The 71,234-nt window shown below is 45.2% G+C and overlaps 1 protein-coding gene and 3 long non-coding RNA genes across 8 annotated transcripts; 2 read left to right on the forward strand and 2 right to left on the reverse strand.

Moving 5' to 3' along the window:
* Positions 1-24,637: 24,637 nt before the first annotated feature.
* On the reverse strand, positions 24,638-36,078 carry LOC140696471 (uncharacterized). Its single transcript, XR_012072870.1, has 3 exons — positions 35,988-36,078; positions 34,611-34,738; positions 24,638-24,804 (listed from the first exon to the last, which is right to left on the reverse strand). It is a non-coding gene; the product is annotated as an uncharacterized lncRNA (long non-coding RNA).
* An 899-nt stretch (positions 36,079-36,977) lies between these two features.
* TNP1 (transition protein 1) lies at positions 36,978-37,608 on the reverse strand. The gene is made up of 2 exons (XM_006207272.3): positions 37,424-37,608; positions 36,978-37,213 (listed from the first exon to the last, which is right to left on the reverse strand). Exons 1-2 carry the CDS (start codon positions 37,560-37,562, stop codon positions 37,185-37,187), a joined length of 168 nt encoding a protein of 55 aa, XP_006207334.1. The 5' UTR covers positions 37,563-37,608; the 3' UTR covers positions 36,978-37,184.
* Positions 37,609-37,886: 278 nt separating this feature from the next.
* Positions 37,887-55,388, forward strand: LOC140696470 (uncharacterized). 5 transcript variants are annotated; one of them, XR_012072867.1, is made up of 6 exons: positions 43,488-43,965; positions 44,185-44,286; positions 44,788-44,855; positions 46,328-46,473; positions 47,703-47,865; positions 55,061-55,388. It is a non-coding gene; the product is annotated as an uncharacterized lncRNA (long non-coding RNA). The 5 variants fall into 5 exon arrangements; XR_012072865.1 differs by lacking the exons at positions 43,488-43,965; positions 44,185-44,286 and adding an exon at positions 37,898-38,446; XR_012072868.1 differs by lacking the exons at positions 43,488-43,965; positions 44,185-44,286; positions 44,788-44,855 and adding an exon at positions 37,901-38,446.
* LOC140696661 (uncharacterized) lies at positions 50,030-50,950 on the forward strand. The gene is made up of 3 exons (XR_012073171.1): positions 50,030-50,320; positions 50,519-50,627; positions 50,762-50,950. It is a non-coding gene; the product is annotated as an uncharacterized lncRNA (long non-coding RNA).
* Positions 55,389-71,234: the final 15,846 nt, after the last annotated feature.

Here is a 71,234-nt window from a genome sequence, read left to right on the forward strand (position 1 = left end):
GAGGGAAAACAGAAAGTGGGGGTTAAAGCACACAGTGATTCAGTGACTGGCATGTGGGAAGCTGCTCCCATCCCCGGACGTAATGTTGTCAGGTAGCTTGAAGAGATAACTGCCTGGCAGGTGCTACAGTGTTTGCTAGAGGAATTCAACCACTATCAAGCTCAAGATCTGCAAGGAGAGAGTCAGGGGGATAATAGCCTAACCTTTCTTTCCTCCCACCTTCCGTCTCCTGCTGATAACTTCTATTGGCTGAATCCAGCCAGAGGCCAGAAGACAAGGAGGCTTTATTGGTTCTGTCCATACAGGTCATCCTCCGGGGGCACGGAGCAGGTTAGAGTGGAGCTGGAGAGACAAATGGAGAATATCTAGTCTGGGAAAAACAAGCATCTGTTCTAGTAACTTTATTTAAAATCCATAACTATAGTAACACAACTGGCACGGACACATTTGGGAATACAACTGACTCCTGATAAGCAAACAACTCAGTAAGTGAGAACAGAAGCGCATTAGGGCATGAGAGAGTGGCCCGGGGGCTGTGAGCAACCAGTGTGCTGTGGGCTTGTCTGGTTTACTTCTCCGTGGAAATGGAGTATATTAGTTGAGTCTGTGAGTCATTTAGAGGAGATGGGTTAAGAGAGCTTTCCTATTTTACCTCCCTTCTTTCTAAGGGTGGATAAAAAGCAGGTGAGAGTCTGTTAAGTACAATTTAGTACTGTTTATTAAAGCAGTACCTCTGTACCTATTATTGAGAACTAGATGTTGTAGGGAAAAACAGAGGAAGGATAAGATATGACCTCAAGCCTCCTGGAATTTACATTCTAGGTGGAGAGATAAATTCCATAGATGAAACAGAGAAATAAAAGGTAGAGAGAATTGAAAGGCTGAAGTGTGGGATCCAGATGAATCACAAGGAATTTGACTCCACGTCCAAGTCTGTGGTTTCCGCAGGTCCTCAAGGGCCTCCCACCTGGGTGTGACTAGGTTAAAACCCTTATGCATGAGTTTGGAGGCCAGGGTGTGTCTAATCAAAATTGGGCAACGGGACTAAAGAGAATGTATCATACTTGGACATTCAATTTCTTCCCCTTTGGGTGGAGTCCCCTTGGATCTCTTTGTCTTAACTGCGTCCATTGAAGACTCATGTTGGGTTTCTTAGGGCCCAGACTGATGAGGGGGTCATAGGCTAGAACAGGCAACTGGGGATCCTTTGCTCTTTGCAGAGATTGCATGTGTCCAGGAAAGAGGAGGACAGCCATTTGCAAGGCTGGTGAGCGGTGTTCGTTCCAGGGGTGCTGTGGATGGGTAAGAGGTCTGGTGTCCTCACTGGTCCTATCCTCTCGTCACATCCAAGAGGAAGGTGAAGCATTAAACTCATCCATTCTCCCTCAAGAGTCAGAGCAAGATTCCACAAAACGTGTTCTATGGGACATGCACAGCATTTCAGATATCAGTGGAAAGTCAGGGGGATTCTCTCAGCGTTCCTGGAATCTCCTCCTTCTTCTCTTGGGTTGAAGAGGGGGCAACATCGAGGGAGGGCTTTAGGTAGCAGAAAGAGTTCCTGCTGATGGACAGAACAAAAGAAGCCAGAGGTAAGGAGTTTTGGAACCTCTTTCATAAAGGGCTAAAAGAACAAGGAGAGGGGAAATGTGGGACTTCCAAGATGGTGAGATTTGGGAGATCCTCAGGTGATGTGCTTGCTCCTTCCTTAAAAAGGCTTTCACTTCCTAGCCCCAAGCCAGCAGTGCATATTCTACAAACTTTCCCACCTCCCCCTACCCTCCCCCTTGCTGGGAATAGGAAGAGACTGAAGGAACAAGAATCTTTTGCATCTAGAATCTATATTTTTACCAGGCTTTCTAATTCACGGAATTGTCTGGCAACTGTATTTCAGGTCCATGAGGAAGGAAAACCCCAGCATACTTGAGATGCTGAAGTGTTTTTCTCAGGGCTTCAGTGCAATCACCATGAGAAATGGACAGGAACAGATGGCTTTGGCTTAGAAATAGGAGGGCTCAGAGGTCACAGAAACCCCCAAGGCTGATTTTCTGGTTTAAATGTATTAAGCTGATCCATAATAAGATCACCCATTTTCCTAGGTCAGAAATGGTTGAATGTTGGCCATTTTATATGAATCAGCCTATAGCTGGCAAATATTTATGGGAGAGCCAGAAGGGAGAAGAGTGCGTGTGTATGTGCACGTGTGTGTGGGGGGAGGGGCGAAGGCATTGCTAGGAAGATAGTCTTGTATGTAACAGAAATAGTCTCCCTACTGATAAAAAGGTGGAAGAGAAAAGCTCTCTTGGGCATATGTCCAATGGGTGAACAACAAGATTAGAAGCCCATGACAGGCCTGGACTCAAGCAGATAAAGGTGGAGGTTGTAGGGCTCTTAGGATTTGGTGTAGAAAGACACTGGGCACAGTGTTGGTCTCTGAGAGCAAAGCACGGGGACCGGGATCTGACAGTGAAATACGTCGCAAGCATTTAGTGGCTTAGACATGAGAATGAGTGAAATAAAGGAGTCACTTTCATCAGTAGAAATTGAATCCAACCTTTAGGGTGGTGGCTTCTTCCTTACTCTTTGTCCTGTCTCTGCATGTGTCTTCCCATTACACCTGAAATTCACAGTGGCAGGATATAGGGTCGGGCTGGGGATGGGGTGTACAGAGAGACATGGCTAACACAGGGGAGGGGGGTCAGTTCTTAGAGGGTGACATTAGGACTCTCCGTCCCCATCTCCTCAGCTGTTCCTTTGGGAAGATGAACACAGCTGTTATAATGGTAAGTTTTCTAATTTCCATAATACTTTACATTCATAAAACAGCCCACAGATGTTATCTCATTTATTCTGATTTTCAAACAACCTTTGGTAAAGGTATTACAGTTCCCATTTTCCAGATTAGGAGACTGTGCCTCAGAAAGCAAATTATTCCAGAATGGTAATTGGCAGAAACAGGCCCCAACCTGTGTGTTTGGACTCCAGACGGAATATTGATTTGGTTTGATCTCATGGAGGCTGATCAAGGCCGTCACGTAACTGGAAAGGCCTAAGGCAAAAGCAGCTGTTCAAGGGCCAAGCAGGTGACAGGTGTGAGTGATGCTGCTTGGTTGTAAGTCAAAAATGGAGTGGTGGGGACTGTGGCTCAGAATTGGTGAGCCCACACCCTGCTGAAGGGGGTAATCACTACTCAGCTCCAGGTGATCATGGCCAGGAAGGTGTGTCAGTCTGATTTTTTTTTTTTTTGAGAGAATCTGGAAGTTCAATTAAACAAATATTTATTGAGTGCCTACCATGTATTAGGCACCAGGGATAAAACAGTGAAGAAAATGGATTAAAAATAAACCTCTAGATTTTTACATGAACTTGTCCAATTTTTAAGTGCTGGAAGCTAATAGAAAATTTAGAAAACATTGTTCAGGCCAAACAAAACACATCTGTGGGCTACATTTGGCCTGTAAGTTGCCAGTCTGTGACTTCAATTCAAAAACTTTGACGGACCAAGTGTTCTCCAAAGAGGGAACTGTGCAGAATGACCCACTAGGTCCAGGGAAGAAATTGTTAGCACTTTTATTCATATTAGCCTTTTATCTTGTCCTTTAAAAATTCTTATTTTTGTGAATGCTGTATCATATACGTAAGTAATCTGTATATACCACGTGTATGTCCTTCTAAATATTTCAACAGATTTTATTGCTGTTTAACAGGTATTATAATATTTCAATATATCTATTAAGGGTACATGATTGAAGTAGTTTATTGATAGGGATGTGGATCAGGAAAGGTTCAAGACCACTGGGCGTAGCCTTCAAAAAGTGGGTATTTGTAGACCCCCTGGCTGAAGTAGGGCTACAGTTGTGGACTCAGTTCAGTGTCTACAGGGCTTCAGGGAATGTGGAAATGGGCAGAATATCTACAGTAAGAGTGACTCAACACAAACTATCCCCCTATTCCTTCTGCCAGAGTGCTGTCCTGTGAGTGAAAACTGTGGGCACTGCTGAGTGATGGAAGAAACGACTGCATGATGGGGCCAGTTCAGGGTAGACCAACATTTCAGCCATCCCCACCAAGGTGAGGGGGCTCTTAATCATGATTGCTTTTACTTCTTAGGAAATGAGACATGCCTGTGAAACTGAGTGGTGCTGGAGAAATGAAGATGGAGGGGGTAATTTAATACTCACCCTTAAGTGTCAAGAAGGTTACTATAGAAAGACAGGTGATCAGACACTCTTCAAGTTCTCAGGACAGAACACAAATCAGTCAATGTAAATTGCTAATAGGGAGATTCGGGTTATGATTATAGACTATGCTTCTCACAGTGAGCTCTGTCTGAGTCCTTTTCTAAGGCCTGTCTTGGACACTGTACTTGCCATCGGTCAGTAGAATGGCAATGTTATGTCCTGAAAATAAAATTGGACGAGAAGCCTGAAAATGAGTGCTCTAGTGCTGCAGAGAACTTCGGGTCTCCATGACCTTAGATAGTGCCAGATTTGTCCTTCTCTGTATCTCTTTTTCCTCGCTTAGATAAAGAAGGGCATGGTTTATGGTCTCTGAGCTTCTTCCTTCTACTTCAAACTTTAGTCCCATGCTAAGAATCTGAGTGTTGGACAGTGTTTTCTTGGGCCAGAACAAGTTGTCTCTAACCCAGGTCAGTATACTAGCTGATGTAGTAAACAGATCACAAAACATATAATGGCTCCTACATGGTAGAAGCTTATTTGTTGTTCACAAAAAGTGTAAATGTGTTTTCTTGATTGGTAGGCTATTTTCCTCCAAGTAGTGATAGAAAGTTCTAGGATCTTTCCATCTAGAAGTTCGACTATCTTCACTACATGGCTCCAAGATGGCCAGTCTCATCTACATCAATCTGATAAGAAGAGAAAAAGCATAGACAGTTGAGCCTGGGATATATATTTTTTTAATTGAAGTGTAGTTGATTTACAATGTGTTCATTTCTGGTGTACAGCAAAGTGATTCAGTTTATACACACACATATATATATATATATTTTTATATTCTTTTCATTATTGTTTGTTACAAGATATTGAGTATATTTCCCTGTGCTATATAGTAGGGCTTTGTTGTTTAGCTATTTTATATATAATTGTTTGCATCTGCTAATTCCAAATTCCTAATTTATCCTTCCTCCACCCTCTTTCCCCTTTGGTAGCCATAGGCTTGTTTTCTATGACTGTGACTGTTTCTGTTTCATAAGTAAGTTTATTTGTGTCATAGTTTAGATTCCACACCTAAATGTTATCATATGGTATTTGTCTTTCTATTTCTGACTTACTTCACTTCGTATGATAATCTCTAGGTCCTTCCATGTTTTGGGAAATGGCATTATTTCATTCTTTTTTATGGCTGAGTAGTATTCCATTGTATATATCTATATCATATCTATATCATATCTCTCTATCTATCTGTCTGTCTGTCTATCTATCTATCTATCCATCCATCTATTTATCTATCTATCTCACATCTTCTTTATCCATTCACATATTGATAGACATTTAAGTTGTTTCCATGTATTGGATATTGTAAATAGTGCTGATATGAACATTGGGGTGCATGTAGCTTTTGAATTATAGTTTGTATGGCAACTCTATTTTTAGCTTTTTAAGGAATCTTCATACCATTTTCCATAGTGGCTGCACAAATTTACATTCCCACCAACAGTGTAGGATGGTTCCCTTCACACCCTCTCTAGCACTTGTTATTTGTAGACTTTATAATGATGCCATTCTGACCAATGTGAGGGAACCTAGGATAATTTTATGGGCCAGACTGGGAACGGTGTGCATTAATTCTGCTCAAATTCTATTGACTAGAAATCAGTCACAAGGAAATGCTTAACTACAGGGAGGCTGGGAAGTGTAGTTTAGCTGTGTCCCCAGGAAAAAGAGGAAATGTATTTGGACAGTGGGAACCAATCTGTTCCACAGAAAGGAGAGCTAGAAAGATAAAGATTTGTATGAAGTGGACAAAAGTAAGACAAGAGTGATGTTAATTTTTCTCCTGTTTATGAAGAGCTTGGAACAGTCCTCAGCTAATGGATAATGGCAGGACTTGGGCTTCAAAAGATTTCCTGGACTACAGAGAAGAGGAGAAGAGCCTGGAGCTAAGACTCAAGACACTCAACTAGCTCTGGGACTGAATAGAATTTACTTGATTATTATGCTTCGGTTTCCTCATCTGTAATTGGCAACCAAAATACTTAACCTATTTACTTGACATGATTCTCTGAAGGGCCAGGCGTAACAACATCACGCACATTTTGGGAAAATTCAAGACTGACTACAACAGAGTTAGATAAGAAAATAAAACTTCCCTCAAAGTGGAACTGAGGAAGTTTTGGGGGCACGTGTAAATAACTTTAAGAAATCAATGTGAAACAAATCTGTGAAAAGTGGGAAGATAATTCAAACTTGGGGAATGTTTTGTGGAGGGAAGGGAGGACATGAAACGTGGGTGCAGGTCCTGGCTCTGCAAGCAAATTGCTGTTTGATCTTGAGTGAGTTACTTCCCCTCTCTGGGCTTCAGTATCCCTCTAGTAAAACAAAGGGATTGAATTAACTACATTTTGCTAAAATCTCATTCCCAAATGGTATGCTTCTGATTAGGTTCTATCTTGTCGAAATGTGGGGATTTGAAGGGCTTTAAGCACCTATGCTGATGCCTGCAGTGCTGACAGATGGGCTCCAAACACATCCAATTGCCGGATGAACCCTTCAACTTGGAAGTCCAGCAGACACCTTGAACCTGCCATGCCTGTGCAAAGCATTACGGTTATCTTCCCTTCCCAAACCTTTCCTCCTGCAACCTTCCACATCTTAGTGAGAAGGCAGCTATTCTGGAGGTCCCCGTTAATCCCTCACTTTCAACACACAGCCTACATCCCACTGACCAGCAGGTCCTGTCACTCCACCTTCAAAATACACCCCAAATCTCACTTGCTACCTGGCAACAACTTAGTGCAAGGAGTCATCATCACCTCTTACCTCCTCTCCCAGGTCCCACTCTTGCCCTCTCATCATCGAGTTTTCACACACAGTCAGGGTGAGCTCTCCATCCCTTCCTCCATTAAAAGTCTTTCAATGACTTCTCATCCTCTTTGGGATAAAATCAGACTCCTTGGCCCATCCAGATCTCTGACTTCATCTCTCACCCTCTTCTGCCCTCATCTCTCACCCTCTTCTGCCCTCCCGTCCACATCCCAGCTCGGCTGCAGCGTTTCTGGCTGCTCGTCAGCACCCCTGGGCTCATTTCTGTCCCAGCACCATGGTGCTCACCGTTCCTTCTGCTCGGGGCTCTCTCCTTCCCGGCTCTTTCCCTTGCTCCATTCAGGTCTTGGCTCAAATGTCTCTTCTTTGAGGGGGCTGAGGGCCCCCCTTTATTCTTTTTCTAGCTCCTAATCCTGTGATCTCTCACCCTTACAATTTCTCCTTAAAGCACTTAATGCTCCATGAAATTTTTTTCTTCCTTGCTTACCTGTGTATTTTCTGTCTCTCTCCACTAGAATGTTAACTCCGTTAAGTGCAGAGACTTTTTGCCTTTTATACAACTGTGTTCCCCATGACATGGATAGTAAGTATTCAGTAAATGTTAACTGAATTAACGGGTGACTCAATGAAGAGAAACTGACCATAGGACCCCTGCAGAGACAGATACTGCCAGGGGCCAACATTCTTCAACAAAGGGAGGAGAGCTGGGGACTTGCATTTGATGGGTGAACCTGGGCCAACCTCCCCCAGCCCAAGAGGGTAGCACTTGAGCAGGGCACAGGTCTGATACTGGCGGCCAGCTGTCTCTGCCCGCGGCCCTGATCAGAGCCTGGTGCTCAGAGTTCTGCACTGCCTCTCCTTTTCTCTTTTTAGGAGGCACTTGGCAGGCCTCTCGGGAGGTATATTTGGCTTCTTTTTCAAACTACTTGCTCTTGCTGTTGAGAAATGACTAAGCAGATTCTCCCTCTCCCAGTGGCCAGCCGCCAGCCTGTGGGAGTCGACACTGCCAGCCCAGATTGGTTTGGGAGGACACATCCTCTTTCTGAAAGAACCCCCTACCTTTGCTCTGTATTCAGAAGAAGCACAAAGCAGACACCACCATCACTGCCTTCTTTGAAATCACCTTACTCATGTCTTGATGGGGCTCTGGGCTGATCCCCATGTGGGAGAGGAAGACAGAGATTACTCTGATTCCTACTCTCAGGGCTCAATGTCTGAGTCATGCTGGATGTTGCAAAATGATTGATGGAGGGTATTTTGATGGTGGCCCAATAATGAAGACACCATTTTCTGCTTACTGAGTGCTTACTCTGTACCGGGCCTGATGCTAACCTCTTCCGGTACATTAACTTGTTTGATTCTCACAATGATTTTACAAGATAAGTGCTGGGAACTTATAGACCAGGAACCAGAGGTAAAGAAAAGTTAAAGAGCTTGCCCACGGCAACATGACTCATCAGTGGAGGGACTGCATTTAGGCATAGGTCTCTCTGTTTCCAAGAATGTCTGCTTGCTCCTCCAGGTTGCCCTCCTCACACCACTGTCCAGATTGTTCCTAAATGTGAGTATAGAGCAAACCAAAAGGGAACCTCAAGTAGTGTTTCCAAATTTCACACCACCATCCCCTTATTTCACACCAGAAAGACCCCTGCAAAGTTCAGTGGGAAGTTAATAGGTTTAATGTGGAAAATTGATTTAGAAGTGATCTAAGTTTGGGAACTACTGGGTGTAAATAAAATTGGAAGAGATTTTGCAGAATTATTAATGTGTGGAAATCGATTGCAAATCTTCAAGAGGGGGATGTAACATGCTGCCATTCCGAAATTTAATTGACCATGGAAAACATTTCTCCCAGCAGCATCTTGGGGTTCTAGAGTTCCATGAACACTCTGAAAATTGTTGAGCTCTGCTAATACACTCACTGACCTACAAAGGTGCTTGGACATTCTTCTTTTTATCTCCACTTTCATCCGAAATGCATGCATGCATCCATCCACCTATCTATCCACCCATAGAAAGTCTACCATGTTCCAGACACCATACAAAGTGTTTTATCCTATGTCATCATATCCGTTCTCACCCCAACCCCGTCTTATAGACAGAGAAGCAAAGAATCAGCAAGACCACAAAGTGAGGCAATGAGAGGGCAGACATTAAAACCCAAGTCGCCCAATTCCAACTGACTGTTTTTCCTTCTGTACTCCAGGGTTTCTTCCTTCAGTTGCTTATTCAGATTCTGGGTGTATGTCTATGTCAAAATCCCAGCTCAAATCCTGCTTCCTCCAGAAGGTCATGTGTGCCTTCCTCCCTACCCACTCTTGGAGTCGTGATCTCTCCCTCTCCTAAACTCCCTTCAAACTCAGTGTTGCTCCCAGAATTTGGCACCCACTTCATCAGATCGCTGGTTTAGGGGTGAGCAAGTGTGAATGTGTATGTGTGTGTCTTGAATCTCACAGGGAGATCAAGTCAAGCACCTGGCATGTATCCTCTCCTTAAACTGGTACATCAACCTTGGGAAGGAGGTACCGTTAGACTCATTTTATAGATGAAGGAACTGATGTGCAGTGAAGTTCACTCACATGCCCAAAGGCACAAAGCAAGTTAGCAACGAAGCCTGGCCACCGGACCTGTGTTCCTTCCTCTTCTCCATACTGCCTCTACCTAGTTCAACCCCTTGTTTCATAGCTGGGGAAACTGAGGCCCAGAGAGGGAAAGTGACTAACCCCAAATCACACAGCTTGTGTGTAGCAGTGCTAGGACCACCTATAAAGCCTCAATGCCAGAAACCCTTTCTCTTCAGAAGGCTGCCTCCCCAGATTTAATTCTGATCCCAGACATTGCTGACAGTCAGCTCCTATTACCTGAATGCCGTGGAAATTGTATCTTGTAGCTGCAAAGACAGCAGGACACTGGTAGCCTGCTCCCTGGGGAATAGCCAAGGAAGGTCAGCCTACTACCCTGCAGACCCAGCACCTAAAATAAACCAGGCAGCAAGCTCAAAAAAAAAAAAAAAATCAAACCCCACACAGCCTTCCAACAGCCCAGGGCCAGATGCCGCTTCAAATTCCCAGGTTTCTTTGGCACAGCACCGAGCACAGCACTTTGCAGCTACTGCTTCCTTTTATTTTAAAGAAAATGAATTCTGTCTCTCTGGATTTAGAATTTGGGGCTGGCAGGAATTGAGGGAACTAGGATCCAGCAGATCCCTGGAACGTGATGGGGAGAGGGAAAGGAATATTCTTCCCATTGCTGGTTTCCAAATTTGAATGTTTATCAGAATCACCAGGACAGCTTCAAAAAGATGGCCCAGCTTTCGTCCCAGACTTACAAAATCATAATCTCTGGGGACAGGGCCTGGGGCTCTGTATTTGAACATGTTTCCCGGGTGGGTGGTCCAGGTTTGTGAACCACCATCCCAAATACGCTCCTTCTATTTGCTGGACTACTTGATTTCCATCTCTCATTCTCAACTCTCACTTGGCACGTGATTTTTTTTTTCACCTGTGAAATTAAAATTTCAAATTGTCCTGTAGCCTTGTGGGTTGGTAAGATAATACTTAGTAAGTTTTCCATTATTTTTGTAAATGGGGATTTCAAGTATTCCCTTCTAATTGAAGTTTAGGAAGGTTCTGTTCTGTAAGAGGTATACGTCCCTGGAAGAATCAGTTCTGGGGAATTTGGTTGCCTAAGACGTCTGCTACCAATTCCCTTGGTATCTCAGGCGGTCTGTAAAAGTTAGAGGTTGCTAGAGTAACTGCAGGAGCCAAGGCACATGCCATTGTATTTAAATTTCTTGAAACACCCTTGTCAGCAGCTGGAAATACCTACTGAAGGAAGAGAGTTTCTTTTCTTATTTAAGAAGAGATTGGAAAGTTATTTTCCTCTGGCTTGGGGAAAGTCAGAAGTTTGAGTTGGGTGTTGCCGCCTCCTGTCCAAGGTGAAGAAAGGGTTCTCAGATGGAATGGGGGACCTTCCTAGCTCATCAGAAGACCAGAAAGGAAATCCAAACTAAGGGTCCTCCCTCCGCAACCTGAAGCATGAGCAGCACCATCTACCAGAGAGAAGCCACACCAGCCATGGTGGGACCCCAGATGGGTGTTGGCATCAAGCTAATCTGAACTCCTGGGCTAAAGTTCTAGATGCATGTCCTCACCTGCCTCTAGAGGACTTGCTTCCATTACAGGGATTCTGGGGAAGTAGTTATTAGCATCTTAGGGCAAGGGGTATTGGCTTCCATTCTGCACCTTCTCCTGCATGATTAGGGCAACAGAAGGAAAGGATGGGGGAGGGCTTGTGTCAGCTGAACACCCACTGCACCGTCAGGGGTTGTGTGAGGTGTGGGGAAATAAAAATCGCTAAGACGGATGCAAGGAGTGCGTGCAAGGAGTTGGTTGTCTAGAGGAAGCACATAACCAGAAATGGCAGGGAGCTGTGCTTTTGTTTGCTGAGTGGATGGTGGTGATTGACTGTGTCTGCCATGGGCGTGTGTGTTTACGGGGAGGGAGGGACAGATGCCATTTGCTGTGCCCGGATCTAGAGAAACCACACCATGATCCCTGCTGCTTCGGGGAGCTCTGTGTGCACCGTGACTCAGATCGGGGAAGACTTCCGCTGATGGGGTGATCGTGCTGCTCCAAGAAGGACAAGGCATCCTGGGAGGCGAGAAGAGGAGAGTGAATCCGGGCAGAGGGCGTGGCTGTTTCAGGGTAAGGCAGTGGGCCCCTGTGGGAGCTCAAAGAAGTTTCCCTTTCTGAACCCTTCATCGGAGTGCTGGTGACTGTGCTCGGCCTTAGCCATACATAAAGAAGACAGAGTTTTCCTTGGGGATTCCTTTGTTTTGAACCCTTTAGCCCTGTTAGAAAACCTTCCTTAAGATCCCTTTGTCTTTGAACAGGTTCCTTTTTTCAGAGAAAAAAATTGCCACACAAATAAATTATACCACTAAAGGTAACTTAAAGCACTTCTGGAAAGGCTTTGATTTAAGAAGAAGAAGAGAGAGACAGATAGACAGACAGAGAGAGTGAGCAATGTTTAATCCAAAACAAAGAATGCTGGCAATTTAGACATTTACCTACCTGGGAGATTCTTTAGGCCCGGGACTGGCGAACTTTTTCTGTAAAGGGCCAGATAGCAAATATTCTCAGCTTTGTGGATCACACAGTCTCTGTTGCAGGAACTCAGTTTTGCTCTTTTGCAGAAGCAGCCACAGATAACAGCAGTGAGTGAGCGAGAATGGCTGTGCGCCAATAAAACTTTATTAATGGACATTGAAATTTGAATTTCATGTGAGTTTTATGCATAATGAAATTCAGTTAACTCTTGAACAACGTAGGAGTCGGGAGCGCTGACCCTCAGAGTGGTTGAAGATCTGTGTATAACTTAACCTCCTGCCCTCTGCATGCCCTGTTCCTTCGTATTCCTGGTTCTCTGTATTTGCTATTACTCTGCATCCACACTTCCGTATCTGCAGATACAACCAACCACTGATGGTGTAGTACCACATTATTTACTACTGAAAAAAACTGCTTGTAAGTGGAACTGTGCAGTTCAAACACACGTTGTTCAAGAGGCAGCTGTATTGTTGTTCTTTGCATTTTTCAGCTCATGGGCTGTACAAACAGGATTTGGCCCATTGGTGGTGGTTGGCTAATTCATCACCTCTCCTATCACAGCCTAAGAGGAGATGCACTGTGTCTGGGTGAGGTCACTCTGCTTGGAGATTCTCTTTGTAAAGCCTGGAAATTCATCCACTTATTCCATTAAATGCTTATTGAAGACTTATTGTGAGTTAGGGGCTGTTCTGGGTGCTAGGAATTCAGAGTGGACAAAGCAAAATGCTTGCCCCTAGGTAGTTTACATTCCCTGGTCTTAGCGGGAAGGTTCAGGATCTGGAGGCAAGGATTTGGGGTTTTGGTCTCAGCCCTCACTTCCCTGGCCTTAGATCTCTTTCGGCCACCGTCTTGGGGGTGACACACATTTGCAGCACTGGGCTGAGGACCCTGAGCCCAGGTCCTCTAGTGATCAGCCACAGGGGAGCCGCGTGGCATGCTTGGAACGAATGGCCCGGGATAGCTTTAGTGTTCTGGATTTCCAACTAAAAAAGTCCAGCCAGAAAATAAAAAGGGATAAAATAGCATAAAATCCAAGACCTTTTGGGCTCAGTGTACTCTGGCAAAGCATTCCAGTGGGATTCTGGGATGGTTTTCAAGAGCCGTGGCTTCTCTTGGACTTTCCCATGGCCTCTTCCAAGACAACCACTGCTCTGCAGATGTTCCCCCAGGACTGGGTCACAGCGAAGGCCCATTGCAGCAGCGGCCACCACTGCTGCCAGGGCTGAGAGGTCAGTGCTCACAGGGGCTCTGGCAATGGCTCTAAGGCCCCCAGCGCCCACCCATTCCCTGGCAGGTGATTGAGAAACTCTGTGAATTTCTTCTCTGAGACCAAGAAGTCTCCCCCATGATGTAGGGGAAGAGATATGGCTGTGTGAATAGAGAAGAGCAGTGAGTAAGAAGTTGCTCCCAGCCCAGGGGCCCCATAATTTATAAGACATCTGCTCCACATCTGCCCCTTTACTGCATGCTGTGGGCTGGGAGTGGGGAGTTGAACCTGGAGAGAAGACAGCAGGAAGATTAGGGATGTGGTATGGTCCCTGCTTCCAAGTTCTGTATAATCTTGGTAGGTGGGAACTTAGATAAATCAGTTAGGGAATCCCAGGCAGCAATGCCTTTGTTCTCTCTGAAGTGGCCTAATCATCAGTGAGCCACATGATCTTGATGTCCCCCAAGTTCCTCATGTGGACCATGAGTGACTTCATTACACGATCACATGATTGCAGAAGGTTTTTTCCTGTTGTCAAGGTCTCCAGTTTGAAGCATCCTGCCTTCTCCTTTTCTGTGCTCCCCCATCTTTTCTCCACCCACTCCATCTCTCGTGGACTCCCTCTGCCTCTTCTACTCTGATCGAGCTCAGAGACGTTCAGTATTTGCCCAAAGCTCACCTGGGAGTGCCATCCCAGGCCAGTCTCCCAGGAAACTGGGCGGAGGATGTGGAAAGGAGGCAGAGAAGGAGGGACGTGGCTCCTGGCTTGCTGGGTTTTCATTAGGATCCGTCTCCATCTACCATCTTGTCCCCAGCTGGATTTCTTTCAGCAATTCTGAATGTAGATAGGCAGTTATTTTCATGGCTTGATCATATATATTACATAGTACATATTCATTCACTCAGAAATTATTTGTTAAGTGTGGACTACACAGCAAACACCATGGTGGGGATAGAAGAGTGGGTGAAGCAGACCCAGAACCTTCCTAGATGGTGCCGTTCACTCTTATTTTGTGGTTGAGGATTTTGAGAGTCAAAGTGGGAGAGCGACTTATATAGATGATACAATGAATTAAGGACAGAGCCAGGACAAGAACACAGGACGTCTTAACCTAAAATCAGGCTTCCTCACAACTGGACAACAGAAATTGTGTTTCTATGCCTTTGCTTAACATTAGAAATGTACAGAGTATGTCTGGTCTCCATCTCTGTTGGGTAAGGGGCCAGGTATAATAATTATTTTCCATATAGTTATAAATAGTCTCCACATGGTTATTCACTTTTCAGATAAATGAACTGAGGATCAAGAAGTTAAGTATTAGAATGAAGGTCACGTGGTCAGAGGAGGCAGAGATGCAAGAACTTAGATCTTCTGATCACCCACAACGCAAATATTCCCACTTGCACTCTCCACCTCCTCTGTGACTCCCTGGCCACCTCTGGTCCAAGAGGAGTGAGAAGAAGCCCTCAGCCATCTCAGAAGTATGCTGCAGTACTGTTGGAATGCAGGAAAGAGACAAGAACTCAGAGACCATTAGGGATGAGGTAAAGAAAATGTAGAAAAGACTGGTGTACAGAGAGAGGTGAGGGGTACTGGTGAGATTAGAGAGGAAAGAGTACTGAAACAGGCCAGATCAGGGAGAATGGACCTTGTCAATAATTCTGACACCCCCAGCATAAAAATTGACATACCTTGTGCGGATCAAAACAGTTGTCATGATGAGGGAGTTAATGGCACACGCAAGGAGGTTTGGACCACTGATGATTGTGGGAGGTAAGAACCCTGTCTGTGATTTGATTACCTGAGGTCTGGTGATCCAGAGTGTTGGGCTCCCTAACTTCACCCATGAGCTCCTGACTTCTGATCAGATCTCTTCTTACCAACCCCTCTCCCACTGGGACCTAGAAACAGTAGACATGTGACGTGCTCCTAGAATTCGGTTAGGGCAGGGGAAGTTCTACGTTGAGGAGAGTTGGTCAAAGAGAGAGACAAACCCCCAGATTCTCCCATTGTCTTTTAAATGACTTTCCCCAGGCTTTTGGGGATCTTAGTGGCATTGAATATTCCAGGACTGACTTTACCAGTAACCTATACATTAAGTCATCAGTTTTTAAATTCAAATTTCTATCAACGAATCAGTGAATATGTAATGAGCAACTTCTGTGCAGCCATTCTTTGATTGCCTGCTTTGGAGGATATGAAAAGAATGTAACTCCAGGACTTTTCAATTAGCTTATGAGCACCTTAGATCAAGACTAATGTCAAGACTATATGTAATTATTCACCTATTTGCTTGGCAGATTACTGGGGCTCTGGCAGTTTATCCCCCATCCATCATCACCCTGTCAGTGGCTCTGTGTTGTATAGAGAGATTATGACTTTTCTGTCCCTTTAACAAATACTTTTTGGGTGTATACTATCTGCTAAATAGGGAGATGAAATAGTGATCAAAGTAGTCATGGTTCTGACTTCAGAGAGCCTGTGTTTACTGAAAAGAAAGAAGTAACAGCCAAGAAGAGAATAACTCAATCATGAGAAATGCTGGGAAGGGAGCAAAGAGGGTATGAGATAAAGTAATAATGTTCAGGGTGGGGTGGAACCCATATTTAGATGGGGTGAGAAAGGAAGACCTTGAGGTGAGCTAGGGCCTGAAGTTTGACAACAATGAGGGACATGAGGTAGACATGAGATAAACGTGGATGAGAACGAACAGATTCAAAGAAAGACAATGAGCCCTGCAGTTATCTATTGCCACATAACAAACTACCCCAAAACCTACTGGTTTAAAACAAAAATGTATTTTTGTCTCTCCCAGCTCTGTGAGTTAATTGGGCTTTGCTGGGTGCTGGTTCTCACTCAGGAGGGGGTCTCGCAGTTGTAGTCAGACAGCAGTTGGGACTGGACTTCTGAAGGCTTGACTAGGCTGGATGTTCAAGATGGTTTCCTCACTGATACGTCTGGTGGGTGGGCTGGGCTGGCTGGAATAGCTGGAGGTTGACTGTCTGTGCTCTCTCTTCATACGGCTTCCCTGCTTGATCAGCCTGAGTTTCCTTATAGCACAGAGGACTCAGGATTGTTGGACTTCTTATATGGAGGCTGGCTTTCTCCAGAGTGAGCAAGAAGAAGGAATCTGACCAACTGGGAATTAAAGACCAAGCCTGAATCTGGTCTAGTGTCACTTCCGCAGTATTCTGTTGATTCGAACCGTCGTTGGCCAGCCTGGATTCTAGGACTTGGAGAATGAGACTCCATCACTCAGAGGGAGAATAGCTGGTGAATTCAGGAGGGAATGGGTTGATGGTGGCCATCTTGAAGACAAGCAATGGCTTTGAGATATAAAAGGCTTGGGGTGTTAGTGGACCAGAAAGACAGCCAATGTTGCTAGAGTGTATTGTAGTGAGCCTCGCACAAGATGAGGCAGAAGCGATAGGCAGAGTAGGGTCTTTGTAGCTAAGCTGTGGTAGGGAACTTAAATTTCTTTTAAAGAGTCATGAATTCCTTAGGTATTCTGCTTTCCAAGGGCTGATAATCATTAGGCGTCTCCTTTCTTCCTTCATCCAGCCCATTCCCACTTTCTGCCGGTAGGTTATCCTAAGTCATAGTACTTGTCACATGCTCCTGTGTATCCCAGACTTTCAGGGAGTCCCCATTGCCTCCTGAACCAGGCATCCATCTTCCAACCTGGCTTTCAGGGTGCTCTGCCAAGTTGAGCACTCACGCATTTTTCTCACTTTTTTGCCCAACCTGTCCTATTGGATCCCTTGTTTCCCCTGGTCATATCAGTCACTTTGCTCATAGTGCCCTTCTGTGATCCCATCTCCATCTTCCCAAATCCTACCCTTATTTTACCTTCAGTGTCACTTATTCAAGCTGTGTGTGACTCCTCACTCTTGAGAACCTCCTAGTTCTTGTTAATTGGAAAGGGCACTGACATCTATATTTGTCTAACCCTCACCCTCTCGGGCCCACCTCCATTGACTCTAGGTTTTCAAGGACAGAAAACAGGACTCCTTTGCGTCTTCTGCCACATAGCACCAGGCCTCGGGCACAGCAATTATTTGGGTGATGCCTGTCAAGTTGAATAGTGGTTTCTATAGGACACCAACCTCCAATTCTCTTCCTTTTCCATGGCAAATTCAGCATTCAGCTCCCAGAAACCCCTGGTCTATGGCCTCGCTTCCTGGCAGTCCTTTCTTATAAGACCATGGAGCTGCCGTTCCCAGACAGCCAGGCCTGCACAGGCCAGAGCCAGCTCCCAAGGAGATGGAGAGCTTCTGGTTCTGCAGGGCCCCCAGCTCGTCTCTTCCAGCTGCCTTATACTTGTTTTCCTTGGCAGGAGGAAGCCCGCAGTCACCACTTCATCTTCCATTTATAGGAATATATGCATCTTTGTTATTCTTTTCACAAAATGACAGTGTTCTCAGTTTAGAAAAGGAGAGAAAAAGAATCGAGGGCCATGCAAAGCAAAGAAAAGCATTTGATACCGAGTCTCCAGGGCTCCCTGCAATATTTCTTTTCATACTGGAGAATGGAAGACATTCTTCCTGTCTCCACTGGTCTCTCATCTGTGCCTCAACCTACACCTTTAGCTCCCCAAACTTTATTGGTGGGTAAAAGGAAGGCCAGGGCATGAGCAGTAAATGGGGCAAAGACCCTTGTTTTTCAGACAAGAAAATGGGCATGGACTTGGGCCCATGTTTTCATAGTCTTTGAGCCAGTCTTCGGCATAACAAAGTATTCTGTGGCCAAGAGTCAAACTCTGTGTTCTGGGTTTGCCCATCAGTCAAGCTGCGCCTGTATGCAAAAAGGAGGGACAATAATAACACACATTTATGTAATGCTTCCTCTAGGCCAGCTACTCTTTTAAGCAGTTTTTTGAATAGTAGTTCACGTAAACCTCTCAGTAACCCTGTGAAGTAGTACCATTATTACCCCCATTTTACAGATGAGGGAACAGAGTCAGAGAGGGGTTAAGTCAGTTAACCTAAGGTCGTACACTGATGGTGCATAACAGCTGGGATCTGAATCTAGGAAGGCTGGCTCCAGATTCTGTGTCTTTAGCCACTGACAATACTGCTTTAATTGCTCAACAAATTAAGATGCTTAAATAACCCAATGGGGTCACATTGTCTTTCTTACATACCCAAGTGCACTGTAAGCAACATTGTATCTGAGGGCTGTAGGCAAGAGCCTGGACAGGTATGAACCTGTTCTCAACACAGGTAATTCAATTTGGATTAAATTCTGAGTTTCCCACACATTTATGATTCTTAGTCTAGTGTTTTGTGCCTTTTTGGAAGGGTAGATTATCAAAGGGATTTTCTGATGTATCCAAGAACAACCTGCTTCTCTTGGCTGAAACTCATGGCCTGGGAATTCATTAAATAACTGATTAATTCATTTCTTCTTTCCTTCACTCATTCAACAAACTTTGACCCTATGTCTTATGTGTGTAAGATATCATACAGGCATGAGAAAGGTGAGTGGGAAAAAGGAAAACTAAATGAAATAGACTTAGTCTCTGCCTTCTATCTGTGGGCTTGTCGCACATGTATATACCTACAGGTAAACCTAAGAACCCAACTGTATCTGTCTACATACTTTTTTGGGTCATTTAGTACTCTATAAAGAGCTAAATGTGGTTTATTTCACTAATTCCCTGGAGTCTAAACTGCTTTGTATAAACAGGTTTTTATAAGGAAACCCGCTGATGCTCTTAGAGGCCAATGGATCTCCAAGTGATCCAAACTGCATAGCATTGTGATGGTAGATTCCTGGCCAGCATGTGCATGACACTATTCTGTTGAGTTAGAATTCGGACTGTGTTAGTAGTTTCCTAAGGATGCCATACAAATTACCACAAACTTGGTGGTTTTAGACAACAGGAATTTATTCTCTTACAATTCTCTAGGCCAATAGTCTGAAAGCAAGATGTCAGCAGCATGAGTTCCTTTTGAAGGCACTGAGGGGGATCTGTTCTATGGCTCTCTCCTAGCCTCTGGCGGTTGCAGGCAATCCTTGGTGTTCCTTGGCTTGTAGAAGCATCACTCCAGTCTCTGCCTCATCTTCACATGACCACCTTATCTCTGTGGCTCAATTATAAGTACACCATCACTGGCTTTAGAGTGTACACTAGATCTAAGATGATTTCATTCTGAGACCCTTAATTATATCTGTAAAGACTCCATCTGGCCAAACCCAACCAGAGCCAGTTAACAAGGGTGTCTGAGTATAGCATTCTAGGAGTACTCCCTGGGCCAAGAAGAGCACAGATGGGTCTGCAGTAATGACTAATCAGCACAAATCTATACATGGATTAAGAAAGCCTATTAGTGCATCTGATGCATACAGAGTCACGGAATCTTGGAATTGGGCTAGCGCTTAGAGATTATCTACTCTAACTTTTAATTTTATAGATGAGGAATTGGATTCCATAGAGGCTAAGTGTCTGCATGTGTGTATGGGCACACTATCCTGGGTGAGATACGGTTTTCTGCCATCATCCAAAATCTTAAGAAGGGTGGGTAGTGAGGCTACTAAGCCCTTGGGACTTAAAATGCTTAGTCCTTGTATCAGATGTGTCTTTTGCAAAATTTTCTCTTAGTCTACAGCTTGTCTTCTGGTTTTCTTAACATTTTCTTACATAAAAGGGCTATTATCCCAAAATGAAAAGAACGCTTAAAGCTCAACAATAAGGGGACAATCTGATTAAAAAGTCAGCCAAAGACCTTAACAGACACCCCGTCAAAGAAGATACGCAGATAGCAAATAAGTATATGAAAAAATACTCCACATTATATGTTATAAGGGAAACGCAAAATAAAACAACAGTGAGATACAAATCCACACCAATTAGAATGGCCCAAATCAAAAACACTGATAACACCAAATGCTGGTGAGGATGTGGAGCAACAGGAACTCTCATTCGTTGCTGGTAAGAATGCAAAATAGTATGGAGACTTTGGAAGACACTTTGTTAGTTTCTTACAAAACTAAACACACTCTCACCATATGATGCAGCAGCTGTGCTGCTTAGTATTTACCCAAAGAAACTGAAAACTTACTTCCACACGAAAACTTGCACATGGAAGTTTGCTACAGATTTATTCATAATGGCAAAACTTGAAAGCAACCAAGATATCCTTCAGTAGGTAGGTGGGTAAATAGACTGTGGTACATCCAGGCAGTGAAATATTATTCAGCACTAAAAAGAAATGAGCTATGAAGCCATGAAAAAGAGTGGAGGAATTTTAAATGTATATTACTAAGAGCAAGAAGCCAATCTGAAAAGCCTACACACTATATGTCTCCAATTATACGACATTCTGGAAAAGGCAAAATTATGGAGAAAATAAAAAGATTAGTGGTTGCCAGGGGTTGAGGGGTTGGGAAATGGATGAATAGGCAAAGAACAGAGGACCTTAAGTGCAGTGAAAATACTCTGTATGATACATTTGTCTAAAGCCATAAAATGCACAACACCAAGAGTGCATGGTAATGTAAACCATGGACTTTGGGTGATTACTACATGTCAATGTAAGTTCATCAATCATAACAAATGTACCACTCTGGTGGAGGATGTTGATAATGAAGATGCATGTGGGGGCAGAGGTTATATAGGAAATCTCTGTACTTTCTTAGTTTTGCTGTGAACCTAAAGCTTCTATAAAAATAAGGCCTTTTAAGCAAACAAACAAGAGGACAAATTCTAGGGTTCTTCACATGAAGAACCACTTTATATCTACAGGAGATATAAGTTGGTTATCTTCCAGCTTCCATTTTCCCTTCCTTTTTCCCAAAGGCCTCCAATTTCATTTAGGAATTCAAGTGATTCAGTGGGAGCTACCTTTGCTGTTGGCTTAGTGGGAATTTAGTCAACTAGGGTTTCCCAGCTTCTGCCAATAACGATCACTTGTGGAGTGGCAAGTGGATCAAGCTAGACAAGTCTGAGTGAGTATCAGGACTTCTGTTGTCAACGCTGGGACAAAGACATTCCTGCATTCCTTCTGGATGTGAATAAGGAAGTTCATGACCTTGGGGGCTGCCAGAAGCCACCCAATAATAGGGTAATGAGTGTTAAGATGAAGTTGAAGTTAGGATAGAGAGATAGAAAGAGCATAAGTTCTAAATGAAATTATTGAAGCCAGTATACCTTTCATCTTTTAAACTAAATGAGCCAATAAATTACTCCTGAGAGTTAAGCTATTTGAGTCAGAGTTTCTTTACATGCAGTCAAAAGAGACAGCAGGTAGCTGCATCACCTCCTCTGGCATGCACTCTTCTGAACATGAATGAATCACTTAGCCTCTTTGATTTTTTTTGCTGGATTCAGGTGGAGTAGAAAGAGAATTAAAATACATCTAAAAAAGTTAATTCTTTCTTTCCTGTATCTCATTTTCCTCTTCTAGGGAGCACAAATGCCACCACCATAGTTGCCAGAGCCTGTTGGTTATTATATTGGATTGCATGGGCAAGTGCTGCTAAAGAGCAGAACAGAAGGCAGCAGAGGGGGAGACTGTGCATTTGAATTGCACTAGCAGCTTTCCTTTTCAGGCTTGCTGTCTTTCAGCAGGCAGACTCTTGCTCCCTCATACTTTCCCTTGGAGATGGAGAGCCCTCTTGGTCTTGGGGGGAGGTTTGAAGAAGAGGTTGTAAAGAGAGGCTTGTAGTGTATGGGCAGGAGGAAGGACTACAGTAAAGACAACAGACATGTCAGGAGTGGTAGAAATCTCTCAGGGATTTCTTTCTATTTTTTAGGAAGATAAACTAAGGCTTTGAGTCACACCCTGTTCTACATCACACAGACAATCCAGCAGCATTATAGAAATTTGAACTCCAGAGTGTGAACTTCCCAATCAGCCTCTCCCTCCAGAGGACCTCTTTGCTTCCTCCTAAGTCCTGTGAATTGCTTCCCCTGGAACCAAACCAGATGTGCTGGAGAAAGCACTGTGTCAACACTCTAGGTGGAAGGGCCAGGTCCCCTGAGATGCCATTTGCTGCATTCACTGCACTGAACTGACTCTGAGCCCAGGTGTTTTCCAAAGTCAGGTGACAGACTTTTAGGGTCTCTTGGATCTCCTTTCAGAAGAACATGAAGCATATGTGGTGGGGGTCTCATAAAAGCTGGAGAAGGAACTGAGGGCTGAGGCATGGCAATGAGCAACAGTCAGTAAGAGTCTAAAAAGTGACAGCAGTCCACAGTGTGTAGTGGCATTGTCCCCTCTTGCCTTCAGCTCCTGGAATTCCAGTAAAAGTCTTGGCTTCACTACAGGGACTGAGCCTCTTTGCCCCAGTAATGTCTTTTCTCTTTCACAGCAGGATTGAAAAGAGCAGGAAAGACAGAGCCCTAAGGCAGAGCTGGGGGTCTGGAAGAAGGTGGGGAATGACAGGGGTGTAGGATGGTGATGGGGGCACAGGGAAATGTTTGGGAGATTGCACCAGGAGTAGTCATAGACTGATAAGTTTGGAAAGCTGGAAAGGATTTATAGAGATCTTCTTTCCCACATTCCTCATTTCATGGGAGAGGAAGTTGATTGTTTCCCAGAGAGAAGAATACTTGCCTAAGGGTTCCCTGTAAGCTGCTTACAAAGCTGAGACTAGGGCCTATTTACTTCCAGACTGCATGTACTAGTTAGCTATTGCTGTGTAAGAAATTACCCCCAAATTTAGTGGCTTAAAATCAGGAACACATTATTTCATAGTTACTATGGGTCAAGGAAATGGATGTGTGTTAACTAAGTCCTCTGGCCCAGAGTCTCTCATGATGCTTCAATCAGGGTGTGAGGAAGGTTGCATTCTCATCTCAAGGCTCAGTTGGGAGGACCTGCTTCCAAGCTCACTGAACAAGCTCACTTGTCAGGATGCTGTTCCTCACATGCTTTGGACCAAGAACTTCAGTCCTCCACCAAGTATTGGCCAGAGGCCTCCCCAGGTTCCTTGTCATGTATCGTTCTCTGAATGGCAACACACAACAAATCTGCTGTCTTTCATCAGTGTGAACGAGTGAGAGAGCAAGAGAGGATGAGCAAGTCAGCAGCCAGTCTCTTTCTAACCTAATCTTGGAAGTGACATCAACACTCTTGCTGTACCCAGTTATTGAAGTAAGTCCCTATATATATGGTCCCCACTCCTGAATATCAGAGGCAGGGATCCTTAGGAGCCAACTTAGAAGCTACCTACCATAATGAGCACTTTTCACCATTATTTACTGCTTCTTTCAGCTATCTGACAGAAAGTTCTGGAAAGGCAGAAATTGAGGAGACAGGTGTTCTTTTAGATAGCTATTTTTTTTTTTTTGAATTGGAGAAAACATCCTTCTTCTCAATGAAGGGGAGATAAGAGCTAGAGGCAGAAAGGATACTTTAAGCCCCAGAAAGGAGAAATCATGGTAATAGTTATGAAAGTCTCACTTACTTTCACCTTATAAAAAATGTTCTTTCTTCACTATTAGTCAATTGTGGATATGATAGGAAAAACAAGGAATTTGATTTAGAATCTGAAAACTTGAGTCTGATTATAACTTTTAACCCCAGACAAGTCACTTATATGCATGGAGCCTCAATCTGCTCATCTAATCAGCAGGGTAAGAGTGCCAATTTTACAGGATTAATTGAATGAAATATAATAATCTTCAAGGTCAAAAAGATGCTTTTTTAAATAGGGTGACTTAACTAATAAAATGGGCTTATTAGAAAGTAGAATGTGGATCTCTTCTCCTGGTACACCTTAAACTTTGAAAGAAGGTACATAGGTAGCCAATGTGATAAGGCAGGAAACCAAAATATGTGGTGGATCTATGGGGGAAGAACAGCCAGATTCTTATAATTTTCTGACTGTGTGATGATGCATTCGTTTACTAGGGCTGACATTGCAAAATGCCGCAGATTGTGTAGCTTGAACAACATGAAAATTATTTTCTCACAGTTCTAGAGGCTAGAAGTCCAAAATTAAGATGTCAGCTGGCTTGGTTGGTTTCTTTGGAGGCTTCTCTTTTTGGTTTGCAGATGGCCACCCTCTTGCTGCCTCTTGACATGACATGTGCGTGCACATCCTGTGTGTCCAAATTCCCTCTTCTTAAAAGTTCACCAGTCAGATTGGATTAAGGCCCACCCTAAAGTCCTCATTTTTGCTTAATTATGTCTTTAAAGGCCCTATCTCCAAATATAGTCATATTCTGAGGTACTGGAGGTTAGGGCTTCAACATATGAATTGCCAGTAGGGGCACAATTCAACCCATAACAGATGGAATGCCTAAAACAACTGAGGGAATGAATCTATGAGGACTAATTAGAGGTCAGTAAGGTAGCTGGATGCATAATAAGTATGTGAAAGTCTAGAGCTTTATTGCATAGGAGTATTAACTTATCGAAAATTACGATGGAAAAAAGACACCATTCTTAATAGTCATGCATCTTCAGTCCAAGAATGCTTCCACGCAGGGCGGAGAGGAAGGCCATCTCATGGGTCAGGGCTTCATTTGGTCACCTGAGCACAGAAAGAGCACAGCTTGCAACCAGAATCTCAGGAAAGATCTTATAAAAATATTCCAAGCCTCTTGCCCTTAGACTTCTAACCAGAGGAGCTCAAACCCAGAGTATGCTGCTGCTGGGTGAGACATAAAAGCCTCACCATTCCTCTGGGTCCTCATTCCTTTGTCAGTGAGGCCACACGTTCTCAAAAATCTCCTAGTCCAATCATCTCTGCTCTAACATGGAGACATGTTAACACAGGAAATACTACCCTTACATGAAAAAAAAAAAAAACCCCAAACCCTTTTCCTCCTGGCAACCACATCTCAAGATCAGAAGCCAGTCTTTACTTTCCATTTATATCATTAAAACTCTTATTCGGGCAATTTCCTCAGAACAAAGAGACTCTCTATACTAAAGGACTGTTGATGTTTCCATTTCGTGCCAGATAGAAATTGCTTGCAGCTTGCAGAAATTAAAAAAAAAAGTTAATTACAGAAGTAATGTGTAATAAAATTCAAACAATATAGATAAATCAAAAGTCTTCTTTGTTCACCACTTAATTTTATTCTTCTCCCCAGAGATGATCACTGTCAACAGCTTGGTGCAAGTATTTTAAAAATGTATAAAATTATGTCTGTGTGTGGGTACACATATGTGTATTTGTCTCCATGTATATATAAATGTTCATATACACATACCTTATTTTCACATATAAAATTCTATCCTCTTCCCTGGGGAAGAGGGGGTATCATACTGTATGTATTGTCTTGCTACTTCCTTTTTTTTCTAATCTCTCCATATCAGTGCATATATGTACTTGTGGATCTATGCACATATGCATGTGTATTCACTTCTTAACTGTTATAGTTAACTTAACTATATCATGGTATAGATGTAATTTGCTTTACTTGTCTGGTCCCCGTGGGTGTACTATAAGAGGAGAGACCCACGTTAGTTTTCGCAGCAGGCCCACTTTTATGAGTCCAGTCACTGTATGTGAGTCTTGTTAACTTGCTAATTGCTGTGACTGTTTTGGAATGCTTCTTGTGTAGAGATGTAAAGATTTCTCTAGAATAGATGCCCAGAGTGGAAATTTCTGGGTCCAAGAATTTGCCCATTTGCATTTTTAATAGATCAGCTTTTAAGCTTTTGTTTATTTTTGGTTTCAGCTTCTACCCTTCAAGGTTTCAAAAATCTTAGGACCCGAGTTTCTGCATGGCCAGCTCAGACACAGCCCTTGGCTCTTCTCACAGTGAATGTGTGCCCACATGACATTGTTTAGTTTGTCACGATTTTCTTCCTCAGACTAGACCTTAGAACCAGGACCTGGCTCCTCACTCATATTCTAAATCTAAAGTCTCCCTTTATGATGCGTTAACCTCATGATACTGCCCTCCGTTTTCTGATTAGAGTCAAATCTCAGTATGCTATATATATACTGGAGGGTGACTTATAGGCACATAACTTGGTACAGATTAATACCAATCAGAATGAAATGTCAGGTTTATGTTTCACCCTTTGGCTAGCTCTGCCACCTCTGTCAGTCCTGAGCCTGGAGGTTGCTGAGTTCTTTCCAGTGGTGATATAGTTATGAACCTTCCCAAATGTGGATCCAAGCTTTTCTCCCTGCTGCCACTTGGCCACTGAGGCTGGTTGCTCACTCTCTCAGTTCCATCAGTAGAATCTTCTACATTCCTGTCGTCCCCCAACCTACACCTTGGAGCCCTTCAGTATGCTCTCTGGTCAGATTAGCGTGAGTCCAAGTTTTGAAAGACACGCTTCCCCACAACTCCATCCTTTCCTAAGGCAGAATCTCCTTATTTTGTGCTAACAGACATGCATCTTTCTGGGCCTCACCAGCTCCCCAGAATTCAACTCTCTTCCGGTCTGGTCAACCGGAAGCTTTCTCAGATACAACTTTACAGTTGCAAGGTGGCTGCATTTGCAATAAGAGCAAAATTTAGCATGTGATTGAGAAAGTATTATTAATAAATACTTGTATTTAACAAACACTTACTGGGTAATTCAGGTGAACGTGGGGAATACGATGTTTGGCGAGAAAGAAATAAACAAACCCAAACCATGACCTCCAGCTTTATGAAACTTGCTGTCAAAAGATTACACAAGAAGAGAATCATGAATGTGAATAGTGATGCTAAAGAGCATGCATGTGTGTTGCAGTCGTGGAGTGGACCTGACCTAGCCAGTGGTGGGGAAAAGTGGTAAAAACAGCTGCTCTAACACAGTCCCTTACTAACAGTTCTTTTTCCTGAGTTTGGTCAGAACTGGCAAGTCCAGGTTTTTCGAACTCCTGTTCAGTGCCCTTTTCTACTCCACCATGCAGACTTGGACTTGGCCCTCATTTTCTTATTTAAACATGAGATCGGTCTAGAACTCTGAAGTCCCTTCTGTCTGAAATATTATTTATCTTCCTCCTCCTGGTGGAGACATATGTGGTCACGTGCCAGCAGCATCACCTACATCCAACTGCCATCCATTCAATACGTGCTTGTTGAGCAACTATTATGTGCCAGGCACCGTACTAGGGGCTGGACATACAAAGGAGTACAAACATCCTGCTGCCTGCTCTCATGGGAGTGTCCCAGCCTGGAGTACCAGTTCGGGTTCATGGAGACCTCCTTTAGCCTTTTTGACCAAATCAGTACATTTAGGACTTAGGTATTAGGAACTGAGTAAAATTAAGAACTCTTGATATACATTCAATAATCCCCCAGTGAGTTAGTGGGGAGAATATTGTCTCAACCTGAGAGGCCCTATAATGAGCAACGTGGGTGAGACAGAACTGACAATGGTTCTGTCTTCAGGGAAATTATGTTCCGTTAGAGCCATGAGACCATACCCAAGTAGTTATAAAATTGTTGCATCCAGGGAGGACTTCTAGAAGGGCAAACACACTGAGATGGAAACTCAGTGAAAAAGCCCATTCATTTCTGGCTGGTGGATTAGGAAAGACTCTTGGAAGCATGTGTTAAAATATGGGAGGAATGTTAGAGAGGTGATAGAAACAAAAGAGGTCTCTTCCCAGAGAGGAGCCTCCTCTGGGTCTCTGGCCTAACTTCCTTGCAGTTGAAACCAGGGAAAGTCAAACTGACCCAGAAAAAGAAGGAGCTCCCTCATCTCTGGGGGCCTTGGGGGGTCTCTCCCATTTGTTTCCCACCTGTTCAGCAGGGGTGAGGGCTGTCTGTGCTGTGGGCAGGGACATGGAGAAGATGGCCCCAGGAGGGATCTCTGAGGGGCCTTTGACATTTTGAGTCTTTTAGTTAGGAACCCAAGGCATGGAAAGTGGAACCTCTTTAAGCCCAAATGGCTTTAAAAATGAATTTTAGTTAAACTCTGAGCTAACAGAAATAGGAAAGAGACATCTCTCTTTTCCCAAGTCTCTGCTCTTTGTCCACACCTGTCCCCCATCACAGGACACCTCCACTGGCCCTTGCAACACCCAGGCTGGGCACCAGGCCAGCCTTTCTTAGATGAAATCCAGGCTGCCAGGTCACCCCACCCACCACTGTCCCCCCAGCCCAAGGCCCCACCCTGCCCTCTCCTGGGAGACACAAAGGGCTTCTGTGACTCAGGCTGGAGCTCACAATTCTCCTCTTTCTTTCTAGCAACACAGACTGTGGCCGTGGGGCGCATCTTGTGGTGGTCACTCTGCCTCGCTCACTGTGTTGCAACTAGTGTGAAGCTTTCTGCTCCCCAGTCTTCGGGGCCACCCCTCTAGACCTACAGTTTTGTTTCACTCCAGTGCAGACCCTTTTGCAGGAGTTTCAGGGGTCCCTGTTTGGTCCCAGGTGAAGTTAAGGCGGGTGGGTGCAGGGCTGTTCTGGAGAGGAACTAATATTTATAAAGCACTTGCGACGTACTTGCACCAGGTGTGGTGCGAGCTGTTTGGCATTCAGATCTTATACAGATCCTCTTGGTGGTCCTTGAAGAAGGTGTTTTTAACCCAGCCATGTATAAGTGACAAAGATTCAGAAAAGCTGGGAAACTTGCCAAGATCATGTTATTTTCCGGTGGTTGTGGCAAGATTTGAGTCTAGAACTGGCTGTTGCCAAAGGCTTTGGTTTTTCTGTTATAATTCATTGCGTGGGGTTTGAATCAATTGGCCCTGCCTTTACTAGGTTGAGAAGAGAAATGTTGTTGGCTTCTGCTCCTTCCTGTCTCTCATTCCCCAAGCATCCTAATGTGCTTATATCAAAATTCCCCTTCACTTTGGACACTGGGATGGTCTGGTTTTGGGGAGACTGGGGCATTGTGGGGCACATTGGAGGACAGGGTCCTAGTCCAGCCTCTACCACTAACTGCCATCTTAAGCGTGTCCTTTCCAGTCTCTAGGCCTCAATTCCTCCACCTGTAAAAGGCCACAGCCTAGTGGTTACACACACAGACATGGAACAGACAGCCTGGTTCGAATCCCAGCTCTGCTGCTCACCAGCCGTGTGGCCTTGGACAAATCGCTTGGTCTCACTCACCTCTAAAACAGAGGTCATAATTGTATCTACTTTATGGGGTCGTGCTGAGGGTGAAAGAAGTTAATATGTATGAAGCTCTTAGGAGACCATTTGGTGTAAGTGCTATTACTATAACTATTCCTAGATGTAACATTTCTAAAACAACATAGTTAGAAGTTAAAGCTGAGTACCACCGCTTTGAATTCTTCTCTCCTTTTTGACTGTGTGTGTGTGTGTGTGTGTGAGTTAGCAGGTAGATGTGAGTAGATCACGGTGATAATCAGATATCAAGTTATCCCCCCCCCCGTGTGTGACATATAGATCTTCTTGATATGACAAACAGAACAAGCATTTTTAATTTGTATATTATACGTTTATAAGCCAACCAGCTTTGAGCCCATTCAGTAGGAGCCAAAATTGTCTGGGTAGAAGAAGATACACAGCTATAGACTGGTGGGCAGTTCTGGCCCCAGACATCCAGGGAAGCAATGATTTATGCACATCAAGGTCCATAAAGACCAGGAGAAAAACAAGAATAACACAACAGAGCACGGCAACCACCTCCCAAACCTCTGGACCTAAAGGATCCAGTTAAGACAGTAGGCACATGTGTATCAGCGTGTGGTTGAGGGTTGGAAAGCTGAGGCTAGATGGTGGGCTTTATTCATCTCTCTGCGGTGCTGGCTGAACACAGGGCCTGGCTTGGTAGGCGCTGCTGTAAAGGAAGAGAGCAGGAAGCGTAGGGCATGAGGAGCTACTGAGCTGTGCAAATCCAGAGGACCTTTGGCCAGCTCTGTCCAACAGAAATATAACATAAGTCACATTTATGTTTTTCAATTTTCTCATAGCCACATTTTAAAAAGCTAAAGAAAAAAAAAAGAAACATGTAAAATCAATTTTAGTGTTTTTATTTAATCTAGCATGACTAAAATATTATTTCAATATACAGTCAATGTGAAAAATTATTAATGAGATGTCTTTTTTTGTTTTATACTAAGTCTTTGAAGCAAGTATATGTGTTACGGTGAGAACATATCTCAGTTCGAGCCACCCACATCTCAAGTGCATAGCAGCTGCATGTGGCCAGTGGCTCCTGTACTGGACAGCCTAGACCCAAACCCTTGAGAGCTTCTATGCTAAACCAACCAGAACATGTCTTGCTTCTTTGGTGTCTGGAGTGGAAGGAGGGAAAGAAGGAAATTGTTCTTCTTAGGAGTCAAACAGGAGAAGATGGAGTCCCCCCCTGAGCCCAGGGCTTCCTTCACACAATTTACATGACTGTACTCTTGATTTTCATGGAGATCCTAGACGTGTTTACTTTCTCTGAGCCATGAATATAAAACGTGCACTCTGGGGAATAGAACTTATGCACCCCACCCCCCACCCCAGCAGCAGCCCTGCGTGTGGCTCTGGGACTGGCTCTCTCCTTGCTCTCCCATTTGCTGTTAATTCTTTCAATATGGGGAAAAATTGGAGTGGAGAATGAAGCCAACTTATGGTTCTGGCAGTGAAAGTGAAATGTATGTTATAGGTTCTAAGCAAGTTCTTTGTGCTAAGATGGCAGTCTTACAGGAAAATCTGCAAGACATAAGGGTGTTCACACATTTAGGGATTCAAGAAAGTGTCTGTTGTGTGTGCAGGATGCTGAGTTTTTACCCTATGAGCAAGTCCCCTGGAATTGCTTGCATCACAGGAACATAATTCCTTGCCCCCTGTGCCTGGCTGGTTGGCATGCAGCTTCCCTTCTTGGTAACAGTTCCTCAATTTTCTTTCTGGGATCAACCCTGCACCCCTGTAACACAAGCTTGACCATCATTTTCTCTCTCTGGCACCCTGAATTTTCAGGGGAGTGATGTAAGAATGGAAAACAACTGGAGCCATTTCAGTGCAGGGAGGGCGCCCTTGAGTTCCTGCCTGCTTCCTGCCTGGCTCCCATCACGGAGCCTACTTGTCCAGCTTTTCCTTCTATTCCCTAAGCAATGCCACACCCTTCCAGGAGATTCCATTTCCCCCTCTTTTAAGTTAGTTGGAATCTGTTTCTGCTGTTCTCCTCCAAATGCACACCTTGAGCCACAGGTGGGCTGTGGTCTAACCCAGGATCTGCAGCCAAGGGGAGCAGAGAGAAAAGGAAAAGGGGAAAGATTGAGTCGTCAAACCAGAGATTCTCTTTCTAGCCTCTAGTGGGGGCAGTGGTGGGAGAGGCATCTCTGTTGGCAGAGCGATTTCTCCCCCCTTCTCTCACTTCTTTCTTTTTATATCCCTAGGAAGTACCACCCCCATGTTCTGAAATGATATGGCCTGCCCATGGTTCAGAGGGGCAGAGAAACCCTCTATCCATGTTCTATGATGCCACTGCTTTCTAGTCCTGAGAAGTCATCAGAGGGATGGGCGCTTCTGGGCTACATTTATTTAATCCAATCCTTTAGAATCGTAGGATTTTTTTTTTTAAAAGAATTGGGATAGATGTTAGAGAAAGCCCCAGAGAAGAGCAAAGAATTGCTGTGGAAGTTCGGGCAGAACTGAGCTGGACCTGCTCTTTGAGCCTTCCAGCCAAGTGTTCTATAACTCTTCACTACTCGTAATGTGGTCCCTGGACCATCAGAGTCAGAGCCACCTGGGAGCTCCTTAGACATGCAGAATCTCGGGGCCACCCTGCACCTACAGAATTAGAATCTGCATTTCATCAGATGATTCCAGGTGATACTATGCAGGTGAATGTTTCCAAAGCATCTTGTATACCTCGTGTGATATTGTTCTTCTGTGTTCCTGAAGGAAAGAGTAAGTCATAAATCAAGGTCCTGTTTTCAGTCCTGTTGAGAAGCACTCCCTTCTTCAGAGCTTCCATTCTGAGGCACTTTGGTGGCTGGTCCCTGCAACTTGGAAAATTCAAGCTCTTTATGTCTGTTCAATGAAAACCACTAGCGCGTTAGACCTAGGACTTCATAGATAATTAATTGCAGAGATACTTGTCTGCTGCTGATGGGAGAAATAAACACTCCTAATCATGTGAGTTTATTCATCCATCCTCAGTCCTTTTCATCATGCTCAGATTTTACTTTTCACAAGTTAGAAGATTGATTGATTGATTTTTTTGATGGATTCATTGATTTGTTTCCCAAGAAACAATGGCTATTGGTATGCCCAGATGTGATCCTTCTGCCCTTCACTTGGGGATGGCTTGGCTCCTGGTCTCAGGAGTTTATAGTCTAGTTGGAGATATAAGATCTTCCTCAACTCCTTAATTTTATGGGAGGGCAAAATAAGCCACAGGGAGATGTAGATGCTTCCTGATCTCAGGATCTGTCCTAGGCAAAGGATCAGGAGAGAGAGAGACTCTGGGTCACAGTGGGAATCTGAGCTCTCTGCAGAGCACAGGGCCCCACTGGGGAATCTGTCCATATGTGTGACACCCAGAGACTACCACAGGAAGCAGGGTCATGAGTCAGGGCCAGACAGACACAATGACACCTCCAAGGCCGGTTCAAAGGGAGAGAGGTGAGGGCAGCCAACTCCACTCAAGACCTATAATTTACAGTATTTTATATTCTAACAAGCCCACTGTGTGGTAGATGTTATGGCTGACATTTTATAGATAAGGAAGATGAGGCTTAGAGAGGTTGGAAAATTTACCTAAGATTATATGGCCCAATATTAGAACCATTGCCTATCTGCATTAGCCTACCCTGCTGGCTGTCCAGAGATGCCTCACTCCCCGAGGTCAGGCATGGTTATGGAGATGGTAAAGCTGGGCCTTAGGAAGAGATGAAATGACCCCAGCTGCAGAGGGGAGGTGTGAAAAGGCTGGAAATAAAGCATGAGAGGTGGATGAAGGTCACAAGGTGAGAGGAGCTGGCTGTTGGAACCCAGGCACTGGGGTTTCACTTCTGGACCCCTTTCCTGGCTACTGTGCTCCATGGAGAAGACTGTCATCTACACCACTTTTGGGACACTGAGCTGAAGGGCAGGAGTGGCTGTAGGGCTCCGACTGGGGAGAGGTCTCACACTGGACTGATAAAAGGCTGGAGAGGGAGGATGGTTTGGGGGATGCAGAAGAGAGGAGAGGCTCTCTTGGAGCCAAGCAACCAGCTTCCTCACTTGTTAACCTGGTGAGGTGGACCGGCCTGGTGACTAGGGGGACCTGGTGCTCCTGGACATGTGGTTCTTTCTCTAGGGGGTGGGGAGGATGGGGAGGAGTGAGTGATGACTCAGACTGCAGAGCCAGGCTGGGCTGTCCTCTGGTCTCAAAGGACAGACCTTGGGGTGACCCTGAGAGCTGAGCCCCCAGCCATGTCGGACTTGCACCGCCCACCCCCAGGGCATCAGAGCGCCCCCCCCCACCCCGGCTGTTGCTTCTGTGCCCTCACTTCCTCACACAGCCGTGAGCACTTCTCCAGAACTTCCTGTTTGCCTGAGGCTGCTCACGCACAGTCGGTCCCACCTGGGGTGATCTGACAAAGCCCAGGGCGAGAGGTGGGAGTCAGCTGTGTCCTCCCCTTAGCTCCTCTGGGCTCTCTCCACCCACACGTGTGTCCTCTGGGATCACTCTCATCAGACCTCAAGGTCAGTGGGGCAGAGGTCCTGTGCCCAAGTCAGCTCACAAGAAGGTCAAGGTGACCCAGAAAGGCTTATGGTCAAAATCCTTAACTTAAAAAAAATTTTTTTTCTTATTTTTGACTTTCCAAAAAGGCCAAGTAAGTGATGACTTAAGGACATGGTGTTCCAGAGAAAACTGGAGACAGGAACAGAGTCCCCTTGGTGAGGGAGACGGAGAAAAATCACACAGAAGGTGAGGTCTTCTAGTGGCACCAAGGTCAAAAGCCCCCTGTTTTCTTTCCCTACAGGGGCCTGCCTGGTGGGGGCTGGGCCTGCAGGAGCTGTCAACAGGGAGATGGAATGAATGTTCCTGGAGGGCAGGGACCAAGTCAACACCAGGGCTGGAAAATGTCCAGCCTGTGGGCCTGGAAAATGTTCTTACTGCAAAACAGAGTTTTCTGGGCTGCTCCCAATCCTTCCACACCTGTCTAAGAGGGCAGACTGAAGTCACCAGGCAAGGATCTGGCTGCCCTGACCGCCTTGAGCTGTTCACCACCTCATCCTAAATATTGATCAACACTGTCTTAGAACATTAGGTCTGGGAATCTTAAGATCCTGCAAATGACATGAACACATGCTCTTGAGTTGAGAGTTCAGGAGCCCTGAGTAACTGGGTTCGGGGTTTTCCTGCTAGTCACTTCCCAAGGGACTTGGTCCTGTGACAACAAGTGAGGGAAGACAAATAGGACGCTGAAGTGGCAGACTTCTAGAAGTCCAAGGAAAGAGCAAATTTTGCCTACCAGGTTGTGCTACCTACCACCATTAGTTTCTCAGAGCTCTTCTCCAACATTCTCTGCCCCTTGATGTCTGCGTCACCTGCGATTCGTTCCCTGCTGCCTTCTGGTTGAGTCTGGCCACTGGAAGCATCAGGAGGAGACTGGAGGGCTGGAGGAGAGGAATGGTAGGGCGTTTCTGAGACTGGCAGTGGCTGTGTTCCTTCCTACTACAGCTTTTACCAAGAGGGCCATCTGCCACCCTCCTTCACCCAACACACAGTTTTGGCTCCCATGGGGCTCCTGTGACTATTTCATCCTTTGCCTCTTCACAACCATTGTTGCCAGGCTCTAGAGGTCTTTGGGTCCCCACCAGGATCTGCTTTCCTGGGGGATCCTGATGAACACAGGATGACTTCCTGGTTAATGTAAGTTTCTCAGGGAAAGAACATTTTGCACTATTTCACTGTTCTGCTGACTTCCCTACAGGACAGCTTGTCTTTGCCCGTCTTAGCAATCTGAAAGGTGGCAGGGAAAAGATCAAGTGGAGAACGTGGTGCGAAGGGGTGAGCTGTGAGCGAAAGCACTTGAAGGCTCCTGGCACACAGCCACAGCAGGGAGTGGCAAGAGCAAAAGTTGGGAACAAGCAGGTGGGAAGGGATGCAGGGTACTAGAAGGCAAGAGGAAGAGACACAGGTGTGTGGCCCAGATTGTGGGGCATGTGGTCCAGCAAACAAACTCCTAACTTCAGCTTGACTTCAGGCTTTGCCTCAGCACGGAGAAATGCCCGGCCCGAGGCATTTCTCTATCCCAGGCAGGCTTGCTCTTTTGGCCCCATGGGGGTGTTCTGACTGTACTCCCCAGTAGCTGATGAATTGGAAGAATGTACAGCCAGAGCAGCAAAAGCTTGGCATTACAATAAATGGACTATGTGTGTTGCAAGGAGCTTTCAGGCTTTCTTTATATGGAGACTAAAGGAACTCCCAAAAGGCACAAGAGAATGTGAGGGCTGGTTGTTTCTGATTAGGGGTTCCAGTTGAATCTGTTAAAAAGCTTTGTGCAGTCACACTGTGGACATATATTTAAGAAACTTCTAGTCTGAGTTTGATTTGGAAAATAAAGGACAAAAGGAATATTTAAGAGGTAAAACTGTGGAAGATGAGGATTATGAAGGGATATTTCTTTACAAAAGTGGGAACTGAAAAAATTAGGTGGGAAATAAGTCTGATGTTTTTGAAGTGTCTGGGCACCTGATGCTGACTTAGCTCTCAAACAGTATGTGCCTTCTCTAGGGCTAGGAAACAGGACAAAACAACTCACTTCATGAGCTGGTCTTTTCTCATCCTTTTCTGTTACACTACTAGAATCTAACCCACAGGGACAGCCTTTGTTCCCCTCCCAACATCCCAGTGCTGACACACCTCCAGGGAACTCAGAGTCAATGGTCTCATTGAGAATACGTGGAGCTCTGCACAGAAAGGCTCCCTTTCCTTGCTTCGTCACTGGTCCCACGTCTCACTCCCCCCACTGTTGGAAACTTCATGTCTGGCCTCACGCTCCTCTCATTCCTTCCGGCTTATATCCTTTCCTGGTTGCTTCCCCAGAATCCAAGTGGGTGGCTTGGTTCTGCGGGTGGCTTGGTTTCAATGTCTCAATTCCTCCCTGTGCCACCCTGGAACTGCCTCTGAGGCAACAGGAAGCACTCATTAAAAATATTGCTGGATGCTGAGAGGAGGTGTCAGATCCTTGGAGACTACATAAACCATATCAGAACTCAAGGTCAAGGTGAAGTGAGGGCTACAGCAAAGGACTGTTTTTCCCTGCCAATACGGTCCACCCAGACTGAGGTCATTCCTACTTCCAGACACACCTGACTAAGGTTCATTTATGACATCAGAGTCACACCATCTGGTGTGAAATCTCCCAGGCAGGATCCCTGCCACCAGTCTTGTCCATCTCAAACCCAGCATAGCTCTTATAAACACCGTGCTGGCCTCTGCCTACTAATCATGCCCATAAAACCAGATGAATTAGAAACACTGTCCACCTCGGGGACATGCCTTTGGCTTTAGTTTAGCTCTTGGTTTGGGGATCATGGTTTGGTGTCTCCATGCTATAAGCCTCTTGACAAATTGGCACTCTGATGTGTTTCTCTCATTTCTTTTATCCCCTCTCCTCCTTTCTATGTTGGGGAGGGAGAGAGTACATCGAGATCAAGACCTAAATGTGGTGATGGCACATGGCCAGAGTTGGGGCACAGGGAGAGAGAGTTGCAAGAACAAATTGCTTTGATATTCTCCAAGTCATGTTCTATGGTTTCATACCTGCTAATTCTTCCCCAAGTCTGCCCAGCTCAGGAAAGTGGGCTCAGCTCTGCCCATTTCCCAAGCCAAAGAGCAAAGGAAACATGCTTTTCAGTTTTCAAAATTTTATTGAGATGTTGAGGAGAAACAGCCAACATATACATTCCTCATTTCATCGCGATTGGCATTTTACCCACACGATAAGCTCTTCTCTGTCTTTGCTCTAACTTCAGGTCTCCTTGGCAGTCCCCCTTCTGTTCTCTGTTGCTGCCTGGTGTCGTTTGAAGTCCACCAGGGCAGAGCCCCCTGGTGTAGTCACAAGTGGGAGCGGTAATTGCGATTGGCTGTAGGGAAAGGACAAATTTGCAATAGGGACGCCTGTAGAACATACCCATTCATCCCCTTCCTGCCCAAATGTGAGCCTAATTCAAAATGAAATTCTCAGCCTGAGGTTTCAGGGTCCTATGAGAGCTAACTCCAAGAGGGAGGGCCCACTGGCTAACAATATCCCCCTCACCCCTGTTTGATGGCTCCCCAGCTTATCCCTCACTCACCATCATCGCACCGTTTTCTACTCTTCAGGCTGCCCTTCCGGTATTTTCTTTTGCTACCACCTCTCTTGACTCCCTTGTGAGGAGCTCGGTTCTTGCCCCTCCTCATACCATGACTTTTAAATTTGCGGCTGGTCGACATTGTACTTTCTGCCAAAGTGAGGGGCTTTGCAGGGCCCGGAGACCCCGAGTCTGGGTATTTAAAGCCTTAGCCATTGTGACTGTGAAAGGGGCGTGGCTGAGCAGGTGGGCAGGTCTCCACTGTGATGTCACCAGCCTTTGTTACACTTTGCTAATATATGAGAAATAAGGTGGCCCCCCTACTGCAGCTCAAGGCTACCCTCAACTTTGAGGTTTTTTTTTTTAATGTTAAATGAGGCTTTCCAGACAGGTGTTACAAGCACCTAAATTCCAGCCCTGTGCCGGGCATCTGGAGAGTACACGAACCATTAAAATAGGTATTGCCTGCTTGTAGGAAATTTAATGGTTGTTGAGTGTTTATATATGCATCACATCTAAGCCTCTCTTACAGCATTGGGAGATAACGAGTGAGGATTTGACTCTGGGAAACTCAATCAATAAGACCAAAACATAAATGTTTCTTCTCTTTCTCCTAAAGTTTTCTCAACCTGAGCACTGCTGAGGTTGGGGCTGACTATGTGGGACTGTTGTTAAAAAGCATTTAACTGAGCAAATTTGAAGATCTCATTGGCTTTATTAAATGATTCATGAATCAGGCAGCATCTCATCTGGCAAACAGAGAGATACTCCAAGGGGTTACACAACGTGGGTGCCTTTTATAGTAAGGGGAGCTGGACAAGGAAAGGAAGTCATCAGTAAGGAAACAATGAGAATTCATGGAGGAAAGTAAAAGTTCAGGTGATGATGGCTTCTTATTGGCTGAGCTGCGGCCGTTTCCATTGGCTGTGCTTGTTGCTGGGCGATGGAAATCTTCCTTCCTCCTGCCGGGGGAGTAAAGTAGTTGCACCTCCTGTTGGGGTCAGCACCTGATGTCTTCCTTTTAGGGTGAGTAACTGACTGTGGTAGGGTGTGAGAGCGCCCTCTATGGGTACTTCCAACTCCAATTTTAGGTGAGGTTTCCTTTTACTAATTTTCACATTGCCTCGTGCATTGTAGGATGTTTGGCGGCATTTTTGGCCTGCACCCATTAGATGCCAGGAGAGCCCCTATAGCTGTGGAAATCAAAAATGTTTCCAAACACTGCCTTGTGGGGAGGGGCAAAAATCACCCCTGGTTGAGAACCATTGACTTAGCCATTTAAAAAAATTTGGTTAGCACGTATTTATTGATCACATAGTATGTGCCATAAACTTAGGTGCTAGGAAAATAGCAGTGGGTGAAAACAGACATAGAGCTTTCAGCTTAGAGGGGGAGAAAGCTATTATCAGATATCTACACCAATCAGTGAGTAATCACTTCTCAACATGGTGCAAGGTGAGGTTGGAGGGAGAGGCAGATACCAGACCAGGCTCAAGCCGTGGAAAAATGTTTAAGAGGATGACGTGATAAGATTACAGGCTGCTGGAATGGGAGGGGATGGATTGATGAGGAAGCAAAGTGAACAAAGGGAGAGGATATTGAGAATGGTAGTGGTTCAGGAGAGAAATATTTGAAAATGGCTGAGGCCTGGGACAGGGAGCATGTTGATTAGGATGTAGAGATGTGGACGGGAGACAAAGGCTTGGTTATGAATTGGGTTTGGTTGATGAGAGCAGAGGGCATCAATGGTATGGATTTTGTTTCTGCTTAATGCAGCCACCTAGATGCTGGTGCCACTTACTGGGATAAAGGCCAGGCATGGAAGCAGTGATCATCATGATTTTGGTCTAAGACATTTTGGGTTTGAGGTGCCTTGAGACTTCCAAATAGAGATACTGAATGGTTACTGGGAATATGGGTCTGGAGGTCAGAGTAGAAGTCTGAGCTGGAGATATTCACATTCCCAGCTTCCCTGATAATGGACTCCTCATCCAATTTTTTCTTCTTCATCTTTTATACCTTGTATTGAGCCCTTTTGGAAAAAAAAATTCTTACTAGAGCTTGATAACTGTTCTGTCTCTCCTTCTCTTTCCCCTGCCATCATCTTCTTTCAAAAATCAGCCTCCCTTGCATGTTGGAGGTTCTTAACAAAAGTTGATTGAATAGAAGAGAGAATGTAGTTTAAGTCCTGCTCCTTGTATTTCTAATATCTATAGATAAGATGGAAAATCGTGTTTTTAAAATGCAGATTCCTTGAACAACCATCATGTGACAGCTTCCACTTTCATGTTTCTAGGCAGTTCTCTCTGGAGACCTTCTGTGGGACACTTTTATTCATGCAAAGAAGGAGATGCTCCATGACACAGCCTGCTGCCTTGCCTCTTTGTATCTTGGAAACTTTTCTATCTACTCGAGCCTGATTGTTCCTCCTACAAGCAAACTCCATGAAAGCAGGAATTTAAAAATCACGTTTACTGCTGTATATTGAACGGTCCTGCCTCAGGGTAGGAGCCCAATAAGGGTTTATGGAATCTTTTATTGAATAAATAAAAAGTCCTATTTTTCTATCTGATTCCTCTCCATTTTGTCCCAACTTCTCCAAGGAAGACTTCCTTGACTTTGCAAATTTTCATCATCTATTGACATTTGTGCAAAGTCCATGATTCTCTAATGTTGTCCCCTAAAGTCTGGAAAACTAATCCTCATTGTTTGAAATGTTGTTTTGTTCCCACATTGTCATGTCACGTGTGTGAGTCTGATCTCAACAGGGGTCATGTGTCTTGGTTCTAGCCTTGACTGTGCCACAAATGTCATTTTTCTGGACTTTGGCTCTTTTAGTTTGTAAATAACCTGGTTGGGTTTAGTGATCTCTGAGCTAATCTGACTTTTGGGGTGGGCTCCTTGTAGTTAGGGACTGTGTTTTTATTTCTGCTGCATTTCCCACCTGGTCCATAATAGGTGGTCATAAACATTTGTTCATTTTAGAGACTTTGGTGTTATGAGGACAGACTGTACAACACAGAGTGACTTTGTAAATCAAATGGGAGCATTTCTAGGGAGTAAAGGGAAAAAGGACTTTGTCTCCATAACAGGCCCTCGGGTGCTTCATGCCGGCCTCTCATACCTGGCCCTGCTGGTGAACATGTTTGCAGAGGGACTGGTCTCTTAAGTTTGAGAAGCATTTTCTGGATGGTCCTGGAGACTGAATAATATTTCTCTCCCCCACTCCTTTCCATCTCCAAAAGACCCATGCTGCCAAGGAGAAGCTGAGATTACAGGGAGGAAGGCAGCCAGACTTGAGAACGGATGAAGAAATAAACAAACAAAAACGTCCCCTTTGCATAGGGTTAAGGAGAGGTTCTGGTTTCAGATGCTCATGCTGAGAAACTCCAGCAGCAGGAGGCCCAGTGTGGAAGGAGGCAGGTTGCAGGCTGGCCGGGGCGGGCTGTGGGGGTTGTTTGTGTTGGCTTCTGTGTCACACATCCTGGAGTGAGGATGGAGCAGGGTTGAGCACTGGGCACTGCTGCCTATCTCTGTCTCTGTTTTTCCATTTCTGCCCCAGTGTTGCTTGAACCAAGAGCAAGCTGGTTACAGCACAGTGAATTCACTCCTGCCCCTTAGTGGACCTGGAGATAGCCTTCATTGAGCATGGTCTGTTGATTCAGTCTGTTGTCTCCTCACCGTTTCTTCTGCCCTCTCTGTTAAATTTATCCTTTTGGATGAAGAAACCGAGGCCCAGAGTGGCTACATGAGCTGCTTCAAATAACCCAGCACAGCAGCAGCAGAGACACCCCAATAAATCCACTTCTTCCACACTTTGGTTTCCTAGTGGGACTTCGCTGTTGTTTCTCTTGATGAAAGGAGAGAGATATTTTCCAGTAGTTATTGGGACATGGAGAGGGAACTGAATTCCTGGCCTTTTTAGAAGAGGAGCTATAAGTTCCTTCTCTTTGGGGGCTGAGTGTTATCTTGTCTGGAACAGGTGGATGGACAAAGTGGTGTCTTCATCTTCTAGAAAGATGGTCAGAGGAGCACAGCAGGGAAGGGCTGGGAGGCTGGCGCTCCCTCTGGCCTCTTTCTTAGGTTAGGAAGGGGCAGGCTTTGGGCGTCACTGTTTTGGAAGTCAGGCCTCTTGTTGGGTCCCATCTCACCTCTCCGGTTCAAGCTCAGTCCATTAATTTTCCTGGGAGTCCAATGGACGACTTCCCACGGCTGGATCTTCCCAGCAGGGTGGGAATTGGGGCTCATTAAGAGAGAACATGGAAAAGTTGCTGACAGTCCTTACCCATGTTGATGACTCAGTTTGAATCCCTCTCTGAAACCTAAGTCTCTCCAGATGTTGACCTCAGCTGGGAAGTGGGGGCCTTCTACCCAGCTCACATGCACATCCTGTCTTCTCTGCTCTTGCTGCTGCTGTTCAGGCAGGCTAAGGGGGCTCAGGGTAAGCTGGAGCAGGGGTGGGTGGGGGCCTCACCAAGGAGCCAAAGTCTCCGAGCTCAGGACTCACTGCAAGTCTCCAGGAGGAAGCAAAGAGAGACCAGAGCCCAAGGCCATGGGGTGGTTTTCAGAGAAAAAGGAAGGAGGGACTTCAACTCCATTCGCCTTTTCCCATCCAGTTCTAGGAATCGGGAGCATCCTGGCTCTGAGGATGGTCTGGGTTCTGCCTAAAGGTTTGTCGAGGTTCTTTCCCATTTTGCCTTTAGACTCCTCTCCCATCCTTTCTGCCTGTGTTTCTGAACTGTCTTTCCATAAGGAATTTCTGTTTTCCAGGAATAGAGAGACTGGGCTGCTAGAAGGCAGGAGACTCCACAATAACGGTGGCCCTGGGAGCCACCAGACTTGTCTAAGGGCTGCACCCAGGCAATGTGAGAGCCATGACTGGACTCAGGATGGCTGACCCCCAAGCCAAAGTCTGCCCACCACTCCACATTGTCTTCCCAACTTGCCTTAAAAATAGATCTGACCTTGACTCTCGGCTTTCTTTGCCTTTTCTCTCCTATATGCAGTGCTAGGATCACCAAGAAGGAATCTGGTACTGAAAGGAGAAAGAGAACTGGGAAGAAGTAGTGAACTCTTCTCAGAGGCAAGGCGTGAATTTGGAGTTCTCATTTGGAAAGAATTCAAACTTTCATTAGTTGTTGTTATTTTCGGACATATGAAAAATTATTTGACTGTTTCTATTCCTTTTGCCACCACTGGCAATAATGCCACATGGTACAGTAATACAATGAAAATCCAAACTTTATGCTTCAGAAGGTTCCCAATAATGTTCTTCTCCGCCCCCCACTGACCTTAATCCCCGTCTGTGAAACAGTGAAGAAAAAGTTGCCCCTCCCCAGAACACACTGGGAGTCCAGTGCCCTTCAGCCACAAGACAAAAATAAAGCTGCCTCCCAGGGTGTTGGAAAGGGTGTGATATATGTGACAACGTCACACACGTTAAATTATTTGGCCTCATACAGTCCTTAGGAGCGAATGCGTTTTAATCCACCTAACAACTGGAGTAAGGAACTATGAGTTGCAAGGGTTCCTAGAGAACAATTCCATAATAAGTAAGTCTGGGGATAAAGGATAACTTGGCCGAAGTCACAAATTACAGGCAAAGTTGGATCTCAAGCCCAGATCTCCTAATCTCCAGTCCAGGCTTCTTGCCTCTTTACCGTAAGGCACTATTGTTGACTCTTCAGGCCTCTTTTTTTTCTCCTGTGCTTTTGAATTCTCCCTTCACATTCTGAGAGCCACGTACTAAGAGCCCTACCCTCTTGAAGTCATCCCACCCACCAGGAGCTATCATGTCATTGAATTTGCGGATACTTGTCCCCGTGAAATGTGAGAGAGTTATCACCCTAAGGGGAAAAGGACCTGAAAGACAGGCTGAAGTTGTCACATATGAGGGTCAGTGCCTTCATAATTGATAATTTCAAAGCATTATGACCATCAGGCTGGTGTAGGGTACACGGACCAGAGGAGGCACTCAATATTTCAGGATTATTTGTAACATAAATACCTGTTATGACTACTGATCAAGGTTGGGTCACAATCCAGTCATATCTCTTTGCCCTGATTTGATGAAACTCTACTTCCTACTTGTAGTGGGGATCAACTGAGGATGAAGAAGAAGAGATTGGCCAGAAGCATAATTTCACTCTGCCTCTTGAGGATCTTGAAAAATGGAACTGACAGAAGTCTTGCCCGGCAGTATCATCGTCTGTTTGGTTTCCCCATTGTTCTCCTGGGCAGAATTCTCATAGTTGGAGAAGTAGCTTTAGTTGTATTTATACTAGAAAGGGAACAAAGGAAGTCCTCCACTGTCCTTTCTAGTGCTGGAATTCAAAGTTTTGGCGACTCTTTGCCCTTCACACACCCTATGCTAGGACAGCAGGGATGACTTGCCTAGTGAAACCTTCAAAACAAATCCTTCTTTTTCAGCAAGGGCCCAGAGAAAGATTCAGATTTGTTGAGTGTTGCAAGGAATTCTCAATGCTGAGCATCCTTATTTCTATTCTGGGAGGAAATGTGGAAGGTCATACTACTGAGATGCTCTGGTAAGGACTGTGTCGCCATGCAGAAGGGCTTGTTTCCTCAGGAGACCACTGCCCTGTAATAGAGTGGAAACCTCATCATGCTACAAGGCAGCAAAGACAAAATTGAAGTTATAAAGCTCCCTGGTTTGGGTGGGAGAGTCTCAGAAATTTCTTCTGGTGGGCACACTGGCCAACTTGACATTTTCTAGATTTTCTCTTATAATTTTGTTACCCCTTTAGCTACTGTTCAGGCTGGCTTACTTGTGACATCCTGTGACGCCTGCTCTAGGTCAGCCAAGCCTTCCCAGAACCAGCTGTATTTTCTGTGGGGCGTAGTACAAGGTGACTATGCTGGGGTATTGTTTAAAACAAAATGCTTTCACGGTGGTGACCACAGAGTGTAAACCAAGTCTAAAGTCCCCTGGGCACAGGGCCATTTGTGACTGCACAGGTCCCATGCCCACGAAGCCCACTTTGTCCCTCCTGACTGAGGTTACTTCTTATGGTAAACATCCATATAACACACTGAAAGATCCCTATCTCATTCATCTGTGTAATCTGGGAGAGTCGGTCAATGTCTTAGTCATAATGGGGGCTTGATGAATACTTATAAGTGGGCTGCTTCTCACTTAGGCTGTGCCATGTGCCTGAGAATGAATGAAGCCTCTTCAGCAATGGTTCCATCACCACCTCCTCTCTCCTTTTCTCACACACATTCTTCAACTGCTACCCCCACTCCTCCTACACTTCCTCAGGACCACACGTTCAAGAGCTTTGCCAGTTGCACCCTCCTCCTCCTCCTCCATGCTATCACTGGTGACTCTTTCTTCTTTGCTCCTGCAGGAAGGCTTCCAAGTCCTAGGGGATGTGCAGCATTGCTGGAGCCTAGTGGGGTTGCATGGAGGATGCAGGTAGATTTTAGATGTTATGGTAGATGTGAGAAGCTTGATGTGGGCTTTCTGGTCATTTAACAAAAGATGGTATTGAGCCTTGAGGTGGGCATCTGGGGGGACACCTGTAAAGAAACTAGCCACTGTGACTTGGACTTCCCCCTTCTGGGATATCACAAAGTCCACATGAGGTCAGCAACCAAATCTGCAGGAGAAGGGCTGAGCAGTAGGACCTGCTAAACTTACTAAGACCAGGACAGATTATTTAATATCTCCTGGTCTTAAAAATCCTCTTTTAAAGCCAGAAGGACACGGACTTCCTATTATTTTACTAGTGAGGAAACTAAATGCCCACTTGACGATTACTTCCCTACAGGCTTCAGGAAATTCCTCCAAACAGTAGAGCTGGGGTTTACATCCACATCTACCTAATGTTAGTGCCTCTGTACAGTATTTCCTGACGCATCTGCTGCCATGGTAGGAAGGGAGAGGGAGATGGTTAACCACATAAGGGGTGACATCTTTTACTTACTGTTTCCTATGATGAGAAATATGAACAAAAGGCTTGAATATTAAAGCCCAGAGGAGACTGACTCAAATAAGTGATGGAGATGGAGAAGAAGGGGTAGATTATAAAATATTCAGGTGACTGATGAGATATATGGGGGCTATGAGGGGAAAGTTTGAATCTCAGACTTCTGCCCCAAGTGAATGCCTACTAGGTGGTTATAGAAGCAGAACATATATTTGGATGGAAAGTACTGATTTTAGTTTTGCACAGGTTGAAATGTCTACTGGACAGACCCAGTGTCCACTTAGATTCCCAGTGGACAAGTTGGATATAAGTAACTGTAGCCCAGAAGAGCAATTGGGAGTGGTGATGTAGACTTTGGCACTGGCAAGGTAGACTTTTGTGTAGTTGAGTCTATAGGAGTAGATGAGATGATCTAAGGACAAAATTCTGAAATTCATCAGCCTCTATGTTTTTCAGAGAAGAGAGCTGGGGAGGGAGACTCAGAGAACAGAAGAAAACTCAGGGAAGAGTGGAGTTGCCAAGTGGCAACAAGGCATTCAAAGATGGAAGCTGCCAAACTTGGGGCAGTTGTAACACGCATTGGACCTACTGAGTGCCAGGCACAGTGCAGAGCACTTGAGGAGACTCATGCCATTTCTTCAGTTCTTAGCTTATTTGACCCCTTAGAGCATTGGACACTTAAAAGTTCCTGCAGAGACAGGGTAGGGGAGGTGTGGTCAGGAGTGCAGTGAGTAGAAGAGAGACAGGAGATGAGGTGGAGGAGGGTGAAGGTTGTTTTTGAGAAGAGAATAGTATGCCTCTCTCTAGCAACCATCCTCTCCAAACTTCTCAAAAGTGGAGTACTTATTCAACCACTATTGCTTTGCCATAAAAAATAAAAGGGCTTCTCTTTGTTCTTCTAGCCTCACTATACTCATGTGCCCTTCACCCTTACCTGACCTCTACTGCCTCTTTCCAGTGTAGACAAGTCTGCAACTTGGGGTGAACATCCAGTCCTGACTGGTCCTTGTTACTTCATCTCTGTGCTTCCTTCGTGTGCACCTTACACTCTGGGAGTACAGAGCCGAGACAATAGCGTGTGCCTGGAATGGGGCTTGGAATATGGTAAGTACTGTGTAGATATTAACCCATTTTATCCTTATATCAGCCCTGTGAGGTGGCTACAGCTATTCCGTGTTCCAGAATCAGGTTGGTTAGGTAACCTGCCCAAGGTCTCACAGCTAGTAAACGAAGGAGCTGGGGTCTTCTCGTGTAAGAAACTGTAATAATTTCTCATGTAAGATTGTTTCTTATATATTTTATATTCTTTTTTAAAAAGTATTTAGCACAAGGATAGTCTAGAACACAAGAGGTTTTCAGTAGATCTTTGCTAATTGAGAGTGGATCCATATTGTTTATCAAAATAAAGTTCTTGAATAAGGACATCTTGTTCAAAAAGGAAAGATTTATTCAAGCTGTTGGTGTTTAGGAGGTGAGGGGGAGAGGATTCCATGTTAGTATGTACCTAGGCTGGTGAGTTCTTGAGCATATTTTAGTCATGATTTGGAATCCCATGAAAACATCTCCATCACTTCTTTTTTGCCCATTTCTCACACTGACCCATGCCTCCATGAGTGTGTAGGAAAGAATACAGAAACACAAAGGGCAAGAAATGAGATAGGGAAAGAACTCCAGATACTCAATACAAGTTTGGATGAATAAATGAATTGCTCTATTAAGCCATCTCTAGGACATGCATTACAATCATATACTCCTATCCCTTTGCCTTGAGGATTTGAGTGCTTTGAGTATGGAAACAGTCTGATTGTTAGTAACTTTTGACAAGGAAAAGAGGACATAGGAGAAATTAAACTCAGCTTTGCAGATATGCACACATAGTTAAAATATAACTACCTCCCTCTCTTTCTTCCTCTCTCTTCCCAAACTTTGTTGCCCTCCTTGGGATTCAAGCTGTAGATCTTAAGTTAAAAAGAACTGTAGGAGGGGAGACTGTAGAATTCCCAGCCTCTTAGAGTTTGCAAGAGGCAGGAGATTAGAGGGACTGTGGAGGGTGCTTGGATTATCATCTCCTTTGTCTCCATGTGAAGGTGACCCTCTTGGAGAGGGTGAACCAGGCCTTTGTTCAGGAAGTGTGCTTGAAACCAGATTTTAAAGGAAGAGAGGAGATGGCTTATCTCTTGGGGCCTCCCTGCCAGCCTCTCCCTGCTGTGTGGCACCATCCAAAAGCCATATTACTTAGGCTTAAAATCCAGGTGTCCTTGGACTTTTTGCTCTCCTTTCCAGTCTTTGTTGAGTCTTCCTTTATGATGCCCCCCCTTTTTTTTTCGCTCTAGGTTGGCAGCCCTTGATCAAAACTTGTTTATTACCTTTGGACTACATTATTGTGGAGGCTGCTTGAGTCTCTTTATTCATGCAAACGATTATCCAAACTTCCTAAAGCAAGACTAATCATGTCACTCTTTTGACGTGTTTGGGAAACTCCTTACTGTCTGCAAGGTATAGTTCATCTTCAGTTTTCATATCAGCCTTCCGAACTCCAACTTCACTTTTTAGCCACATATTTTTTAAAAAGTTTATTTTTTATTGAAATATAGTTGATTTACAATGTTGTGCTTGTTTCAGGTGTACAGTAAAGTGATTCAGTTATATATATATATACACACATACATACATATATATATACACACACACACGTATATTTTTTATGTATATGTGTATATACTTTTTTCAGATACTTTTTTATTGTGGGTTACTATAAGATATTGAATATATGAAAATGAAAAAAGATATTGAATATAGTTCCTTGTTCTATACAGTAAGACCTTGTTGTTTACGTATTTTATATATAGTAGTGTGTATCTAACTTACAGTAGTGTCTATCTAACTTAACTCCTAATTTATTCCTCTCCTACTTCCTTTCTCCTTTGGTAATCACAAGTTTGTTTTCTATGTTTGTGAGTCTGTTTCTGTTTTATAAATAAGTTCATTTGTGCCATTTTTTTAGATTCAATATATAAATGATAAATGTTATTTGTCTTTCTATTTTTGACTTATTTACTTAGTATGATATTCTCTAGGTCCATCCATGTTGCTACAAATGACATTATTTCATTCATTTTAATGGCTGAGTAATAGTCCATTGTATATATACACTACATCTTCTTTATCCATTTACCTGTCAATGGACATTTAGGTTGCCTCCATGCCTTGACTAGTGTGAATAAAACTGTTATGAGCATTGGGATGTATGCATCTTTTCGAATTAAGGTTTTTGTCTATTCTGGAGATATGCCCAGGAGTAGGATTGCTGGATTATTTGGTAACTCTAATTTTAGTTTTTTAAGGAACCTCCATACTGTTCTTCATAGTGGCTGCACCAAATTACATTTTCACCAACAGTGTAGAAGGGATCCCTTTTCTCCACACCCTCTCCAGTATCTATTATTTGTAAACTTTCTAATGATGGCCATTCTGACTGGTGTGAAGTGATACCTCACTGTAGTTTTGATTTGCATTTCTGTAATAATTAGCGATGTTGAGCATCTTTTCATGTGCCTATTGGCTATCTGTGTGCTTTCTTTGGAGAAATGTCTATTTAGGTCTTCTGCCCATATTTTGATTAGGTGTTCATTTGTTTATTTGTTTTGCTATTGAGCTGTATGAGTTGTTTGTACATTTTGGAAACTAATCCCATATCAGTTGCATTGTTTGCAAATATTTTCTGCCATTTCATATATGTATTCCTAGCCAGGTCTTTTATTTGCTTCCTCAGGCAACCTCTGCTATTCTAGTCAAGTTGGGTTATTCAAAAAGTAGAAAAAGTACAGGTGCTCATGGGAAATTCAGTTTCTTACTTGTAATATTTTTTCCAGTATTTTAATTTATTAAATTCCTATGTAACTTTCAAAGTTCAAAACACAGGCCCTAAATTCTATGACAACTTCTTCAGTGAACTCCCTTTATTAATCTTTTGAACACATTTTATATCATTTACCAGATCCTGTCAAGATTTTTTTTTTTTAAATTTCTATGCATGTCTTCTCTTCCTAGACATTGAGTTTCTTGAGACTGAAGCTATATTTCTGTGAGGTTCTGGGGGATGGGACAGGGGTAGTACAAGAAAAAGATGAGTTGGACCAAAGCTTTGAATTCCACATTATTGGGGATTTGAGTGGGGGCTAGAAAGGAGCAGGAAAATGAGATTACAAAGAGACACAGAGAAACTTTTGCGAGTAGACAGTATGCTTATATCTTGGTTTGTGGTAGTAGGTTCAGGGGTGCGTACCTATGTCAAGTTATCAAATTGAACACTTAAGATACATGAAGCTTATTGTATGTCAATTATAGTTCAATAAATTAATTTTAAAATTCCATGTTGTTCAAGTCCTTGCTAAAGAGCTCTTTCCTGAAATACGAAGATGGAACCAAGAATGCATACCTAAGTATGCCAGCAGATGAGGGCTTTGATGGTGCTTCACTTGTGTCTGCAGGGCAGGGGGACTTTTACTTGGTTTGTATCATTCAAGGTGGTTCCCATGGCTATACTGATAGGCAACCGGCTGATTTTAGCAGTCCTAATAGGTGCTTTCTTGATTTTATCCAAATGAATCAATAGTCCCCAACTACCCAACCAAACTCTCATGTTGACTCTCAGCCATTATGACAATAATCAGTCATTAGGTCCTTTTACTAGGAGGCCACATCATGGCCACTTGTCTCCATATATAAAAGGAGTGATGAGTGGGCTGCTTTGGACAAATGGACTTGGGGTAGGGGAGGGGGAGCTGACAGAGGCTGCTGATTCAACAAAGACCCTGCTGCTGGCCAGAGTTGGGAAATGTCAGAGGATGGTGAAATCTTGTAGATGTAAGCGTTCAGCATGCCATCTGAAGGATTTACCACTGAGACAGAAAGTTAAGAAGTTATGCCAGAAAAAAACCTGGAAGCCAAGGTATTGATGAGATTTTCTGATTAAGAAAGGGGACTGCCAGACCTGAGGACTGTCATACTATCTTGGCAGGTGTTCCAAAATGCCATGCTTCTGTCAAAGCAGAGCTCTCCATTCACCCTCCAAAGACTGTCTCCCACTCTTCCTTAGGACTGTCTCCTTCTCCCCCTGAAAACCTATCCCTCCTTCTTCCTCCTGCAGAGAACCGGACCTTGTGTTCTTTGTTTGTCTTCGCTACACTGTAGAGCCTCCCTCTAATCTTGCCCATTCACTAGAGAGGTTGATAAAACCTCTGGACCTACCTGTGAAGGTAGGTTTCTCAAACTCTTGGAAACCTTAAGTCTGATGGAGTCTCTGGGAAACTGAGCTGGGGAGGCCCCTATATGAGAAACAAATGGGTTTCTTGAGTGTAAATCTTACATTTTCTCATTCTTGTCTCTTTAGTCAACAGCATATGCCAATGCCCTGGTTGAAGAAGCTGATTGAATCCATGTCTTTCTGTGTCACACTTTCTCTCATGGGCAGCCGAAAGAAAAGCCTCTTTAGGTGTAGGCCCAAGACCACCATAATCATCTTTGATTTTTCCTCCCTGCCCAGGGCCTCTGAATAAAATTTCTCTCCTTTCACCAACAAGTGATGTTTTTGTTAAGCTGAAGAGTGACCTGTGGCAGCCTGGAGAACGGCCCCCCTTTTTCATGTAACAGGATAACAGGGGTGTGATGGGTAGAGGGAAAACCGAGAGAGCCAGGAGGAAATATGTTTTCTCCTTTGTTCCTGTTTAAGAGATTTGCTGGTGAAATGTATGTTTGAGTTGTGGTCTGGGGATAGGTTGTGACGCTTTCTGGATATGAAAAGAGCTTACTTTATTTGATGGACCTAAGCTGGCTGGGCTGGCAGGTACAACACCCAGAAAACCTGCAACCGGATTACCATCATCTCACACCTCTAGTTTCTTTTGTTGGTAATTTAGTCATGAAGATGCCCGTTTTTTTTTCTAGAAACAAGCCCAGGTCATGCCATCACAAAGCCTAGGAACTGCAAACACAAGGAAGGGAAAAATAAAACATCGACCTAGATTGGCTTATGTGTATTTGAAACTTTTTAAAGGACAACATTCTCAAACTTCTCCCAACAGTATGCTTTGGATACAATGTGGTGTTAGGGCTCTTTGGAGACAAGTAATTCTGATAGCTGTGTGGAATCCCTTGTGGAATTGACCTTGTGTAATTCACATAAAGGTGCTAAGTTATCTCCTTCCCTCTACTCATTACTGTTAAACTGCAAATGTTCTGGGAAGCACAGCCTGCCCACTCCCCACCCCATCATCCCTGCCAGGGACCATAAATGCAGTTTTTAAAAATCACAGTCCAGCAAGGCTAAAGCTCGTTTATAAGACTGAGGCCTCAAAATTCAGTTCTTCTCTCTAACCTTGCAACATGAAAGATGCAGAAACTGGAAAAGGAGATGGAACTGCTAACTTAGACAGGCCCGAGGGTTTTGTCATGTCTCCTTGACATTGTTGAGTTTCTTGTTCCTGATAGACCATGGGTTTCTCTGACGGTTGCCTTTGCTCTCGTGTGATCACATTTGGCCCTTTTGTGGAGCTGAGAAGAGATGGTGGTTTGAAGACATTATGGCAGGTGTCCCTGGGTCCAGGAGCAGAGGCATTTTACAATAATATGATATAGTTATGTTATTAGATATAAGTATATCTTGCAATGCTATGTTGCAGTAATATCTTATATCGTAAGTATATCTTGTGGTACTAAATTGTAGTAATATGTTTGAGTATATTTGGTACCTTATAGTAATACGTTATGATTATATCACTGACTATCTTGTGGTGGTGTGTTGCAGTAATATGTTATAGTAAATCTAGCCATAGTGTGTCATAGTAGTATGCTTTGCATACACTGGCATCGCTTTGGGGAGAAGGCAAAAGCATAGGAAGTCAGTAGCCTTCCCAGCTTCATTCAGGTGTCACTTGTCTACACCACACTCACCATTTGGGCCGATTTACACAGAACTGGCCCTGTTGATATGTACGTGCCCCCCAAGAACTTACAGTCTAGAGTCAAAGTAACAGTGCAGGGAGATCTGCCTACCAGGAGCCCAACCCTTGAAATAAGTGTGTTCAGTGTCCAAGGCATTCAATAGTTATTGATAAAAGTCCTGCATGAGTGAGAAATCACAAGTCACACCTCACAGTAGCTTTTGTGAGTCATGTAAGGTGATAGGACTACCTGAGAGGGCCACTTGGAAGCCAAGGGTGGGAGAGTATGTTTTAGTTTCTGCGGGTGAAAGCAGTCATAGTAAGTGAATGCCCATGGCCGTGTTCCATGGGACTTTACGAAAATGTCTAGAGCTTATGCTAACCATTATTTTTCTCAGTGGTACTACTGAGGTAACCATTATCTCAATTTTACAATTGAAACAGGTTGAATGATTAACTTAAAAATCACAGAAAGACAGAGGCAAAAGAGTATTCTCCCTGCTCTCGGGGGTTGGTGGTGGGTGGGGAGAGTGCAGAGGCAGGGATTGCCCTGATCTTACTTCTTTGGGTCTTAAGTGTCAACCTTACTCTTCCTTTTCCAAAGAGTTTCGCTGGCCCTGGTGCTACCTTATCCCTTCTGTTCCCAGGTCTTTGCCTCTTCCCGGATGTCTTTACGCATCTTTCTGCTTGTTTTGGTGATAGTTTTACATTTCTTAGAAAGGGTCATTTTGTGGGAGTTGAGGGGTGGGGCTGGGGCACAGAGACTACTGGTCCTGAATGGGGTGTTCGTCAGGCAGCTAAGCCAGTGAGAGGAGGAAAGCGGCTGACTGAGTATTCGTAGGGTCAGTGATGCAATGTGGTTGTAATACTTCACCATTACCCTTTACGCCTCATAATGGCAGGTGTGAAATTAGCCCCAGATTAAAGTTCATAAGCTTATGAATTTGAGGCCAGTCCCTTTTTCCCTTTCACAACTCATTTCTTTTCTCCATTCTTCCCTTATAGTTGTCTGCTACTATGGCTTTTAGTAATTCTTTAATTACAATGGATTATTGTACTCCCATAACGTATGTCCATATGGTTGATCTCAGAGCTGACATAGTCCACAAATGTGTTTTCTTTGACAGCTATGCAAACCGACATGGGGTGGGTAAAAAGCATTTGAACTAGTTGCCATCTGTGGAATCAGCAGCTTTCATGTAAGATCTAGATTTTTGACTTCGTAGTTGCACTTAAAATTTTATTTAGCAGCACTGGATCCCAGCTGACTGGAGTTCAGATGTACCTTTTAGATGGGGCATGCCCTCTTCAGTTTGCTGCCATCTCCACAGATCTCTGCCTTTTTCACTTATATTACCAGCCTGGACCTGAAGACACTGACTTTGTAACTAACCTCTGTCAACATTTGAGATCTACCACTACTGACCCTGTTGATTCTTTTTCTCTCTTGCCCACATTTATCAAACAGTCCAGAGGCTGGTTTGATGTTCTAGACAGGGGAGCCAAGGGTAAGAATCTAGGATTGCGTACAGGGCAGCCTCCTTCTCTTTGGAATCTGATTCAGGTCCCTGGGAGCACACATTATCAGGGCCACTTCATTCCTAACCTCAGAATCCCTCCTTTTTCCTGAAGCATAGTTGAGAGTGCATGAGGAAGGAGAGATGAGAGCCAGCTATCTGTCTGGCTGTGAACTGGGTTCCATATTGGGAATAAGAGCACTCAGCATGATATCTCTTGGTGGGTATCTCCCCACAGCCTCTAAAACATTGTCCCCTCTAGATAGCTGGGGTAGCCACATAATTGCATCCAGCAGAAAGATTGTCTTAAACAGGTTCTAGCCCTTGAGTCCTTTTCCAGAGTTGTGAATCCCAGACTGGCAAGGACCATGTCTGACTTCTGTGTCTTTGGTGTTTGACAGCAATAATGTCAGTGATGATGACAATGTTGTGATGGGATAAGTCCCTGAATCATCAGTTGGTATGTATCTTGTGTGCATGTCTCTTCCCTTGTTTGAAGCAGAGAGCCGTATTTTCATTTTGTTTCCTTGCTTAGGATTGGGGATGAAACACCAACTCTTTGAAGATAACCTCCTTCCTGAGTTTTTGGTATCCAAAAGCCTGAGTTCAGGAGGGTACTAGGTCTTGTGGGTGACTTAGTTTTATTCACCTTCCAACAGAGCCTGAGAGAAGGACCTGAGTGCAGGTTTTATACTGGGAAGTAGATTTGAGGGAGCAGGAGTGAGGATAGGGTGTGTGGGGCAGGGAAGGGAAAGAATAAGGAATGCATTACTGAGTTGATCACTGTCAAGGGCTGGAGCTTTCATCCACTGACCTCCCATCCTACTAGTTGAAGGTTTCCCTTGAGAATGTTAGCTGCCTCCTTCCCAGGCTGGTAAGGAGAAATACTTACTCCCTGTTATTTTGTTCTCTGCTCTTTTAGAGCCTCAGCCAAAAATGAGGCAGAAAAGGTATCATTTTAACATTTCACATTTTGTGTGTGTATATATATATATATATAATGACTGCATAACATTCTGTTATTTGGATTTACATAATCTAGTTAACCAACAACCTATATTTAGTGCATTTATGATTTGCTCTTATTTAAAAATGTATACAAAGATCTACCTACTTATTCAGTATTATCAGTACTTCATATTTTCTCAGGGTACAACTGTAGAAGTGAAATTATAGGGTCAAAGAGGATGGCATCCTTAAGACTTAATACATTTTTTTCAAATTGTTTTTCAGAGAGGTTTGATGGACCTGTAGCCTCATGAGCAGTGTTAAAGAGCATTCAGGGCGAACTTTGACAATGACCTGGGAGCAGGTGACTAAGAGAGTTCATAAAATCTTATTGCTTAGAGAACGTTTAGGGCAGTGGAGACCTCTGTTTATTTCAGACAGATTAGGGGATATTCCACTTGAGTAGAAGAGAGATGAATGATGTTCATCTTGGATTCCTTGTCTCCTTTATTCTGATAATGCTTCTTTATACATACGCACCTCGGAGATACTGCAGGTTTGGTTCCAGACTACCACAGTAAAGCAAATATCACAATAAAGCGAGTCATGTGAATTTCTTGGTTTCCTGGTTCATATAAAAGTTATGTTTACACCATGCTTTAGTTTACTAAGTGTGCATAGCATTATGTCTAAAAATGTGACATAAGGACACAAAGTGAGCAAGTGCTGTTGGAAAAATGGGGCCAATAGACTTGCTTGATGCAGGGTTGCTGCAAGCCTTCAACATGTAAAAAAATGCAATGTCTGTGAAGCACAATAAAGTGATACACAATAAAACAAGGCCTGACTGTAGCTGAAAAGAGCACACACCCACACCTGTGTGTACACGTGTGCACACATAAAACATATGGAATGGATTCTTAGAAAAGAGTCCCAATGCAGCGATGTTTAACTGGATTTTCAAAGGTTCTGAATTTATCATCACTTGTTTTATTTTTGTTTATCCATGTAGCTAATGAATTACCAAGCATTCTGTGTTCAAGTTTCTGTGACTATGTGGAAAAGGGTAGGCTGGATGAGTGTTAGGATTCTTGGAATTTCAATGATTACCAAACGCTTTGAAGAACGTCTGATCAAAAAAAGACTTGAGCTATTGAGTGACAGAATTGGAAAGGACTTAATGATGTTTTGTCCCTTCTGTTTCCCAAGAATGAAACTAGTAATAGAAAAAAGGAATTAAAAAAAATGGAGATCCATATAAAGAGGGAAAAATGAAGATCAAGGTCATACAAATTTAGCCCCTGGGATTAGTGAGCATGAAACACATTTTTTTAATTTTTAAATTTTTAAAAATTTTTAATTGAAGTATCATCAGTTACAGTGTTGTGTCAGTTTTTCTGGTGTACAGCATAATGTTTCAGCCATGCATATACAATTTATGTGGAATCTTAAAAAAAAAAAGACACAAATGAACTGCTTTACAAAACAGAAATAAACTCACAGACATAGAAAACAAACTTACGGTGACTGGGGTGGGAAGGACAAACCCCATGTCCTGATTAGAACTCAGGTGAAGATGAATTGTAACCACATCCGTGTTTTCCCTTGCCACCTCTGTCTTCCTTTCTGACCCCTTTGCCTCTCTCGTCTTATGGGCTCAGAGCACAATCATATCTGTCATTGACAAAAAATGGCAACAAGGAAAAGAGAACTTAAGGATTCTCAATCCCTCAATAAACTCTGACTTCTTCATTTCTTATAATTGCCACCAGATCTTTCAAAAGACCTAGTGAGAAGACAGTTCTGTTATTTTCATGGAAGAATTAGGTAAATTTTTGATTTCCAACCCTTGTTGGGCCCCATCGGCATCTAAGAGGCCGTCCCTCCAGAGCAACAGGGAGAGCCGTTTTGCTGCCTGGTCCCAGCACCAAAACTGTTCCAAACGGAGTGTGTATATAGACATGGATTTCCAAACCATCAGGACACCAGCTACTTAGGATACACTAGTCACAGACTGCAAGATATTTGAAACTGGGATAATCCTAGAGTTTCCAGAACTATGGTGGTCAGTGCCCATGAGGCAAACTGTAGTTTCTATCACATATTTTTTCTGGTGCCTCTCCAAGCCTCCCCTTTAACAATAATCTCACTCTGTGTTTATTTCATGATCTACAGATAAAATAAGTGAAAAGTGAAGACCCCACACACCCCAAAGTAATAGAGAGTGCATCTTGCAGAGAAGAGATGCAGACAAAAACATCTCCACCTCAATACAGCTTACATCCCATGTCTCTGAATTCCTGGATTGCTTCATTCATTGGTATTTCCCATGGGCCCAGACTTGGGGCTGAAACAGTAGGTGCCCAATAAATGCTTGTTGAATGAAGGAATCGCTCCAGTTGCAGGGCTTGTCCCAACACTTTCGGATCACTTGGTCCTTCTGGGATTGTCTCCTCATCTGCTAATGGGTGCTAGTGGGTGGGTGGAAAAGTGAGGCTGCACTAGCTAATCACTGGGGGTCTCTCTATTTGGGATGTTCTACAGTTTCCCCCTTCAGGGACCTGGTTGGTTAAATTTCTTAAGTAGAGATCTTCTTTATTGTCCCCCAGAATAAACTAACCTGTATATGAAGCAGAATCAGTACTGTGCCTTGGGCATGCTGAATCTAAACAAGAGATCTCTTTTCCAGTTTTGATTCTGTCTTCTGCTCATGTCAGGTTGCCCCTGGAACTCATATACATTGCAGGTAATGTGATTCTAACATTTATGTAGGTGAATGAATTTAATGCCTCTCTGCAAGGCAGTCCCTATTGGGCTCAGCCACTGCTCCTTCCTGTTTGCTTTTTGTTCCTCTGTGTGGTTCCTGCTCCCTTTGGCATCACTTAGCAATGCTTTTTCACCCTGGCAGGTCTTTCCAGTAGTGGCTGGTGTTACAGTTGCAATTTTTTCCAACCCTTGGAGAAGCAGACCCATTGTTTCTCCTCAGAAGTGCCATCACCAGTTGGCTGGCACCCCTTCTCAGGGTCTGTGTCCCAGCTCCATGGGGGTCCCCCATCCAACAGATCTGCAGCCCCTTTTGCAGGGCTGCATTTCCACTTTGAGTTTTTAAGTTTTAATAATTCAAATGCTCCCTTTTCTTCTCCCAGACTAAGAGTGTTAAATGTGGCTTATAATTGCTACCTTTTCTCAATAGGTATTCCCTTTGGCTTTTTCTCTTCTTAGTACTGTGTTAATAATTCTTTATATTCCATTCTCTATTTTAAAATAACTGATATGGTTCCTGTCTCCTGAGGCTAGATCCCTGCCCTAGAACAAGGGAGCCAGAGGTCACCCCACGAGGTCATGAACTCCCAGGTGTAGCCAGGCTCCCTGCTTGTGTGCAGGCACAGTGGCTCCAGTGGCCTGAGGTAGCCCTCCACAGGACAGTCACCTGTAGGCCTAAGGTAGCCCTCCACAGGACAGTCACCTGTATGGAGCCTGGCAATGAAAAAGCACGCCCAAGCTAGAGGAGCATCCACAGAACCAGTAAAAGGGATCCGAGAAGATCTGCACTGGGTCCCAGTGGTTTTTACTGGGTGGACACAGAAAAAGTCAGCTTACAACACACAGAGGCTCAAGGGTCAGATGGGCGATTCAGGCAATGGGTATTCTGGGAGCTCAGGGAAGGGAAATATCAGTCAAGACAAGGAGAATCAGAAGGTTTCTTAGAGAGATAGACACATGGAGGTGGACAGGACTTTCCAGGCTGGAAAACTGGTGACAAGAATGGACAAGGCTAGTCCAGGAGAACAGGCCCTACTTTAGGGAGATCTCAGACACAAAGCCAAGGAACTTGCCGGGGGCTTTGCTTCTGCGTGTTGGCATCATATCTCAATGTCATCCTCAAAAGTCACGTACATGTGGCTCAGCCACTGTGTACACCACACAGCAGATCCGAAGAACAAACTGGCGTTTAAACAAAGATTTGCTTTTCAGGAAAAGGATCCCTTTTTCCTGGACTAGCTTGAGATCATCCTGGGATGGCGCACGGTCTGAAGGCACCTCCTGGAAAAGACATCTGACTTGGTTTAGGTAAATTGGCATTTTATGATAGGATGTTGGGTGGCAGGAGGAATTCTGATGTGTGAGTTTCAGAATAGGCTACTTCGGATTTCCAATTCATGTCATCGTGATTTCCTGAGCCAAACAACTAAGCAATTGGACACACCTTGTCGGAACTACTACGTATCTCTTCCAGACCCAGCCGGGGACAGTCTATATAATCTCCATATATAACAGATTTTCCAGGATGGTCTCAAATGCAACTATGTTGGTGTGGGAAGTGTGGTCACAGTGGCCTTGAACCACACTGTCAAAAGGCATGGGTCATCCCCTCAAGAAGCCTGTGGTTTAGTGAGTGAAGCTGCCTTGTCTGATAACTTGGTGCTTTCGCATCCGATGCACGCAGCTACCACAGAGGCACAAACACATGAGGCCTGGGCTGACTCTGGGGACCTGGAATCCCTCCAGGCTGAGGAGAGAGAAGTTCTGGGCCCCTTCCCACCTTTGGACGACCTACCCACCAGCTCTTCTTGCCCTGCAGGCAGACTAATCTCTTCTTCCCACTCACCTACTTGCAAGCCAGCTGTTAGCCTTCCCCACCACCCCCACACCTCCCCACCTTAGCTCCCTTCTCCTCCTAATTCTCAGAACTCACTCCCATTGGATTCCAGGAAATGGCTGGTGCAACTTTGTAACCAAATCTCTTGAATCCTTTTGAATACCATTTACGTTCCTCTGTTCCTCTGCGGTGTCATTCACGGCTGGGTCTGGTTACAGAGAACAACTGACCAGGCCAGGCTGGCCCAGGGACTCTCCAGGGATCACAGAGCCTTGGGGAGCCCTCCCTACCCACTGCTGGTGGGCCAGCCTGCCCGCAGCTCCAGGCCTCGTGCCCATGTCCCCCGTGATGATGATGATGGGCTGCTTTTCCTCAGTGTCCGGCTCCCCACGCCTGGTCTGCCCTTCCCCCACTTCCCTTCCTTTGTCCCCAGACTGACCCTTTTCTGGAGGTTTGTGGGCTTCGGAATAGACAATAAGGGGACATGTTTTCACCATCCTCAGAGATGTCTTTGGTGTCTTTTCTGCATCTTCATTGTCTAGATCCTTGCTCCTCTCTGTGGAGAATACTTTTGACCACATCTTATTATACAAGAGATGGGGATGGACAGTTTCTGTGATGAATTTCTTTCCTTTCCTTCTTTGCCACACTCCCTCTCCCCAAATCTTAGAGCTGTGAAGGAAAAAAAGAAAATCCTAGTTCAAAGGCTACACAGAGACCCCGGGTAGAATTGACCTTGGCTTGTCAATCCCTGGACTAGATGATCTCTCAGGCTCTTACCTGTTAAACTGCCTTAAAAATGAGTTCTGGGCCCAGCTAGACAGAGCTGTGCTGGTCTCTTCTTCCACTGAGCTAATATCACCCTGAGAGTGTTGACAAGGGTGCCAGAAGCCAGTAAGTCTGGAGAACATATTCTTTCTTACAGCACTTCACAGAGCCTTTACTCTGTGCTGGCACCCAGTCTCTCCTGAATCAGACTTTACCAGCCTATAGTGCATTTGTCCAGAGAACTCTTGCCTTTAAGAGGAATTGCTGGTGTCCTTTGAAATACCCTGGGAGAAACACTTTTATGAATGTATCTTCTCCAGGTTCTGCTTTTGACTTTGAAGAACCTAATTTTTATCTGGAGTTTGGACCCCATCCCCAACAGGAAGTCACACTGAGCTGCCTCCTCTGGCCAGAAAGAAGGGGTGGCATGGTATCCGTTGGAAGATGTTTGGGTCTTGTGAGTAGGACGTGGGGACAGACCCAAGAGCCTGGGATGGGGCAGCATGCAGGGAGTATTGCCTCGGGCCCCATGTGAGTTGAAGAATACAGGGTGTTTTTTATTCCCCAGCCAGAGTTCTTGGAGAGCTCACTCATTATCCCCCATGGAGCACTGGAGGGGGTCCTCTCCCATCCTAGCACCACTCACGTGGGAATGTACAGTTGGATGGGAGTCAGGTAATCACCCCAAGGGCCAACTTGCTGTGAGGGAAGCTGCATGTTCAAGTCTGGGGGCCCGGACTCTGTTCTGAACTTGACCAAGAATTAGCTGTGCAGTGCTGGGCAGGTCTCTTTTCCTATGGGGATTTCAGCTTGTCTCACCTGAAGCACTGGGAAAGTGTGCCTTGGGCCAGCTTCAGGACTTGATGACAGTCCAACAAGACAAAGTGCATGTGTCCCAAAGGACACCTGCAGAGCAGAAGGGATTAGCACCAAGCGACCTCTGTGTGGGGACCCACAGAACTGAGCCCAGGGAGATACAGTGGGAGCAGCATTAGAGAGAGGAGAATATGGGTCTATGAAGAGGCGCAGGAAGTCCTCTGCCCTGTGGCTGTGACTTGAGAGCATGGATACGGATGGGCTGTGGGATGTCTGGCTGCAAGGCCATTGCTCCTGAGGGAAATTTATGGAGTTGTGCAAGGTCTTGGTGTGAGAGCCAGAGATCTTGCTAGCAAATCAGAGGGCAGGAATTGGGTTTCCAGGTTTCCCTTCTGTGACTCAGATTGAAGTTGGGACCTGGGCAGCAGGTGGCTTCTGGCAAAGCCTAGGTGGCTAATAGTGGCCGGGGCAGCATCAGTCAGCCCTAGACTACAGATGAATGTGGACAAGGTTCCAGTCTGATTGGGCACAAAATGAGGGAGAAGCCTCAAGTGGAAGAAAGGTGATGAACTGGGGTTTAAAAAAATGGATCAAACATCATCATCAGAACCAATATTCTGCTCAGATCTTAAATCCAGAGACAATGGCAAAGACAAGGACACAGAGAGGTGGAAAGCGGGGGAAATACTGACAAGTGAATTCTTCAGACAGATACTCAGGGGTTCAGATGTGTGTGCATTAGTGGCGTGGGAACTGGTTGTTAAAGATGACATTCTCACCTGTTACAATTTCAGGTTAATGGAGAGGACAGAGCTGCCCCAGAAAGCGTGCAGATGAGACTGGGCATTCCTTCCTTTCAGGGACTTGGGGAGCTCTAGTGCAAGAAGGGACTTGCTTAAAAGCTCCAATCTCCTCACTCCACAGGTGGGGAAGGTGAGGTCCAGGGAGGTCCCGCAGCTCATTAATAACACCGTTGTGCCTAGGTCACCTTCTACTGTGAGGAGAGAGATGGCCACCCCTCTCCCTGTTAGAGGCTTTCTTGGGTGTAGGATGTGCTGTGATCTTTGCTTCCTAGGAGCAGTGAAGGAGATGGATCTGGGGAATGCCTGAAGCTTGGGGCTGGGGAGAGGATGAGTCCATAGCAGCAATTCTCGAGTGTGATCCTCTGCAGCATCATCAACATGGCCTAGAAACTTGGTCAACATGCAAATTCTCCATCCCTCCTTGGCCTACTGAATCAGAAGGTCTGGGAGTTTGGGGCTCTAAGGGACTGATATGTCCAAGGGATGGAGAATCAGTGGCCAGGGCACTCAGGTGGAGCATGGAGTGAGGTCCGGCAACCCTACCCTGACTGGAAAGCACTTGAGACCCACAGCAGAGCCGAAATGAAGCTATTGAGAGAAATCTCTCTGTTCTTCTTTGCCCTTTCCATCAGCTACAATGTTCCTTAGGTCTCCTTCCCCCTGGGCACATCCCATAGTCACCCCTCCAGGCCCACAGCCTTATCTGCAGGTCTCAGATAAAGAGTGAATTGGCCTAATCAGTCTGACTCGACTGGCTGGCTCCAGGGATGTCTGCCTGTGGTGCCACCGCCAGAAATGGAGCAGCTCACTTGGCTGACTCCCTCCTTCCACCCCATGGGCCCCCCTGGCCACCACCATCTCTCTTCCAGAAAACACCAGTCCCTGGTGGTTGGACCCTCCCTCCTTCCCAGTCAGCAACCAGCAACTTTATTCCCAAGGAAGATAAAGGGTGACTATCTAGGGCTTCTGTGAAAGTCACAGTGGCCAAAGCCCAAAGCCTCTTTTTCAAGGGCAAGCTGTCTTATGGCTGGCTGCTGGGGGAGAGAGCGAAATTAGACTGAAACTGTCTCGGCCAGCCACAAAACAAAACAATGTGTCTTTGTATCTCTTAACAGTATTGCAAGGAAACTGACACTTTGAATGACTGCTCATTCTCTGCCTTTATTGGGGATTTAGACCACATTTGAAGCCATGTCTTTGCTTGTTATTATAATGCCTAGTTAAGTAAATTGATAGGACAGCATCTCCCCACATTGCTAAGAAGTGGAATCAGGCTCAGATTCATTTGCTGACTTTCCCCAGGCATGAGTAGTCCTTGGCTGGAGCAGGGACCCCGAGCCCCATTCCTGGTATTGTGGCAGGAACCAGGGCTAATGCCCATAAAGCCCCATCTGCCAGGGAGGTCGGCAGATGGACCAGATGTGCCTCCCAGATGTTCCTCCCAGGCTCAGCCTGTGTGGCATGACAGCTTAACTAAAGGGATTTTTTAACCCTGGGGAAAATGGTTGTCATTCAGGGCTGGCTCAGAAATGGGCAAACTCGGCTGTGAGCGAAACCAAGAAGGAGGGCCGGAAAAAAAGAAAAAAAAAAGCAAAGAAGGGTTTCCATGAAATTCTGGGCAGGAGCTTTTGGGGTGAGGTGGGGCTGTGGCCAGGAGCGAGGGAGGGCAGGGGCTCTCCGGCTGTGTAGAGGCTGCCGGAGTGCCTGTCCAGGGGGTCCTCACTCTGCTGCCGACGGCAGTTTCTTCACTCTGGGTCTGACTATTCCCCTCTGTCTGCTTCTCTGCTCCAGGGCTGGAAGGTAGGTAGACCCCAGTGTGTGAGCAGGAATATCTGGTCAACTGTCAAGTGCATGGCAAAGTTCAGGAAGTGGCTGTCTGGATATCTGCAGGGACCAGAGGCAAACCCCGCTGCCCGGGGGGTGTGGGAAATGAATTTTTCTTTCTGGGTATTGGCTGAGTTTTCTGGAGCAGAGTCTTAACAGAGGACAGGGGTCTTCCATGGTTGAGGCAGCGAGAGGCCTGAGGCCCCATCCCCTCAGATTCTCCATCACCGTCCCCTCTCTCAGTGACTTCTAAGCCATCCTGGAGGATCCCAGGGGTTCCATGGAACCCAGTTTAGGAATCCCTGGGGAAGCCTAATTAATTCCACAAGTTATGAGGCAAACTGGGGTCCTGAGGCTCAATGTGAGCTCTCAGGTGGCTCCAGCTATTCCCTTAGGAGTCTGGCCAGGAAAGAGTGGTGGAGAGGTCTGGTTATTTGCCAGCCCAGGCCTGCTGCTCCACAGCCCAGGGTTCCGTGCTGCTACTAGAAAGACAGAGGTGGGAGTGTCCACCCAGGGCATGCGCCACCAGTGGCTGGGGGATCTGTTTCTCCTAGGAGCCAGGGTTGAGGGGAGTGGGTCTGGAAGTACAGAGAAGCAGATGCTAAGCCATGAAGAGCAGCTGCTTCTCTGGTTCAGACTTTCTCCTCCTCTGATGTTTCCTTCTTGGGTCTCCATAACCTAGACTTTGAAGTCGTTCTCCCACAGCCACATCATGGAATGTCAGACCCATGGACATGAAGACTGGCTATTTTTCCCCTTCCATCCATAAAGCAAGTCTGCAAACCCTGCAGCCTGTAACCCCCTGCTGGTGACTCAAAGCTCCCAAGAGCTCAGCTGGGGTCCCGAGAAGTTCTACCTGAAAGAAACCTGTCCTTCTTTGCATAACTATATCTATGTTTCTTTGAGAAACACCCATTTAGCAGCCCTAGGGGGATGAGGTTCTGTGTCAGGTCCTTCTTTATACTGGAGTCAAGTCTGTTTACTCAAAGCATCCTCCACCACTGGGGGTCTTCTCTGCTGTGTATTGGGTCTTTCACTAAGGTGGAATTCAATCTGCATGAGAGCAGGGACTTTGCTCAGTAGAGAACAGAGCTTAGCACACAGTGGACAATTGATACTTGTCGAATGGGAGCATCATGAGTGATCTGGGTGCCAGGAAGGCAGCTGTCTGTACCATGCCCTTAGCTATGCTGTGCCTCCCACCAGGAACATCCCCCCCATCCTCTGCTCTCCCCATTCTATGCCGATCGCTTCTCCCCGGTCTCTGACTCACCCCATCTATGGAGTCTTCCCATAGAGTCTACCCACCACCTGCCACCATCCCTCCTTGGCCACACTCCCTCAGGACACCTGTTTGACTTTATCAGACCCTGCTCACTTGGCTTTCCTCTCTGGGTAAATTAAGGAGAGCAGGTTCAATTCAGGGAGCAGCCGGAAGGCTGAACTATGTTGACTGCGGGCCAGTCTGGGAGGGGTACAGATGATACAGCCAATCACAGACCCTGCGCTAAGGGGCTCTCTGTCCAGCATGGGGTCAGCTCCTACTGGGTCCTGATAGCCACTTGTTAAATTTTCAGGATTTCCCAAGCTGGTAGTCAAGCACAGCCTTTTGCTAAGTCATGGTTGAACTGCAGCCTAGGCTTGCCACAGTTAACAAGAGTTTGGCAACGATCTACCAAAGCATTCTTTGAGAATCAATTGGCTGGATAGAATTTAGAATAAGGAGTATTGTCTATTTTACTATTACTTGTAAATTGTGTGCTTTGTACCAGAAAAATTTATTTTATGCATTTTATTTTTCTAGACAGCTGGTTGTTAAACATTTACCAGCACTCCGCATCGGGACTGCTTTCTGCTCAAGTGCTTTATTAGAGGAGAGCCAGGTGCTGTGTAACCAAGGGGAAGAGGGATTTGCTTGGTCCCCTGGGGTCAGAAAACTACATGAACTTAGAGAATGGGTATGGAGAGGCCCACAGGCCTGCCCATAATCAAGACCTCACCGGTGGCAAAATAAGGTCTAGACCCCATTTCCTGGCCCTTGCCAGCCTCTGCCATACTCGCCTAGCTCCTGGGATACTCTGTTCTCTTTCCTGGTTCTCATGGGCTATGCAGATGTCCTCAACCTCCCCCAGTCTTTCCCAGGATGGGCGAGCTTGGAGGAAGGAGGGGAAGGGGCCTCACTTGGAGGCATTCTCAGGCACATCTGCTGCAGCTGTGCTCTGGGCCGTCCAGACATCCTTCAGTCACGCTCTGACAGACACATCCAAATAAATCAGTTCACAGTGGGAAAGGGCTTGGAGAGTTCCAAGTCTAGTGAAACCAGATCTGGTCTGGAGGGACGGAGAGAAGCCATGACGGCGGGAGCCAGGAGGGGCAGGCTCCAGGCCAGACCTGGGTGCTGGTGCTCTGATGGGAGCCAGGGACGCCTCTCCCCAACAGGCATCTTTCTGCACCTTCCCCCAGGACCCCTCTCATCTTCTCCTCCCTCAACTGGACTTCTGAGTGGTGATCCGGATGGGCTAGGTGCGTGAGAGCATGCCACTGGCCAGCACCGGCCCAGGGTCTCAGACCTGCCGTGTTCTGAGTCAGTATGGCAGCCACCGAAGGGCTGATGGACACCAGGTCTGGGCGTGGCTCACCTGTTGACCGGTCAGAGGAATTTGAGACCTGCTGTTTTACAATCACCAGAGTGGGCAGTAAGAAGATTTGCTGTGTTCAGTGACGTTCGTGTGGATGCTGTGTGTTCCAAGTGGACATTCAGACAAGCACTGGCTTATTTTCATGGCACAGAGAATCACAAATGTTCTCTTCTCAGGAACCTGCCTTCTGGGACATCACATTTCCTTTTCTCCTGGGTCACAAGTACAGGGGCTCTCTATAAATTCCTTCAGTGACATGTCCCAGCATCTCTGGTCCATGTCCCCACACCAGGGGGGCAGTGGGTAAGGTTCTTCCTGTGGTCTATCTTTCAGATCTCTGTAACTATGACTACAACACATTCCTTCATATTATGGACTGAAGAGACCTGAAACCTGGGGCAGCTTGGTCCTGCTCATGCAAGTTTTATTTCTCTGATTCAGAGCAAAGCTAAGCCTTATTTCTCCTCAACCTGGAAACTGCCACTTGTGTTGGTGGGAGAGTGACAGCCGAGGGGAGGTGGGCCATTCAGGCTCACGGGCATCTAAGAAGGGGCGGCTGAGCATTGGATCCAGATGCAGGACCCAGGGTCCAGGGTCCTTGAGTCCAGAGAGATGGCTAGAGCAGCACCGGACAGCCAGCTTGGGAACATGCATTCCAGGCCAGAGCCAGCCCGCTGTCTGCCTTCTTATTGACGTATGGAATCCAGGCCACTACTTTCTAGCCAGGAGCCACATGAAACAGACCTGTCTTGTTTCTCACACCCTAACCAGTCTTCTGGGAGCTGATTGCCGCCAGAGAGGGGCCAGGAGCCAGCAGGTGAATGGTGCCCCTGACGGAGGCTTACCTCACCCGGCTGGCATCGGGGCTGACTCAGAGGACAGGGTCTCGAATCACTGTCGGCTCCTGTGCTCCCCTTGGCAGTTACCTCTCTGAAGACAGACTAGGCCAGCTCTGCCGCACTTACATGACGGGACCTGACGGCGCCTGGTGTGTCCGCGCCGGCAAAGTCCAAAAATAAATGCTATTGACCGATAAAGATTTGAAATGCAGCTTGAGAGGGTGGAAAATGGGCAAGTCTGATGGCAGCAGGTATTGCTAAGGCCAATGAGGGGCAGGAACTATGCAGAGGCCAATGGAGGCCCTTTCTTCCCCAATCCAGCGTTCCGCACGTGACAGCTCCCTCCCGTCTGTTCCTGTAAGTAGCAATACATCCACTGACTGATGGGCATATATTCCTATATGGTTTTCAGATAAGGGCCCACAAAGAGCCGTGCTGAGGTCATCTGAGAATGTAGGAGGGGGCTGGGTGGGGATTCTCTTCCACTTTTGATACCCTAAGAATCTAAGACACAGAGGTTCAATGATGAGCCCAGCTTGTAGGAGGCAGAGCTGGGTCCAGAACAGGCTATTCTGATTCCTCATCTGGAGTTCTCTCCTCTGTAGCAGGTTTGCTTCCCCCTGCTTCTCTGCCTTGTGTCCTGTGCTTCATCAAGCGCCACTGCTTTAGGTTAATACCTGGTAGACCTGATATACCAATCCACGACAAGGCTTTATTAGATACAGGCAATGTGGATGATCAAAAAGGAGACATTTTTGAGTGGGTTCCACGGTGGCTTTGAATGTAGAATTATCAGATTTGGCAAGTCAAAATATGGGTGCCTGGTTTAATTTGGATTTCAGATAAATAACGGGTTATTTTTTAGTCTAAGTATGTCCCAAATATTGCACAAGACACAACTTATACTCAAAAATATGATATTCAGATTGAACTAAGTATTCTGTATTTTATCTGGCAAGCCTATTTTAATAGTCTTTAAACCATGAGAACATCATTTTCATTACTGCTAAGACCAGCTCTGTGTTAGAATATTATAATGCACTAGCCGAGAAGGATGTCTTAGAAAAAGGTTGAGTTTCTGGGTAGATTTGAAGTTAATTCTGTGGAATTAACTAGGGGATAGACAGGGATGGGTTGAGCTAAAATACCTTAGGACCTGCTCATTTCCAGTCATTGGCTTCTATTGTCCAATTGCTCTTGGATGCTCTCTTCTGTTTTTGTTTCATTTTGCTGTGTTTTCCACTCCATTTGCCTTTGTGTTTCAGTTTGTTTAATTTCCACTGTCCTATCTTCAAGTTCACAGATTCTTTCCTTTACTATACTGAGTCTATGCATGAGTCAGCCACTGGCTTTCAGGAGCAAAAACCAACTCTCCAGAAACAGATGAGGTTGTAGCTGTGAGGGCCTGACCGTAAGAAAGGACCTTCTGTGGTGGGAGGATGTGAAGTCCTGGAAGGGAAGACCCAGCTCGTGTGGCATTCCCGCGGGGAGGGGGTGAGGTTCCAGCTGGGTCGAATCTCTCCTAGCACGTGCATTTCATCTGCTGTGGTTCAGACATGAAGGGAGGGGTCTTCCTGCTGTTCTTCCTAAGGTGCCAAGGCAAATCTCACATGGAAACTGGGCAAAGCATTGCACCCAATAAAACGTAAGTGGGAAATGAAAAACATCAGGAAGAGAGTCAAGGCGAGAAGATTTCACCCTTAGGAAAGAGTCGAGTAGATCTAGTGGCTTGCAGCCTCAAAGCCCATGACCCTGTCGTGAGTACAGTGCTGGGGAAGGGAGCCCTGTGAAGCAAGAATGTGCTAGGTAGTTCCTGGAGATAACTGTCCACATCCTGAAGACCACAAGCACCTGGTGTGGGACCGCAGCAGATGTGCGTTGCCCACACCTATGAGTGCCTACAGTAACTGAGGTCACACCCTGTGCTAGTAACTCTGGGGACTCTAAGGTGAAATAGGGCTTAGTCCCAGCTTTATGGAGCTTTTAGTCAAGAAACAACTGGAATGCTTCCTCCAGATCTTTGTACTCACAGTTTCATAGAGGTTTTTTGTTTGTTTGTTTTTGTTTTTTGTTTTGGTCATTCAAGTTTCAGCTTGTGTCAGCTACTATGGCAGACCTTCCCTACGACTCTAACCTAGTGTACCCCCTCCATCATTTCACATGGCCTTTTGCAATTATCAAGATCTAGTATTTTATTGTCTATTTATTGCCTTATTTGCTCACTGAATATCTTTCCCTTCTAGAATATAAGCCCCAGTGAGTGTCTCTAGCAGGTTTCCTCCTCCTGTTCCCTGTTGTATTTCCAGTTTCTGGCAAATAACAGGTATTTAATAAAGTTTATTTAATGAATGAAGAAAAGGAAAATTCTTTGGTCATGGTTTTTGCTGCTATACAGTGAGCTAACATTTGACCTAAAGAGGATTCCAGAACTCCTTTTAACAGTCTGCTGTGGTTTTGTCCAGTTTCTTGTTTAAAAATCTAACAAGCATTATGCAAAAACAGAAGGTGGAATGGTCTCAGATTGAGAGATTTGTGAAGACCATGTCTGCGTGATTCTTTTTTTACAGTGACAAATACAGCAGGGCTTGACAGATACTTTCTTGACTGATTGAAGTTTTAAGCGCAGAGAGGCTCTGACACACTGGGACATTCCTTTGTGAGTTGTTCTTCCTCTTTCTTCCTGCGTTGTTCTAAACACCAACCCTGTGTACTAGATGAGTGCTTAGTTCCTGGAAGCCCCGAAGGACGAAGAACATGAACTCACACAATAAATATACAAGGGAATATATTTATCTGATTGAAAAAGCTACAGCTTTGTATTTAAACAAGGCAATTTATGGCAGCGCGTTGTGAAGCACAGCTCTTACAGGAAATGACTATGATTTTAGACACCCAAACACATAATAAAATCCAGCAATGGTTGTCAGTTCTGTCAAGTCTCTCTCTGAGTGCCTGGCTGAGCTGCTGGAGGAAGCAGAGTCCTTTGTAGCTTTAAGGTCAAAGGTCCCGTGTCTACAGGTGCTGGGGTCACCACAGAATTTGACTTCAGATCTTTCTAAGCTAAACAGACTTGCATTTTTGTCCAAAAGTAATAGGACAAAGGAGTGTGGTGGGGGGCAGCAGGAGAGATGAACTGTGAGAGAGAGAGAGAGAGACAGAGACAGAGACAGAGACAGAGACAGAGAGACAGATGGACAGACAGATGGACAGACAGACATTGAGATAATGGATTAATACATTCAGTTATTTATTCTACCACATTTATTAACCTCTTACAAGGTCCAGACACATTGCTAAGCCTGGCAAATGAATCAGATAAGGTTTCTGACCCTGCATGGGGGTGTTTAACAGGAAAGGACACAGGTATTGGAGTTGATTTAGGGGAAGATAATGGGCTTGGACTGAGATATATGGGTCCTGTAAGGCTACAAGGACATTGAATTGGTGGTTTTACCAACTATAAGTAAGACTTGTCCTCTGGGTTCTAGATACACAAATCCAACTGCCCAGCTGATGTTTCCTCTTGAACATTTTGAAATCAACACATCCAATGCCGGATTTCACCCCCACTCATGTTCCTTCTCTATGCTTCCATTCTCTGTGGACGGCACAGCCCTTGGACCAAGCCCAAAGCCTGGGAGCCTCTATGACTTGTCTGTCCCCCCTCCTCCATTTCCCACTCACCCAACCCCAATTGCAGTCAATTTCATCTTCAAAATGTCTCTTGAATCTTCACCTTCCTTCTTCTTTCTCTTTTAAGTCCCAGTCTAGACCTCCATCACTTCCCATCTGGCTCCAGCCCCTCCTCTCACTGGTCTGTTGCCCCAGCTCGGGCCCCTTCTCTCTTTCTCTCCCCGTCAAACACCAGCCAGAGGGACCTTTCAAAATGCCAGTGCAGTCTCACCAGTGGCCTGGGTAACAGGCTTCAGTGGTTTCTCTTTGCTCACAGGAAGATGATGGAAGAGGACAAACGTCTGACACAGCTTCCAAGACACATGGGGTCTGATTCTTGGCCTCGTCTCCTGTTTAATTCTCCATGCTTCTCCATTTTCTCTGTTTCAACCACGTGGACTTTCTTCGGCCCTGTCACTGCCTTTCTTCTTCTGCAGGGCTTTCACACATGCTGTCTGTAACAGGCAGACTAATGACTCCCCAAAGGCGTCCCTGTGT

Source organism: Vicugna pacos, chromosome 5 (genome assembly GCF_048564905.1).
Source record: "Vicugna pacos chromosome 5, VicPac4, whole genome shotgun sequence".
Classification (NCBI taxonomy): domain Eukaryota; kingdom Metazoa; phylum Chordata; class Mammalia; order Artiodactyla; family Camelidae; genus Vicugna; species Vicugna pacos.

Excerpts from the sequence above, each read along its gene's own strand:
- TNP1 (XM_006207272.3), bottom strand. The coding sequence starts at position 37,562 with ATGTCGACCAGCCGCAAATTTAAAAGTCATGGTATGAGGAGGGGCAAG. Across the intron at positions 37,214-37,423 it reads TAGAAAACGGTGCGATGATG|CCAATCGCAATTACCGCTCC; the intron begins GTGAGTGAGGGA and ends CTTTCCCTACAG.